The sequence below is a fragment of the Rattus norvegicus genome, chromosome 3, assembly GCF_036323735.1.
Source record: "Rattus norvegicus strain BN/NHsdMcwi chromosome 3, GRCr8, whole genome shotgun sequence".
In the NCBI taxonomy this organism is placed as follows: Eukaryota; Metazoa; Chordata; class Mammalia; order Rodentia; family Muridae; genus Rattus; species Rattus norvegicus.
In genome coordinates, this window is record NC_086021.1 from 178,689,966 (window position 1) to 178,756,475 (window position 66,510).

Here is a 66,510-nt window from a genome sequence, read left to right on the forward strand (position 1 = left end):
TACCTCTATCACGGAGACTTTCCAGGTTTTCTTTTATTAACCTCAAGGCGCTACTAAGTGTGGCTTACCACTACCGCCACCAACCACAACGATGACAGTGACAACAGCAACAGCAAAGTCTACAATGATGTAAACCTGGGGCTGCTGCTTCTGCACGTCCATATCTCAGCCCCTTTAAAATTAGTACATCTCAGAACGATCTGACTTAAAGAAAAAAATGCTTATGCTTTTATTGCTATTTAATCTGGAAGTTCCCAAGTGGGAGCAGATAGAGAACAGCACCACAGATCGTGTCCCACCATCTCTCCCTCCTCTTCTTCCTCATCCTGGTTCACCATCATAACCTCTCCTTCCTCACCCTCTTTCCATCTTCGTTTTCCTTGTCTTCCTCCTCCTCTTCCTGTTTTTCCTTCCCCTTTTCTTGCTTTTCCTTCCCCTCTTCCTGTTTTTCTCCTTTCCTGGTTTTCTTTTCCTCTTCCCCCTTTTTCTTCCTCTTCTTGTTTTCCTCCTCTTTCTATTTTTCTCCTCCTCTTCCTGTTTCTCCTCCTCTTCCTGTTTCTCCTCCTCTTCCTGTTTCTCCTCCTCTTCCTGTTTTCCTCCTCTTCCTGTTTCTCCTCCTCTTCCTGTTTTTCCTCCTCTTCCTGTTTCTCCTCCTCTTCCTGTTTTTCCTCCTCTTCCTGTTTCTCCTCCTCTTCCTGTTTTTCCTCCTCTTCCTGTTTCTCCTCCTCTTCCTGTTTCTCCTCCTCTTCCTGTTTCTCCTCCTCTTCCTGTTTCTCCTCCTCTTCCTGTTTCTCCTCCTCTTCCTGTTTCTCCTCCTCTTCCTGTTTCTCCTCCTCTTCCTGTTTCTCCTCCTCTTCCTGTTTCTCCTCCTCTTCCTGTTTCTCCTCCTCTTCCTGTTTCTCCTCCTCTTCCTGTTTCTCCTCCTCTTCCTGTTTCTCCTCCTCTTCCTGTTTCTCCTCCTCTTCCTGTTTCTCCTCCTCTTCCTGTTTCTCCTCCTCTTCCTGTTTCTCCTCCTCTTCCTGTTTCTCCTCCTCTTCCTGTTTCTCCTCCTCTTCCTGTTTCTCCTCCTCTTCCTGTTTCTCCTCCTCTTCCTGTTTCTCCTCCTCTTCCTGTTTCTCCTCCTCTTCCTGTTTTTCCTCCTCTTCCTGTTTCTCCTCCTCTTCCTGTTTCTCCTCCTCTTCCTGTTTTTCCTCCTCTTCCTGTTTTTCCTTCCCCTCTTCCTGTTTTTCTCCTTTCCTGGTTTTCTTTTCCTCTTCCCCCTTTTTCTTCCTCTTCTTGTTTTCCTCCTCTTTCTATTTTTCTCCTCCTCTTCCTGTTTTTCCTCCTCTTCCTGTTTTTTCTCCTTCCTCTCCCTTTTTCTCCTTCTTCTCTCTCCCCTACTTTGCCCTTTCCTCCTGCCTCTTTTCACCAACTCTTTCCTCTTCACTTCTCCTCTTTCTCCTTCTTCCCCCTCCTCATCCTTCTCCATCTTTTCTCCCCACTCCTTCCTCCTTTCTCTATTCCCCACCCAGTCTAAACCTGTTGGTGGGCTCTGCACTCTGGTACCTGAGGCTCACCAGTGTTGATTGGTCTGGTAATGTCCGAACTGAGGATGAATTATTGAACTCAAAGCCTTTATGCATCCAACTTTCTGGGCATCTTTATGCTACTGATCATCTTTCATGCTGAGCTCAGAGGCAGGTGGAAGGAAAATCAAGCCTGGCTTAGCGGTTAAGAGCACTGACTGCTCCTCCAGAGGTCCTGAGTTCAATTCCCAGCACCCACATGGTGGCTCACAACTATCTGTCATGGGATCCGATGCCCTCTTCTGGTGTGTCTGAAGACAGCTACAGTGTACTCATATAAATAAAGTAAATAAATAATTCTTTAAAAAATATTAAAAAGAAAACACGTGAAACAGTATCCCACATCATGCAGTCAGGATTTACGACCTGTGTAAATAAAAGCTGGTCTTGGGGCTTGAGATGGGTCTTCAGGACATGTCAGAGATGAGGAGGAGGTTGGGGAAGGGTAGCCTCGGTAGGCTTGTTATTATCAGATACTTGCTGATTCTGAGGCAAGCCAATATCTATAGATAGATAGATAGATAGATAGATAGATAGATAGATAGAGATATAGATAGATATATTTCATTTTTCTTCCCTTTATCAAACTCATTTTTAACTTCGTAGACAGAATCGCTATGGGTTTGAGGACAGCCTGGGCCACAGTGTTTCTCCATTTCAAACTAGTGGAAAAAGCTAAAATAAAGCAAGTAAACAAAAAGACATCAGCAGGAGACCCTGATGATGGCGCCTCTCTGAATACTTCTCAGAAGACACCTTGACATAACTTAATGTTTCTCCTCTCTGGTTTCACAGGGCGCTGTGGGGATCTTGGGGTGTGGTGGGGACAGGGGCTGTCGGGATGAAGCTAAGTTTCCTATCACAGAAGCTGCGTCTCGCAACTTCATGATCCCTCCCGATTTTCCCCAATGATGTTGGATGGGCTGAGTAGAATGATAGTTAACACTACAGAACGCTCGGTCAGCGCTTCGCTGGGGAAAAAGAAAATCTTAATTCTCACAGCAATTCTCTTAGGAAGCTACTATCAAAATCGCCAAGCCACGCCCCCCCACTACAGCTGAAGCTATATTCTGTGGGCAGCATCACCCCATGATCCAAACCTTCATGCTTCCCTACCCAGCTGTCTCCCCTGCAGGAGACCTGTGTGTGAATGAGGGGGTGGTTAGACAATGGTGATTTCGGCCAAGTTGTTTCTGTTTATAAAGCTTTTCAGATTCACATGCACTGTCACAGTCCATCACCCCAAACACACAAAGCAGACAGAAATTGGACTCCGTAGACACTCGGTTCTTAAGGATGGGAAACCAGGTGTCTGTCCTGGCTTTGTAGGCAAAAGCCAGCAGTGCAGCGACCTCCACCCAGGTGAAGAACTTTCTGTTCCCCTTTTCCTGGCATTGCTTCTTGGGGCTTCTCTCTCCCCTCATGCCCTGTTGCCTCCCTGTGATGAAGGTCTGGGTGATGGGTGAGGAGCGTTGAGTCCAAGCCTCTATTTGGCATCTGTCTGATCGAAACAAACAGGGCAGCCAGCAAAGCCTCCTGGCTGCGGGAGAGCCTCCTAGGGGTTTCTGAAACTTTCATCCCTGTCTCTCTCCCCCTGCCGCTTAGCACGAGCTCTTATCAGACACCTGCTACAAGGAAAGGTGAGAAGCTGTATAGCAACGCGGAGAGAAAGGGGAAAACGCTGACGAGATCAGATCTTACGCCAAATTCTAACTCCTGAAACACGGTTCTCATCATTTCTCGCCACCCGTTTTAAACCGCCTCACACAGCAACTTTCCTCAGCTAGAATACTGGTGTGTGGAAAGCGACGTAAGGTCTCTGAGGACATGGGCACGGACAGATCCAAGTCCTCCCAGTCCTTCATAGCCAGTGTCTAAGAGTGTTCCTTAAGAGACCGAGACAGGGGTACTGACCGCTAGCCTTACACCACAAACTGACAGCCTCTTATTCCATCGGTGACTTTGGGCTTCAAGTCACTCACAGATCCCAAACACAATATTTCTATCTGCCTCTCATGCTTGCTACTCCCTTACGATGGCCAGGCTCCATCTCGGCTTGCACTTGTGATGCAGCCGAGAGACCTTCAACTTCCAAACCTCCTGTCTCCACCTCTCGAGTGCTAGAATGACAAGCCAGTGTCACCACACATTGTTTCTAAGGTTCAGGGGACCCAAGGTTCTGTACACAAGCTTGACGGCGAAGCCCCAGCCCCAGGCCCTCAGGATGTCTTGACTGGTCATGGCTGTGGATTCTTTTACATCAGAGTGCTTTTTTCTACTCTGGTGTTATTGACATTCGTGTGTGTGTGTGTGTGTGTGTGTGTGTGTGTGTGTGTGTGTATGTGTGTGTGTGTGATTATGGGCTGGCAGCAGTTTGAATAGGAATGGCCCCCTATGGGCTCATGTATTTGAATGCTTGGTCACCAGGGAGTGGTGCCACTTGACAGGGATTAGGAGGTGTAGCCATGATGGAATAGGTGAGGCCTGGTTGGAGAAAGTGTGTCACTGCAGGTTGACGCTGGAGTTTCAAATGCTTAAGTCAGCCCCGGTGTCTCTCTCTCTCAGCTGGCTGCAGATCTGGATGTAGAACTCTCAGCTCCTTCCTTAGGGCCATGTCTGCCAGCATCCCACCATGTTTCCTGCCACGACAATAACGGACTGAACCTCCTAAACTGTAAGCCAGCCCCACTTAGACACTTTCCTTTATGGGAGTTGCTGCGATCAAGTGATCTCTTCATCACAATAGAACATTGGCCAGGACAATAGAACGATTGTTCAGGGACCTTCCTTCTGGAGCACAAAGGATGTTTCACAGTAATGATATCCCCGGCTTCTCCCCACCCAATGACTGCACTCCTTATATCCCTGCCACATACACAGTTACACACCCACACTGCTGCAGCAGTGCCCCAGGTTGAGCCCAGTGGAATGGGCCATTCCATTCCTCCAGGAGGCCGAGATCTCCACCCTGCCTGGCCTTCAGTCCTTCCTCCTTGCCTCTCTCCGCAGTGTCTCCTGCTTCTGTTACAGGCCACACTGCTTCTCCTACAAGGCCTTTGCACTTTCTGTTTCCTTCCTGGGGGCAGGGGGCACAGACACAAACACATGCCCATGTACAACACAAACACATACACACATATACAATACACACACATATACAATACCTGTACACATGCACACACACACCACACACACACACACCACACACACACACACCACACACACACACACACCACATACCACACACACCACACATACACACCACACATACACATACACCACACACACACCACACACACACCACATACCACACACACCACATACCACACACACCACACATACACACCACACACACACCACACATACACATACACCACACACCACACACACACACACCACACCACACACATACACATACACCACACACACCACACACACACACCACACCACACACACACACAACACCACACACATACACATACACCACACACACCACACACACACCACACCACACACATACCACACATACACACACACATACACACCACACACACACACCACACCACACACCTACACATACACCACAGACACACACATACACCACACACACACACACATACACCACACATACAACACACACACACACACACACACACACACACACATACACACACACACACTAAATCTATTGCTAGTAATAAACAGAAAGCTGAGCCAGGAGGACAAACACACAAAGGCTGAATGTCTGCTTTGCTGTCTGATCATCCTGCTGTATTTTCTAGACCTTCTCTTATGAAGACAGGGCATCATCATCATCATCATCATCATCACCACCACCACCACTATCATCACCACCACCACCATCAAAGGAAAGCAGCAAATGCCTCTTTCAAGGAGAACAGTGTCGGAATCTGAACGTTTCTCAGATTCAAAGGCCAACTAAGTGGCACACGGCTAGCTTGGGCCCGCCCTGGCTGGACAATGGAAATAATATACTTAAATGCCGAGAGAGAACTGAATTAAGTGACCCGGAATGTGTACATTTATGGGGACCTTGGCAATAGCAGGATATGACACCCCGCTCTTTAATAAGGTAGGAGCTCCAGAGAAATCAACTAACCCGAAGCCACACAGCTAAACAGTGGCAGAGGTGGGATTGTTCAATTATTTTTATATCAAACATTTATTAAGCTTCTGCGAGCTGCTGGGTGCTGGGGCTGTGGTGGTTGGAAGACAAAAAGAATGCCTGCTCCTGTGCAAAACGAGAGGGAATGCAGATCTACAGGAGACACCCGAGACACGCTACTGCCGGTGTGGAAGGCGGTGTCCACAGGCACATTCCAGGATGGTGGGGCGTCCCCTCCATGTGCCGCTCTCTGGGATTCACAAAGGATGTGAAACGGCCCGTTAACAGTCCTCACCCTGATCTGTGTGCCAACGGTATTGCTCTGGATACGCAGTCGTCCCTCCGGATCTGAGCGAGGATTTGTCCAGGGTCCCTCAAGGATGCGAGGGAGGAGGTCTCAGGTTAGCTTGGTGTGACTGCCTACACCTACAATCTAGCACTTGGGGGACCGAGGAAGGAAGAGCATCATGAATTTTGGACCCATCTGAGCTCTGTAGGGGTACTCCATCTCAAAAACAAAACAAAACAAAACAAAAAAAAAAAAAACCCAACAAAACAAAACAAAAAAAACCACGGAAGAAGTGTGCAGAAATCCTTTCTATTGGTGTTGCACTGAAGCATTCTCCGGAAGCCTCTGTAACTTCCTGATCACGAGTGTGGGTGGGTGTGCCTAGGTGTGTGTTTGTGCCTATGTGTGCACGAGCACAGTGCACACAGAGGCCAGAAGAGGCCAGCAGATCTCCTGAGAGGTGAGGTCAGAGGTGGTCTTACAGCCTACCATGGGTGCTGAGTCACAGTACACTGAAGGAGCAGTATTCGCTTAGGTTCCGAGCCACCTCTCAAGCCCCACCCGTCCTGTGCATTGTAAATCATCATTGGGTTTGGGTCAAAGATTGTGTAAATTAGCTGTTAATAGTGACTTGGTCATAATGTTTATGGAATAGTGAAAAGAAAGAGTCTATACAGGTTCAGTGAAAATATAAATTTCCCCTAAGTATTTTCAACCTTTTGTTAGTTAAAGCAAGGGGTGAAGAATCCATAGATGGCTTCTATTTGGCTAAATAGATGTGGAACTGAACATTAGCCACTCTGGTTCCTTTCACTTTGGGATATTTTTTATCTTAGTTTTTATTATATCGGGTTTTATTCCGATCAGGAAACAGAGAGCTCAGCCTTCACTTATAGTGTACCCCTATAACCCACTATAACCCACACAGCTTACCTCTACACCTCCAAGCCTGCCAACTAGACATTTTTACTAAAAGGTTCTGCAACCTCTTGGAACAGCCATCAGCTGGAGGCCCCGTCTTCAAACCCTCGAACCTGTGAGGGGGACACATACAGTTGGAGATGTTGCATCATGTATGTGGCTTGGTCCTGCCTCCACCAGGCAGGCTGCTTATGCCTGGTGACACCCATTCTACAGCTGTCAGGGGTGAGAGGAGGGGCAGGTGGAGAGCTCTGCCTCACTTGGTGGTACAGAAAGGCTGTGGGGAGATGCAGCACGGAAGACCTGAGCTAACAGGCTGGGCGTTGAGCATGAAACAGACCAATGCAAGCATCTACGGGAGGTCCGTGTCCTAGGTTCACGCTGTTGCTGTGTGAAACGCTCTGACCAAAGGAGAAAGGTGGTCATTTAGTTTACACTACCAGTCATGCATGACGGAAGTCAGGGCAGGAACTCAAGGCAGGACCCTGAAGCTAACTAATTTTTCTTATACCGCCAAGGACCACCTTCCTAAGCAATGGTATGTCCCAGAGTGGGTATCAATTAACATGGGCGTGGCAATCTAATCTGGAAAATCTCTTAATGGAGACTACCTTCTTAGGTAACTCCAGGCTGTGCCCAGTTGGCAGTGAAAGCTAACAGAACAGTTGCTACATGCAATGCTGGACTTCTTCGTACTTTCCTTCTTAATAAACAGCGTGTTGAAGTCTTTTTTTTTTATTGAGGTTATTTTGGGAGACTTTGGAAGCTCCTCAGTTCTAGGTCTGGCTGGGAAGTGTGGAGTTCAATGACACCAGCGTCACCAATAATGTCTTTTTTCTCATCTATTATTATGCCGCGAGCCCATTTCAGAGAGAAATAAGTCCTGCCTAGGTGGGAGAAAACATGATGATACTGAATTATCTGGATCGATGGCGAGAGTAATCCAGGTGAAGTTCTTGAATTTGGACTGGGAAAGCCAATTCAGCATGGGTTAGGGTGCCTCTGATTATACAATTTACTCTCCGCCATGAAAGCAGATGTGCTCCGTGAAATACTTCTGCAAGAACTTTTTAGCTAGAAACAATAGGAGTTTTAAGACAGATTAAGGTTTAGTGTCGCAGAAGATTATATTGTGAGCAGACCATCCTCAGAGGGGTCCGCTTAACTGTTGACAAGCCGGAGGAGGGGGAGCTGCAAGGATATTTGACATGAAAAATGTGTATTTTTCTCTCTGAGTGTTTACTAGCGTTCACAAGTAGCAGGAAATGAGCCGTGAAATGTATTGTCAAACATTCGGTGCTCAAAATATAATGCATTACCTGAAGTTGAGCTCTTTGCTTTGGGAGAGAACCTCATTCTCAATTTGTCCGCCGGAAGGATGGATGAACTGGCCTTTTATCCCGCCCTTCCCAAGTCATAATGGGCAGAGGCAGCGGAAATTGGCAAATGAATTTCCAAAAGCCATTTACATCTCCCTTGCCCCTGAACTCCCTGGAAGACAGAGGCAGGGAAAACCCAGAGCTTGCCTCTCTGCAATTAGAGCCGATCACGTGACCTGAATTCTCCCAATGAGAGGGTTTTAGCGCCCCCACCTCCCGCCCCAATGTGATTCCAACAGAAAAATGCCAGGTCAGGGGCTGGAGAGATGGTTCAGTGGTTAGGAGCACTGACTGCTGTCCCAGAGGTCCTGAGTTCAAATCCCAGCAACCACATGGTGGCTCAAAACCATCTGTAATGAGATCCGATGCCTTCTTCTGGTGTCATGAAGACAGCTACAGTGTACTCACATACATAAAATAAATTCTTTAAAAAAAAAAAAAAGAAAGAAAGAAAATGTCAGGTCATTCTTCTTTCTGCATCGGACCACATTTGCATGAAGGTTGCTATCAGAGTTTTCTTTCTCGTTGTTGTAATAAGATTCCCATGGAAAACTGGTTAAGAAAGGAAGGTTTGGTTGGTTTGTCTCCGGATTGGCAGGGGATTGAGGCGTGTGTGGGGGAGGGCACAGTCCCATGGGATCAGGGAGGCATGGCAACAGGTGTTCGGTCACCTCAGGGAAGATCGGGAAGCAGAGAGCAAGTTGGAAGCAAGGCCAGGATATAACTCCAAGGCTTGCTTGCCCCCACAGTGACCTACTTCCTTTCACCTTTAAAGATGCTACAATCTTGCAAGACAGCTCCCTCAGCTGTGTGTCCAGTCCCGAAGCACCTGAGTCAGATAGGAACACTTCACATTCAAGTTGCAGTCAGTTGTCAACATCACCCACCCTCCTTTGTGCCTTGCCCAGTCACCTGAAGCTGCCCACGTTCCTGTGGTTAAAAGGCCTAGACCAGTAGTGACCTCCAAGCCTGTGTGTGCATCACTTGTTTTGAATGAAATGATCGACTGTATCCCTCTGGAACCCTACACCAAGGCCAACCTTTCTCCCTTGAGGGGCTTTGTCGGGATATTTTACCACCGCAAAGAGAATGTAACTGAGATGGGTCTCAAGCTACACTTGGGAAGGGGGATAGAATTTTGGAAGAATTAGCACGACTTAAAACCTCACATCTGAAAAATGAAACTTTGAGCTTCATACATAAGCCAGAATAATTCCTGACGAGGCCCGGGTGGACAGGTCTGACGTGCAGGGCATTTTCTGGCCGTTGTTTTACCTGTGTGGATCTTTTCCTTTGATCTCCCTATGCCTTCTGTGTAGTCTTTGCTTTTAAGATTTAGCTGTCTCTGCCCACTGCCAAACGTGCTCTGTGATCCAGATAATATTTACTAGAAGAGCAAAAGGAAGAAACAAGAGACTTAAACTAAAGTACACAAGAATTTTTCTGTTTTAAATTTGGCTTTTGTGATTCATTTTTGTTTATAGGTCCTAATGTACTTTATTTCTGTTCTTCTCTTCTTCACTTTTTATTCATTTAACCACACATCCAATTCTTCTACCCCTCTACTCATCCATTCTTTCACCAGTCTAGTCATCGATCCATCCATCACCCATCCCTTCATCCATCCATCCATCATCCATCCATCCATCCACCCAACCATCCATCCATCCATCATCCATCCATCCATCTACATATCCATCCATCCATCATCCATCCATCCACCCAACCATCTATCCATCCACCCATCCATCACCTATCCCTTCATCCATCCATCCATCCATCCATCATCCATCCATCCACCCAACCATCCATCCATCCATCCATCATCCATCCATCCATCCAACCATCTATCCATCCACCCAACCATCATCCATCCATCACCCATCCCTTCATCCATTATCTATCCATCCATCCACCCAACCATCCATCCATCCAACCATCTATCCATCCAACCATCTATCCATCCATCCATCCATCCATCCATCCATCCAACCATCTATCCATCCAACCATCCATCCATCATCCATCCATCATCCATCCATCCATCATCTATCCATCCATCCATCCAACCATCCATCATCTATCCATCCATTCATCCATCCAAATATCCATCCATCCATCCACTTCTCTATCCATCCATCTACAAATCCAACCGTCACCCAACCATCATCCATCCCTTCATCCATTCATCCATCATCCATCCATCCATCTATCATCCACCCATTCATCCACCCACCCATCCATCCATCATCCATCATCCATCTAGTCATCCATCCATCCATTATGTATTCTTCAATCTACATATCCTTCCATCCATTTATCTATACATCCATCATCTGTCTATCCACCATACATCCATCCATTTATCTATCTGTACATCTATGTATCCAGACATCATCCATCCATCCATCCATCCATCCAAGTATCCATCCATCCATTTATGCATCTATCTATCCATCCATCCATCCACCCATCCATCCATTTTCCATCCACTCTGTTTATTAATATTCATGGGGTACCTGCTACCCACCTGGCACCAGGTTAAGTTCTTGGGATTTCTGTAACATGGACAGAGCTGATTCCTTCCTTGGCTAAGAGTAATCCTAAAGCAGATAGATACAGGAAGACAGAAGGAGATCCACATCACTCATACTTGCTGTGACAATTATTTAAGAAAGAAAGCCTTGAGGAATAAACAAGGCCAGCGCTTCCCTTATAGATACGATGGTCAAGCCTCCCTTAAGGGAGGTGACATTTCTATAGGATTCAAATAAATAAGGACACTAAATACCGAGGGTAAAGGGAAGAACAGCTGAGACAAAGAGACCATACAAACAAGTCACTCAAGTGATGGGCTTGCCTAGCTACAAAGAGAAGGCCAGTGGGGGCCAGAGAGGAGCAAAGGAGTGACAGGCAGAGGGAGATTACGTTAGAGAGAATCCAAGGTCTTGTATTTTCTTTTCTTCTCCATCTATGGAGTAGCATTCATTGTTTTTTGTTTTTGTTTTTGTTTTTGTTTTTGTTTTTCCAGAGCTGGGGACCGAACCCAGGGCCTTCCGGTTGCTAGGCAAGCGCTCTACCACTGAGCTAAATCCCCAACCCCGTAGCATTCATTGTTATTCTAGCAAACAACGTGCCAGCAGTTTAGCATAGAAACCGTAATGGAGTCCCTTCAGCCTCTCATCCATTGCTGGGTCACTCCGGTAGCCATGGCACTTTGCAGACTCAAACTACTGCTGCACATTCGGTCGGTGAAACCGGTTTAGGCTTGACTGTTCCAGCTGATCTTGTCGCCTGCCCCTGCATCCTGGTACCCAGGACTGTGTCTGGCAGTGCGTTACTGGGAAGTACCAGCGTCACGTGAGGTTCAGGAGAGAATCAATTCACAGAGAAGATGTCGCTGGTTCTTTGGAGAGAGAGAAAAAGTAGGGCACGTGTCCATGACAACAAGCAGTGTTAACTGCCTGAGCGTTTCAAAGCACTGTTCAATACAGGCGGGGAGATGGCTGTCAGAAAAGCGTAGCACATGGGGAAGACCTAAGTTTGTCCACAACAGCCACGCATCATAGGTCACTTCCTGTTGGTGAGACAAACTTAACCCATCTAAAAGCAACTTGGGGAGAAAGAGGCTTAGCTCATCTTAGAGGTTACAGCCTGTCGCTGAAGGAAGCTGAGGCAGGAACTGAAGGCAGGAGCTTGAGGCAGAGCCCATGGAGGAGTGTGGCTCGCTTTCTCCTAGCCCTTACTTTCAGCTGCACCTCTTACACAACGAGGGGCTACCCAGTCAGGGATGGCCCCACCCACCATGGGCCCTCTGTCATCCATCCATCAAGTCTCACAGATTCGCATCTGGGCCAAAATTGAAATTCAAGTGAGCTTCCCCCTTCACCGGTGATTCACCTTGGTCCGTTTTAAAGTGACAAAATCCTGTCCATCACAGGTGCCAGTTGAAACTCATAACTAAGTTTAGCAAACTCTGTGGTTAAATGGAATTAGATTGGTTACCTAGGAATGGGATTTGTGTGTGTGTGTGTGTGTGTGTGTGTGTGTGTGTGTGTGTCTACATGAGTATGTGCAAGTGCACACATGTGTTCTTGCATGAACACAGGTGTGCACAAGTAGGCAGAGGCCAGAGGTCAACCTCGGGTGTCATACTTCAAGAGACAGCAGAGCTGTTTTCCAGGGAGGATCTCTTGCTGGCTGGGGTTTTGCTGCCCAGGTTGGTTGCCTTGCCAACCACGGGGAAACCACAGCTTCTGGCACCCTAGCACGGGAGCTATGAGCATACACTGCCACAGCGTTTTGGTGAGGGGTTGGGGGTTTCTAAGAACAGAGCCCAGTTCTTCATGCTTCAGAGGCAAGCCTTTTAACTGCCCATCTTCCCACTCCTGAGATTTTTTTTAATAACTATAAGTTCTGTATTGAGACATAAAAGGCCTCCCACTGACTGCCTCTGCAGAGCTGGACACTGCTTCTCTCTCCCTGCTCCTCATCTTGTATCTACACCACACACACACCAACACCACAGAATACTCTTGATTCTATTACACGAGTCTCAGACACGCCCTATGAAGATGCACATTTTCTTCATGTGTGTGCCAGTCCACAATCTGTTTTATACGTTTCCGGTCTGATGAGAGATTTGTCTTCTGAAATGGAAATCAGAAAGGACCACCTCGATTTTGCTGGCCATTCCTGGTCACTGTGTATAGCCTGCATCATAAACACTGCGTGTGTATGAACGGCTTGTTAATGATAGCTTGGATATTGACAGCCTCCAGGCACGATGTACCCTCCAGGCATGATGACATCCCCATCCATTGAGTCTCCTACCCATCCACTGGACCCTGCACCCGTCGCTTGCCCTCCTGTACCCATTATGGATGGAGTGGGCTTCAGGGAAGCAGAGCAAAGCACTGTATACACCCCTCCTTTTCCTCAGTGAGGCTTGCCCATGCTCCTGTTATCCTCCTGGAGAATCCACAGTCAAGGGGTGTGCAGCTGAGACGGAGGGTGGCCAATCCCTTTGACTCAGGAGATGTCATGAGCATTGAGCTCATGTGTACTCATACATCCTGACCTTGTCCTGGAGGTAGATAGCAGTCATAGTTGCCCTTTCACAGAAATATAACATTCAGAGAAGTCAGGTCATTTTCTGAAAGTCACACAGCTTACAGGTTTCATGGCAGGGGGTAGAAACCAGCTTTTTTCTTTTATAGGAGATTTTCTTTATTTACGTTTCAAATGTTTTCCCTTTCCCCAGTTTCCCCTGTGGAAACCACCCAACCCATCCCCCACCCTCTGCCTCCATGAGGGTGCTCCCTCCCACTCCCTCCCACCTCCCCTGCCCTGGCATTCCCCTACACTAGGGCATCAAGCCTTTCCAGGACCAAGGGCCCCTCTTCCTATTGATGCCCCAAAAGGCCGTCCTCTGCTACATACGCAGCTGAAGCCATAGGTTCCTCCATGTGTACTCTTTGGTTGGTGGTTTAGTCCCTGGGAGCTCTGGGGATCTGGTTGGTTGATATTGTTCTTCCTATGGGGTTGCAAACCCCCTCACTTACCTCAGTCCTTTCTCTAACTGCTCCATTGGGGACCCCGTTCTCAGTCCAGTAGTTGGCTGCAAGCATTCGCCTCTATATTATGAAAGGTCCTTATGCAAGATCTTACTCAGCTAGTTCTCACTACACCTTTCCAAGTGTCTTTTGCTTAAGTAGAACATACATTATGCTCCCAACTTCCAAAATTCATGGCAAATTTTGTATCCTGATAACATATTCTAGGACCCCAGGCAGCATCATTTCATAATTTCATCATTTCAAGCCTCTATGCGTTGTCTCATCCTACCTGTTCCTCAAAGTTCAGGAGAGCGGGGGAGACGCAGGCCACCTGTCATCTTTTCTCAAAGAGACGCCGGTCTCAGAAAGAAGTTTCGGATGGAAAACAAACCATCAGCCTATGTGTGTTTGAAACCTATGGATTCCCAAGTGTTCTGGCTGGTTTTGTGTGTCAACTTGATACAAGCTGGAGATACCACAGAGAAAGGAGAAAGGAGAAGTTGAGGAAATGACTCCATGAGACCCAGCTGTAAGGCATTTTCTCACCTAGTGATCAAGAGGGGAGGACCCAGCCCATTGTGGGTGGTGCCATCCCCTAGGCTGGTGGTCTTGGGTTCTATAAGAGAGCAAGCTGAGCAGGCCAGGGGAAGCAAGCCAGTAAGTAACATCCCTCCATGGCCTCTGCATCAGCTCCTGCTTCCTGACCTGCTTGAGTTCCAGTCCTGACTTCCTTTGGTGATGAACAGCAATGCGGAAGTGTAAGCTGAATAAACCCTTTCCTCCCCATCTTGCTTCTTGGTCCTGATGTTTGTGCAGGAATAGGAACCCTGACTAAGACACCGAGCCAGCTGACTGACCCCACGGAGCACTGACAGGGCACAGGGAAAGACAGGAATGACGCTGTGCCCAGCAGCCTTCAATCCTTTCCTGCAAGGCTACTGGCGTGAGGCGTGGTGTGTTTCAGCTTTCCTTGCTCTCAACCTGTTCATCGCCTCTCTTCCCACCTAGAGACTAGCACCCAGGTCAGACAATAGACTGGGGCTGAAGTTGAAGAAACCACCAAATGAGGAACAAGAACCGGAAGCCAGTGGCAGCTGAACTCTTTGTGAGCAGAAGTGGCGACCAGTGCAATATTAAACACGCTTTTAAAACCCCGTGTCAACTGGATGTCAGGAATGAATTTTAAATCTATCACCCTGCCCAGGGCAGCCAATAGCAAAGAGGTCCCTCGGGGCCAAGCAGTTTAGCCTACAGTGTTCCCAGAGCTAAGAAAATCAAGTGTCGAAATCTATGTCTTCACCTTCCCTAAAAATGGAAGGGTATGTAAGCCAGTTTCTATTTTTGGTCAACACACTGAAGTCAGCTGAATGTGAGCTCCGGGGACCGTCATGTAACATCTCTTCCAACAAAATGTGCTCCCCCTGTTACCGAGTGTACGGAAGTGTAGGGACCTTAGCAGTGTTGAGAACGCCCCGTGTTTGAGAATTCTGTCTTCCAAGAGAGATTTTGGAGAGTCGGGCTCTGGTACTTGGGGATAGAATTTGTCAAGACAACGTTCAACGTCGAAGTGGATCCGACTCCTTTGGAGTGTAGACTGAAGGTACACGGAGAGGGGTGTTGACTTCCTCCCTAGTCAAGGCTCAGGTCGTGACTGGTTTCCTGCCTGCTGTCTCTAAAGATGGTGGGAATGATCTCTGGGTCCGTTCTGATCTTCAGTACAGGGATGCACATGATCACAGGGCGGCCTATTTCAGGGGCACTCAACAGCCTTATACCCAGCAGTGTGTTGTTAATGGGGTAGGGGACCCCAACATCCATCTCCTAACCACCTTTCCTACTGAATTACTGACGTTAATGTCCAACTGCACTGTAACCCTATCTCCTGTGTCACTGAGCACCTGGCCAAGGCTCTGTGTTTCCTTCTTGTGGTTCTGTGTTTGTATCTCCCGTTCCTTTACAGTTTTCTTCATTAGGCGAGTCTCTGCTGCCCATGAGTAAGTATCTGGACTACTCCATACCTGTCCTTGGGAGTTAGAGGGAAGGTAGCACGGAACAAGCAATACAGACTCCGGGAGCAAGTGAGAAACGCAGCAGCAAGCTCTCTGAACTGCTATAAGCTCCCTTAATACCCTTGCCCGCGCCCCATTGGTTCCAAGAGAGCATCTCTTCTAAACAACAGTTCCTGATTGGCTGGCACTGTCTGCACCAGCAATCCTTGGTCTCTCAGACTGTCCTCAATTAGGTCCTCCTGCAGGAGATGGTTTTGCGGCTGCGCAGCCCCTGGTGTTTTGACAGAGGTGGCCCCATCTCTTCCATCTATGCTTTGAACACTTCTTTAGGGGGGCACAATTGAGAGCCATCAGCACGTGGAGGGTTGCTTTGTTTATGGAGCGCTGCCTGGAGATATGCTGTGTGGGACACTTAAACACAATAATTATTGCTATGACCGCTCCTCCCATCATAGCATAAGTGGCTATTCATGAGAGGTCAAGCAGCCTTTCAATATCGTCCCACACTTCTCCCAAGAACCCAGCATCTAGGGAGAGCACAGATAATCAGGTCACACTGAGGTTGGCTATGTTCTCCATTACAGTACAGAATAGTTAAGGAATTAGTCTGACCAGGTACCTTTAAGATATGGAGCCAACTGTTGTCGGGCTTCAGTGGTGTTGTGTACCTGGTAAGGAGTTAGGCAGATTGAGTGAAACCTGGGGACGCATGGCAATAGAGCCATGTCCCTAACAAGGGCCACCTCTTCTGCCAGTAAGTCGATCTGTTGCTGTAAAATGTGGGCGCCATGATAAAGATGTTGATTTAGTACCCACTGTGCCTGCAGCACCTCAGCTGACTTAGAGACTGCAGCATTGACAGTCTCCGCCATAGTGTCTGTCTGGGTCAAGGCAGCAGCAATGGTGGCCTCAGTGGTGGCAACCGTAATACCAAAATCCCTATTCCCTGGTGTAGGGGTTGTGAGTGAGTCTGGGCCATCAGAGGGACGTCATGAAAGTGGGTGGTCTTACCACAGGCGTCCAAAAAGCGGCTGCTTCCCTCAGCAGGATAGCCACTGTGGTGGTCAGCTTACAGGTTCATTAAGGCAGTCAAGGCTGTCTGTGACAATGGAGATATTGGTGATCAGGAAGAAAAGGGGGATCGGACACAGAGTGGGGAGGCTTTCCAGCCAATGTAGCTGATGGTCACAGTCATAGGGGGATGCCCCAGTCCATATTTTTGCTGACTGGTTTATATGGAAATGTATCTCATTAAAAGGCCAGCTACCTTTTAAGAGAGTAAGGGGGTCTAAATGAAAACGAGGGGCCACATGAATCCCAATTGCTCATAATGGTGTCATATTGGAACCTAACAGGGTCCCTGTTAACATGGGGAGTGATATCGGAAGCATCATGTGCGGTAAACCTCCACATACCAAGTGTGAGGTTAAGTGACAATGTCTCCATCCTGTGTGCACTGTCCCCAGGTGTGTCAATGTGTCCTAGGAAGATGGGACCCCTGGGATACTGTAGCCACCTTCACTGCAGCCTCAAGTTCCCCACTTTGATCCTTCCCCAACAGGGTGTTGCTGCACAAAACCTTAACTTGAAGAGAGCCATTTGGTGCAGACCCTCCCTCTCACTCACAGGATTGATGTCAACATCTCTGGCAGCCTTTCTCTGTCACTTTGTTGGAGCCTGGGGTGTTAGAGGTGCTAAGAAAAAGCAAGACTTATTAACTAAAGAGCACATGACCCTAACATAGCTGGAGAATCTAGACCAGGACCAGAAATGGACTGACCTCCGCTGGGGCGGAGCCAGTGAAAGCAGGTAGAAGGACTTGTCCTCTGTCTGTCTGGAGATCCCAAGTAGGAGGCATCCAGGACACAGTGGGCATCACTGAGCTAGGCAGAGGTCGAAAGGATGGCTCCATGAGAAGGGGGTTACCTCTGTGCTCACTGGCTGTCTTAGTTAGGGTTTACTGCTGTGAACAGACACCATGACCAAGGCAACTCTATAAGGACAACATTTAATTGGGGCTGGCTCACAGGTTCAGAGGTTTAGTCCATCATCATCAAGGCAGGAGCATGGCAGCATCCAGACAGGCATGGTGCAGGAGGAGCTGAGAGCTCTACATCTTCATCTGAAGGCTGCTAGTGGAAGACTGGCTTCCAAGCAGCTAGGATAAGTGTCTTAAAGCCCACACCCGCAGTGACACGCCTACTCCAACAAGGCCACACCCACTCCAACAAGGCCACACCCACCGCAAAAGGCCACACCTACTCCAACAGAGTCACACCTTCTAATAGTGCCCCTCCCCGGGCCGAGCATATATGAAACATCACAGTGGTCAAGTCTATGACTGCATATGCTTTAAAAAAAAATTGATCATTATCTTACCAGAAGCCTGGCTGCATTCTGGAAAAGAATAAAATGCACCGTCATAATGAAATAGATTGCGGTCATCAGCATTTAATGATGTCATCATTCTGACTCTCATTAGTCATCCTCTTGGCCGTGTCTTGACGTCAGGTCATGTTCAAGCCAAGCTGTTGGTGCCCAAAAGGTGTACATGTTGAATTTCTCGGGTTTTCAGTGATTCTCGCTCTGCTGTTGTCATGTCCGACACTATGCTCGGCTGGACTAGAAGTTGGATTTTCCCCTCTCATAACAAGAACTCTGATGATAGGTATTTGCTGACCCTGGCTGGTTCACACAAAATGTCCGGGATTAGGTCGGAGTGTTTCGTTTTCTTTTCTCTTCTCTCCTCTCCTTTCCTCTTCTCCTCTTTTCTTTCTGCTTCATGGTTTGCTTGCTTGTTGACAGGGTCTCACGTAATCCAGCTGTCCTTGAACTCCATATGTAAACTTGAACTTCTGATTCTGTTGCTGCCACCTCCTGAGTCATGGGGTTACAGGCCTGTGATTGCTTATCATATGTGATTGCATATTGACTTATGCAATATGGGGATTGATGTCAGGGCTTCATGCCTACAAGGCAAGCACTCTACCACCCACGGCTATCTTCTGCTCTTGGGTCAGGGTCTCTAAGACAACCTTGTGCTCCCGGTCATGATTTAATGATAGATCTGCCCTCTTGACAGCTCTCCTTTCAAGGAAGGCAGAGGGGGGGAGGGTCCTTTTCTCATTGTGTGAGTAAGAGACACTCAACTCCAGTTCAGTTGGGCACCCTGCTTTTTCTCTCCCGTTGCCTCTGACAGATTTTGTCGGACGCATACGTGTTCCTTGGCACAGACAAGGTAAATTCTGCACACGCCCATCGACATTTAACAACTGCGTTATACCCTGGAACCTCAGTGCTTGTACTTCTGTGGTGGTGTCTCTTATTGTCGCAGAACTACAGGGAAATGCGTGATTCAGACTAAAACCAAAACAAATAGAGATAAGAGAGGGGCAGACATGCCTAGACCAGCAAGGCAGATTTGACAGTCATTGTGCTGGCTGGCCCATGGCCTCCATTCTGAGGTCAGTTCTTATCTTTCTGATAGTTCAAAGCCATCTCGTCACACTGGACTGATTCCCGTCTGTCTTTGCTTGCTTTTAAGGTACAATTTCATATCTGACATTCTGATGACCTGGAACATGCTTCCTGAATTCTGAATTGATTGACACTCCAATATTCATGCTCAACTCAAATATCACTTCCTCTTGGAAGCCCTCTGGGACTGTGCCATGCACAATTTGCCCACCTCCATTGTTCACTACATCCCATTGCATTTGCCTTTTCAGAGTGCCCTTTCCAATCGAAAACACACTCTCTCTCTCTCTCTCTCTCTCTCTCTCTCTCTCTCTCTCTCTCCTCTCTCCTCTCTCCTCTCTCCTCTCTCCCTCCCTCTCTCCCTCCCTCTCTCCCTCCCTCCCTCCCTCCCTCTCTCCCTCTCCCTCTCTCTCCGTTTCCCCCCTCCTGCCTTAGCTCTGTTTGCCATACTGACTGGACTGTACTCTAGGACTGACCACCTGAATGCCAGTGTCTGTCTTTGTGCATTTAACTGGATTCCTAAAGAGGCAAAGAGTTTGGGAGAGAGGCAGATATCACTGGAAAGGTGCATGGAGGGGCTGGTTTTAGGGGCTGGTTCAGTCAGTAAAGTTCTTGACACATAAGCAGGAGACCCAAGTTTAGATCTTCAGCATCTGCAAAAGATGTGGGTATCACAATGGCCACCCTCAACGCTAGCACTGAGGGGGAGGAGAGAAGGGCGGGGCAGGGCCCCAAAGCCTAAGGGGTAGCTTTAGCCAATCAGGGAGCTTCAAGCTCATTGATCGACCTCAAGAGCTGATGTTGACTTATAGCCTGTACATGCTCACACATATCTGCACATACGCCTGCCGTGCACACATACACACAGAGACATGGACAGGAAGGAGGCCGTCTTACTGAGAAGAACTTACTTATGAAAGCATTTCAGATGCACAAACCACAACCATGTGGCAGAGGCTGACCCACTGCTCTGTGTGTTCTAGTGGGGGATGTGCAGAATGAAATCTCCCCTGCAGCCGTGGGTGGAACACACCTATTGTGTCAGGTCTTCATGCCGCCACCTGAGCTGTTCTTGGCAGCTGTTTTATGCATTCATGACTGTGGACAGAGTGACAAAGCCATTTATATGTCAAGAAAAAAAATCACCCAGTGATCTTCTGTGTATTGTCTTCTGAGAGAATACTTAGTTCTCAACACCTGCCAAACAAGAGCCACTGCCAAAAAAGACATAGAAATAAAAGGCTTGAAAGAAATCATGGGGAAAAAAAGATCGGAATGAAGCAGCTTCCTGATTGCCAGCACTACGCATGCGCACTTAGAGCCACTGCGCACTTTTCTTCCACGAAGACAATGAAGCGACTGAAGAAAGCTGCTGGGATTCAGAACAGCCGAAGTAAAAAGGACAGAAGGGTTAATAACAGATGATCTCACAGATCTACCTTACCTACCGTGGAACCTTTAAGCATTACCCACAACCCAAAGGAGGCTGTCATAATGTCGCCACCCCGGAAGTGGTCCCTTCACGCAGCTCTTTGACTAAGGAATACGTCCCCTGTGTTCCTGCCAACCCGCCAGAGGTGACAAAACCTGCAACCCCCTCCCCTACCTCCCTCCAGTGAGGGAGCAAATGCAGAGATCGCTAGTTACCTCCTTAAACTTGCAGTCAACGCCTCTACAACCACAATTGGATTCCTGTTGCCTCTACAACCACAATTGGATTCCTGTTACTACCTCCCTAGAGTGGTCAGCGGCAGGTGAGCGTCTGTGTGCGCACGCGCATCAAACTGTAAAGCTGGAGCCAAGCAAGATGGTGCCCTGTGCCTTCATTTCGTTTGCCTCTGTCAATCTGCCCTCACGAAAACAAAATGACGCTCCAAAGCGATCACCGATCACCGCATAAAATAAAAATGGAGATCACACAGGAGAGGTGGATTCACATTAAAGGAGAAACCTCGGAAGAAAACTAAAACCAAATCCGAAGCCTTTGTGACGTCCATCAGGGAAAACTCAAAGGCAAGAGTGCTTCTTAAGAAGGTCTGTGCCATAGCACACTGAAGAGAGATGAAGGTGGGAGAAATCACCAGTTCCGTGATATCCTGGGCTGAGGACGGAGTCTTTAAAAAACAAACAAACAAACAAACAAACAAACAAAAAACCAAAGTAAAATAGTATAAAGCAAACAAAAAGACTCCTCTGTAGAAGGAATTAAGGAAGACAGTGTTTCTCTTTTCCCCTGGTGGGGAGGCGGGGCGTCACAAAAGAAGGTCAGGAAGAAACAGGTCACTCCAACCAGCTTGTGAGACACTGAGAGAGATCTCCTCCTAGAACAGGCAGCAAACATGTTGTTCCAAGCAGAGAACAGAGAGGGAAGAGGTGGTCAGGGAGATGGAAGGTCAGAATAGAATTCTTCACACTCAGGGACACTTGAGGTCATGGGGACCTGAACTTTAGCTGTTTAAAAAGCCTTGACGGCTGGACAGTAATCCAGCCCCCCATTTCGAAGGTCTCCACGAGAGAACTTTTAGCCTAGGATGGGAGGAAATGTTTATTTTGCCAACAGTAAATTCTTATGGTAATTCAATGACGTAAGGGAAATCGTCCATACTTTTTTCCCCCTTAAAGAAGATAAACAGAAGGAAATCCGATCTGCCCGCCCCTAACTGCCAGGATAGAGGTGGATGGCGAAGACCATGAGGCCGAGGGGGTTGGAGACCGCTCTGTCTTCTTTGCCACCTGCCCACAAGTCCTGTTTATCTTCTCTATAAATACTCCAGTCAGGTTATATTTTTGATACCTGCCACTTGACACTCATCTGGTGACAAGACTGTTAGACCAATATATTCAGCCAGGGATATGCATTCTGAAGAAGGTTCCAGAATGATGGCGACCTTGTCCTACATGTTGCAGTTAAGCACAGCCTCTCACCTACTACTGCTGGTCCGTCTCTGCCGGTCCGTCTCTGCTGGTCCGCTTGCATTATTTCCTGTGGCAAAGTCAATATGGGAATTAATAATAGCTTTCTGATCTACAAATAAAAGCACGCCACTTTAAATTTTTGGCAGTGAGCTGGCATTTTGTCATTTAATCATTGCAGATCATTACACTGCAATACAGAACGTAATGACATGACACTCGTAAATGACAAACACTTGGTCTCTCCTGCTCGGGACGGAATAATGTAATAGGAAGGAAATTATATCCTTACAGGTTGGCCTCCGTTCTCTCCCGCCATTTAGGATGGAGACACCGAGCAGAAGCAAGGTGAACGGGAGGAGACTGTCCCCTACAGATGTCCTGGTAGGGACACAGGCAGCAGGATTGTCTCCATCCATGGGGGACAGAACCTTTCCAACGCTGGGAAAGGTCTTTCCTATCTAGAGCCCCATAGGAAACAGCTGTGTTTAGGACTCCTTCTTGCTTTGAAATCCAATCATCAGACAGAGGCAAGAAGGGAGAAGGTGACTGCTGACCTTAAAGTATATCTCCATGGTTAGTTTTAAAAAAAGAATCTGTCTCCCTCTCATATGGGGAGATAGAAGAGTTGCAAGGCAGCACAACTCTAGGGCTGTCTATTCTGCTAGCTTAGCCCAAGTGTCCAGTTAGCCAAAGTCTCCATCTCAAATAAATAACATGGGATGGTCCCTATAGGATGATGCCTAAGGTGAACTGTGACCTCTACACCACACACACACACACACACACACACACACACACACACACACACACACACGCACACAAAGAGGAAGGGAAGAGGGCTGGAATCTGCCCCTGATTTTCAAATGCTCACATTTCATTGGGATGCTAACAAAATAAAGCAACTGTTCTGCAGGGGCTCCCTCCCTCCATCCTTCTCAATTTGAAGATTCCTCTCTTGAGACTACAGTCCACGTACCCCATGTCTGCTCTTGCTCAGGACACCTGGAATGTCTCATGCTCTCGAGAGATCTCACCTGCCTAATGTGAACTCATTTTCTCCTCATAATCGCTCTCTGGAAGGAGGATGCTGCCAGCCATCCACCGTATAAGCGAGAAACCTCATGGCATGGTCTGACTAATTCTTCTCCCTACACCTACCCCTGTGGTCCTTTTTGGGGTGACAGTTGGCACATTGACTATTGATTCAACAAAGGGTTTCAATCCCCCAGAAGTGTCATGGCCACTCCTACACCCCACCCTTCTGATCCACCTTCTGCGATGGTTCATCTTGCATTTCAGCTTGACAGGATGTACCATCACCATGGAAACACATCTCTGGGCATGTCTGTGAGGGACTATCATCTGCATTGGGTTGACTGAGGTGGAAAGACTCATCCAGATGTGGGGTTGTGATTGATGTAGCTGGGGTCCTGGGTTTAATAAGGAGAATTAAGCTCTGGCTCACCATCCTTCTCTGCTTCCTGGCCACCATGACAAGGGTGGACAGATCCCTCCTTGCGACTGAATGTATCCCACAGAACTGTGAGCCAAGGCAAACATGCCCTTCCTTAAATCGCTTCTTGCCCAATAGTTTTAAAATCACTTTTAATTACGTGTATGTATATGGGGGTGTGTGCACATGAGGCCTGATGTGTCAGGTCCCTATGCTGGAGTCTCAGGTGGCTGTGAGCTGCCAGATGTGTATGCAGGGGACTGAACTCTGGTCCTCTGGAAGAACGACTGGTGCTCCTTACCGCTTAGCCGTCTTTCCAGACTTCTTGCCGGGTATTTTCATAATAGCACCTGAAAAACAAACATGGCTTCCAAACAGCACTCAGTCCTCTGCTTGCTTGCTTCTTCCTGGACTCTTCTAGCCCAAGCCAGAGCCTTCCCCAAAGCCTGCATTCTCTCTCCGCACCGCAACCAGCAGCCTCTGCAAGGTTCAGACTCCGTCTTCCCCTCCACTGTCTGATGCTTCTGTCTTAGTTACTCCTCTGGTCCCTGTGACGTTCTTTTATGGGGAGGGGTTTGGAGTGGGGAAACAAGAGTCTCACTGTGTAGCCCTGGTTAACCTGAACTCACTATGTAGACCAGGCTGGCTCCAAACTCACAGGAATCCATCTGCCTTCTGAGAATTGGGATTAAAGGCATTCAATTCTTAAATCAGGTGGCTTAGTGAAAACCCTTTATTTCCCATTGTGGTGGCATTTAGGACAATAGCCATCAGCTGGGGGTGACTGTCCCCCAACAGCCATTTAGCAATGGCTGAGGACATGTTTTGGTTGTCATGGGTGCTACAGGTAACCTCAAAGGTGAAAGTCAGCTGCTGTTAGACATCTCTCAATGCACAGACTGGTCCCACGAGAGACTTCAGTGGTCTTCAGAGACTTCAGAAAGCCACTGGAACACAAGATGGGGAGTCAACAGCTTAGGGGCACGTGGCATCCACTCAACTTGCTGTTTCTGGGGAGCAGTGAGCAGTGGAACCCCAGCAGGGCTTCTCTACCGGTGTTCTGACCTTCCAGGTTAGCGGCCATATTGTTGTGTGGGAGATTCATTAGAGAAAGGTGGAAGGCAGGGCGCAGCGGCGTGACCATTAACCCAGCTGCAGGTCTGTGAGTCTCCCCATTCTGTTCCCAGCAAGATTTCAGGAGCTTGCCGGCTGCAGGTAATAGGAAAACAGGGAAGGGGCTGAGTGGATAGGACTGTCGCTGAGGTGACCCTCACTGCAATTTCCTCTAAGCACAGCCCTGTAAATACCGGTGATAGACTCCAACAGAACTTACTGGAAATCACCCCCCCCCCAAAAAAAAAAACCCTTGGAAAATAGACACGTGCGGGTGGCGGTAAGAAATTTACCGAAATGAACTGTCTGTGAACGAAGAATATGTGAGCAAAATAGATGTTTTATCTGTCATTTTATTCATAGAGAGATCCATTAAGCTTCTCCATTTCATGCCGCTCCTGTTTGGGGAAAGCATTTTAAGCTAAATCTTCATTTTCCTTTGGAAAAAAAATAGGCAACTTGACACCCTCCCTTTTCTCTCTCTTAGGAAGGAAAAGTTTTTTTGTTTTTTTGTTTTTTTTTTGTAAAACCTCAGAAATGACTTCTGAAAAACACCCTTGGGTAGGACAGGGAAGTGAAGAAGATGGAATCTTAGTTAAAGATTGAGGGATATTTTTGACCCTTCCGGGCTAGGAGAGTTGGTCTCTGCACATCTGGATTCATAGCAAGCCGGAAAGCTCGCACTAGTCTGGTATGAGTTGATAAGTGCCATCATTTTACTGAGTGACTTTGATCTATGCCTTCGCTGGGTCCAAGGTAAAGGAAACAACACACTCGAGTCTCGGACAATCTGTGATACCCCAGGTCTTCCTCACTCTTGTTTTTGAAGTCGGAACATTTATACATAGTTACATTACTGCACTATTAATTAAATTTTCTATCTCCATGCAATTAAATTACTTCTCTTGGCAGAAATGTGTGTGTTTAAAACACAGCCACACATTGATTTTTCAAAGGAAAACACTTTTAAAAAATTCTGCACTGTGTCTCTGGGGTTGTGCACAGGCTTTCATTGGGGGAGTGGGGCAGAGGGGGAACATTGCAGGCAGAACAGGAAAATGTGGAAAACCTTACCCACTGCCTTAATGTGGGTCCTCTTTCCAGTTAGTGAGGGACTCTGGCCACCCATGAGTGACCGTTATTCTGTTCCCACTGTGAGAGAGAAGCTGTTCTAAGCACTGGGGGAGTTCCTGAAACTTATAAGGGTGAATGGCATGCTGTCTTACCACATCTGCATCCTGTGAGGACAGTGACCTAAAACTGTGTGTGTGTGTGTGTGTGTGTGTGTGTGAGAGAGAGAGAGAGAGAGAGAGAGAGAGAGAGAGAGAATTGTGTAAATGTGTGACTGTACATATGTGAATGTGTGAGTGTACATATGTGTCTGTAGCTGGTGGTAGGGGTGGTATTTACACTTTGGAAAAAGGTGGCTACATATCACAGTCTTTTTGGGGGGGGGTTTGGGAGCTGGGGACTGAACCCAGGGCCTTGCGCTTCCTAGGCAAACGCTCTACCACTGAGCTAAATCCCCAACCCCATCACAGTCTTTTCTATCTTCTCCCTTTGCTAAAACATTTCCCACTGTGGATTGTGACCCCCTGAGGTGCCGATCCAGCTGTGGGGGACAGGCAGGGAAAGTTTGATAGCAGTAAAGGGTTCCTGAGCGGGCAAGGAGCGAAAGTTCCTTGAAAATCAAGAGTGCAGAACACGTGTGTTTCTGGTCCTGCTCACTTCAGTACAAGAATGTGGCTTCACTGTTGCTTCGGTCCTGAACATGTAAGTGTGCAACACCACAGACACGGCCTGAGATACCTCAGCTCAAATCTACAATCCTGACGTTTGCTGCTCTCATATAAGCAATGATGTCGTTATGGGAAATGAAGACTTTCAATATTCCCGCCGTCCTTCCCCAGTATGTGTCAGGATAGCACATCTCTGGGCTACGTCCTCGCAGACAGTAAGTACAAGCATACACATCTGATTAGGACACAGGTATTTCTATCTTTATTGTGCATTAATATGATATACATACCAAGCAATTGTTGGAAAATAAATTTCTTTATGTTTCATTTTCAGTGGATGTTTGATGCGGACACTATTATTTATATATATATGGTTGGTGATGACCACCAACTATAAAGTTATTTTTCATTGCTATTTGCAGCTGTAATTTTGCTTCTACTATGAATCATAGTGTAACATCTCTGTTTTCCTATGGCCTTAGGAGACCCCTGTAAAAGGGTCATTCAATCCCAAGGAATCCCAACCTCCGGATTGAGAACCACGGTTCTAGAAGCTGGAGATTAAATGCTTCCTATAGCAGTACTGAACAGGATTCCTGTACCCACTAAAATGTGCGTTTCAGAGCATCTCTTGGCTGGGCAGGGAAATGTCTTACAAACCAACAGGAGATGACAAGCACTGTGAACAAGACTGGAGCAGGACAAGTGACCAGTGAGTGGTTCGGATCAGATATCTTGTGGAGGTGGCAGGCTCCGCCAAGGAGGGTAGAGGCCTGAAAGACTTCGTGGCCAGTGCAGTGGATCAGACAGACACACTGACATCATTGTCTTCTCAGAAACTTGTGTTGCACAACTCTCTGGAAGCGTAATGTTCTCTTGAAGAAAATAAGGATTTTTAAGGACTTCTAAGCGTGAATATAGTCTTTCCGATACATTTCTCAAACAAAATATGTGTGGAGGGCTTCCTTGGGCACCTGGCTTCGGTTTAGTCAGACCTGAGTTCGGCTGCTACCTCTCTTGATTCCCACATCCTGTTGGCCGTCATCCTGTCTCCTCACCCACGTGAGCCGCACAACGCTCGTCTTTAGCAGGGTGATAACGGTCACATTTGTTTCCATGGTTTTTGATTGTTTGCTTTGCTTCTTAGATCGAATGCGCTACCACGCGCAGAGCGCGCGGCCACAGCCAGTGCTCTCCAGAGCACCGCAATTCTCTCGTGCTGTCAGCCATTTTCTCTGAGCCTTCCGGGAAAGGTGAGCATGCGCACTCAAAGCCTCCTCCAACTTCCCAGGTTCTGCCGTGGATGTCCTGACTTGCAATCACTCTACCAACTGAGCAGCATCGCCGACTGATGGGGCCAAAGTGTTTCCTTTTTATTTCATCTCATTTTAATTTGCTCAGACGACCACACGTGGCTGTTGGCCGTCATCATGGGCTGCGTGGATCTAAAGTTCCCACCCTCACTTTCATTCTCTACGCCTCAAGGCTTAGAAACTCGGCTACGAATGGGGAAGGGAACCATGGGCTGAGGTTGTCTCTACCTGCCAGTTACACAGTGATACCAAAATCAATTCCTACTATCAAAATAGCATTTCTTCCGCACTTGGAGTGTGAACCAACCAGGTGAATTGGCCATTTCACCTTCAGATTTAGCCTTACCCCTACAAGCTAGTGAGGCTCTAAGGGGATGGGGACTGCAGGCTCCCTTGTTGTGCCGCTGGCTCACTTCTGCAGGTTTAGCATAGTATATGGTCAGGGGTTATGTGCAAAGTTGAATGGTTCTTTTTTTTTTTTTTTGGAGAGGTTGTGTCCTGTGACAGATAGTGTCCTCTGCCCCTGTGTTTGAGACAGGTGGCCATCTTCTATACCACCTACTTCTCAGTGTCTGGTGGAACTTCTGCTCTTTGATTTAATGGCCATCCCCCATCCTCCTGTGGCTGCACTTCTTCTTCTTCTTCTTCTTCTTCTTCTTCTTCTTCTTCTTCTTCTTCTTCTTCTTCTTCTTCTTCTTCTTCTTCTTCTTCTTCCTCCTCCTCTTCCTCTTCCTCTCTCTCTCTCTCTCTCTCTCTCTCTCTCTCTCTCTCTCTCTCTCTCTCATAGGCCTGAGGCAGAAAGTGACTTCCCTCTATAACTTGTAGGAGAGGGAGTTAAAGGGAGAGAGAACTTGGCACATTCGTCAACTTCAATCCATGACACATCTTGAGACTCTGCCTGTTTTGGTGTTCTACTGCTGTGAAGAGACACCATGACCACAGGGCAACTCTTATAAAAGAAAGCATTTAACTGGGGCTTGCTTTCAGAGGTTAATTCCATCTCATCTTGGCAGAAAGCATGGCGGCACGCAGGCAGACACGGTGCTAGAGAGGTAGCTGAGAGTTCTACATCTGGATCACAGGCAGTAGGAAGAGAGACACACTGGGCTTGGATTGTGCATTTGAAACACCAAAGGCCACCCTCAGTGACACAGTTTCACCAACAAGGTCACGCCTCCTAATAGTGCCACTCCCTGGTGACCAAGCATTCAAATCTTTGAACCTATAGGGGTCGTTCACATTCAAACTACCCCAGAATCTCACAGAGTCCCTTCCAAATGGAAGAAACATGGAGTCTGCAAACCATCTTTCAAAGAACGCACACGCCACCCTCTGGGACGCTTGCTTGTGTTTGTGGAGGATAACAGCAATCAATTCCTTATCTATCAATAAACTATATTCTTCTCTCTGTTGTCGTCCATGTGCTTTGAAAGCTCCTGGAGTGACAGCACATGTCCTGAAATTGGATCGCCCTTTATTTGGCAAGCGAATGGTTTCACCTCCTAAGGGCTTAGGCATCTTTACAAAGATAAATTCCGATTTTGATGCCCCCTATCTCCGCACACTGTCCGCAGAGATGTGAGCTAACACTAAGTAAAGAAGAACATATTTAACCCTAGAAGAGATCGGGATAAGGAAGGCTCCAAGCTCTACAATGTCTCCTTGTGGACTTAGCTCACTTGTTCTGTTGTTGTAAACACCACTCATAAACCAACCTACAGGAGGAAAAGTGTTACTTGGCTTACATCATATTAAATTAGGTTACATTAAATTTCTACACAACACTCCACCACTGAGGGAAGTCAGGGCAGAAACCCTGGAGGCAGGAATTGAAACAGAGGCTATGGAGAAGTTCTGCTCATTGGTTTGCTCCCTATAGCTTGCTTGATTTGCTTTTATCACAACCTAGGACCAGCAGTCCAGGGAGGGCAACACCCACAATGTTCTCCCTCACCCCTTCTTCACGTATAATCTTCAGATCCATCAGTCTTACTCAAGAACATGCCTTGAAGACAAGCTCATAGGCCAATATAAGGAGGTAACTCATCCCCTGGGTTTCCTTCTTCCCAGGTGACTCGAGTTTGTTTCAGGGTGACAAAAACTCACCAGCACACGTCTGCAAACCATAGCACTCCAACCCTAGTAACCATAGCTTCTCAACTTTTCTTCTGAGGATGAAAATGCATCAGGGTCACTTTGTATCTGAGGAGCTATCATTTATCTCTAGTCAGATCAGGGAGATGGAGGGAGGGAGGGAGAGAGAGAGAGAGAGAGAGAGAGAGAGAGAGAGAGAGAGAGAGGATATAAACATTTTCACACTTATAAGCATGGAAGCTTATGTGGACTTTTGGGTGTTTTGATAGTGTTAAAGTTCTCTGTCACAGCCTTAGGACTGGTTCTGGTATGGTGGAGTGTCTCAGAGAGAACATAGGCAACACACACACACACAACACACGCACGCACACACACACGCACACGTGCACACACACTCCAGGACAAAGCATTGCTGTCCAGTTTTTAAGCTCCTGAGGCCTGAGGTGATGTTTATTATTCTTTGTGGTCCCTTGTGTCCAGCAGAGTCATCAGTAGCACAGGTCATTAGAGATGAACCATCGGCTATGGCTTGAATACGCTCTGGTCCATTGACTATGACATGAACATGGTGCTGGGGACAGTTTCATGACAGGTATATTGAGTCCTATTTCCTAAATTAGAAACTCGAGGTAACACATGGCGACAGCACAAACTCTACATTGTCAAACTTGCTTGTGCTGGACTCAAGGTTGACCCCAGCCTTAAGCCCTGTGATCCAGACATCCCCACTGTGCCTCCATGCCTCAGGGGTTAGTGAGAGCTCAGCACAAGAGCTTCCTAAACATATATCTGAGACTTCATGCTCCTTGATGTCTACCCACGTATTGTACAAAGAAAATAAAGAGCAGAAGAAAGGCATCTTTGTATGTTAGAGGGTCTTTACTGGTATGTGCTTTCAACAACATGAAAGGTCTGGTGCCTTCTCTGCGGACCGTTGCCTTCTGAGAATGGCTCTCGATCACTAGGTAGTCATTACGTGCTGATAGGTAATGATGGTACAGCTTGTAGGCAGAGCTCCTGGTTGTTCCCTCCAACACGCATAGATAGGTTGGGGGTTGCCGATCGCAAAACTAATGCGTGGTCACTGTTTTTAAAACTTAAAGATGTCTGCAGAGTAGACCAACAATATGTTGACCCTTAAACTCCCTTTGCTACCCCATCTGAAACGAAGGATCATAAGAAACTCATAGACTCCAGCCTCGGCGTTCCATGAGTGTGCACTGGCAGGAGTAGTCCCTTCTAATGAACCATGTATAATTCATGCATATGCAAATGTGCGTACAATCATGTGTGTGCACACATGCACACTTCCATATAAATACAGGTATGCATACGTCTTCCGTTGGTACTCCTGTTTCCTCTTCAGTTTGTCTGTTGTAAGCTTAGCTGCAACACTGATCCTTATGTAATATACGTCATTATGTAATTGCTTGATTACTCCCTTAGGAAAAGCTGTTTGGAATATAACTATATTAACTTATATATTTAATATTTAAAGGCTTACCACACAAAAATGGTTACCACACAAGAGACAGTATAGAGAAAATGCATAGTGCCTGTATGCACTGGGCATATATTTTCTATATGCAAAGGCATATCGGGAGTACTCAAAAAGGGGTCATTGGAAACAAAGGAGCCATTGCTGGAGTATGCAGGACCCCTTGTTCTTGTCATTGTAAATGAACTTGAGGAAGGTCTCCTTCATTCAGGCAGGCTCATTAGAAACATAAGATAAGCTGGCTCTCCATGATCAAGGCCCACTTCTGTCCTGGGGATGCCACTGTCCCCATATACCCCAGCTGTATCCCCAACCGAAGGATTCACTGGGTACTACTCAGAGTTTGTCTCAGTCCCGAGTGAGGAGTCTAAGCTATGTGTGGTGTGGACCTGAAGCTTGGAATAGACTGGCCTTGATTTTCCAGAGAACATGCCAATGTGGGACAAATAGGAAAAAAGGCATTATATGGGCCACTCGATGCTGGACTCACGGTGCCTTCTACCCAACCACTTCAGACCAAGGAGAAGAGATGTGGCTATCGCCCCAGGCAGAAGGGAAAGGGGCTTCTCTTTCCTTCCCCTTCACCCCTTGCTTCATTCTGCATCTTTGCTCTCCGTGATCACAGGACACCTGCAGCCCAGGCTGCATCTGGTCTCCCTCCAAGCCCCAGCGTCAAGTTCCATATCCTGTTAGAATAGGGCTAGTGAAGACTGGCCATTGGAGGAGTTGTTCCACCTCTGGACCCAAGAGCACAGAGCATGCAGAAGACGGATGGGTAGACGCATACATGTTCTAATGCCCTAAAGCCACAGCCCAATGCACATGGTATCTTCAGACAAAGGGGCCCTCGCACAAAGGTACTTGCTAATATCCCAGCTCCCTAGAGGAATTCCAGGCACTATTTATCTTCAGCCTTTCATGGAGGCAGACTATGAATGTCTGTGGTAGATGTAGGGTAGAATTTCAGATGAGTGTCAGGGTTCTTGTGGCTGGAATGACTGGAGCCTTTGTCCCTGTTTCTTAAACTGAACACACTCTAAAGTTACTGCCCAGTGACTAGGCACAAGGGGCTTCAGGCCAGCGCCTCCTGGAGGTTTGAGCCTCAGTTTCCTGTTTTAGTTTTGTGGTCTTATTTGGCTACAGAGGCACAGAGGTGCTTATAGGAGAGTGTTGGCGTACAGAGATTGTGCAGTCCTCTGTATAGTGACCGAGGGGCGGCCATTATCATCACAGTTACTCCTCTCAGTGTTGGTTAAAAAGCAAAACTATGCCCATGACTCTTCAACCTGTTTTGCGTGTGTTCGTGAGTGCATGTGTGTGGGTGTATGTGCACATTCATAGGGTCATATGATGTGGATGTACATGTGTGGTGAGCATGTTCGTGATGTGCACATTCATACGATTACACAGATGTGGGTAGAGCATGTGCATGAATGTGTGTGATTGCACCACTGGTATTATGTTCTGTGCCTGTTCGTATGGTTGTGTGTTTGTAGATGTGGGCACCCCATGCAAATAGTTTATATGTCCACACGGATCTATACACGTGTGTGTACATGTGTGTTAGGCTGTGTGCCTTTTACGTGCATATGTCTGCTTGTGTGTGAGTATGTTTATGTGTAAGGTTGTCCATGGACATGTTCACATGGCTGCATGTGCTAACTGGGCAGGAGCTGGCTGTCAAGCCCCGGAGACCTGCCTGGCTCCTCTTCCTGACTGCAGGGAACCTGAATTCTGTGACTCTAAAGACAAGCACTTCACTGGCTGGGCCATCTCCTTGCCCCTTACTTATTGAGAATATCAACATCAACACCCAGAGCATAATCCTGTGAGGACGCCGTGAGAGGCCTGAGGTAAGGACCATTGGGGATGACAGGTAGCACCTACTCCATGTTGGGGAAGACCCTTTCCTACCCACCTCTAACACAGCATTTCCTTTGCTCCAGATGCTGTAAGGGGTTACTGTCATGCGCCCTGTACTGACCTTTCAGGAGGAGGTACAAATCCTCATCTCACTCAGGATGGAGACCCAAAGAGACAGAATACCATCCCAGGTCCCTCAGCCACCATGTCTGCCAGGAGAACCCCACAGGAGGGACTGCAAGCCTTGAAATTAAGATACCACTTGATACTTCTGCTTCCCGTTTCCTGTCTTGGGGGAGAGCCTCGAAGCAAAACACTCAAAACACTCAAACCACATTTGTTTGGACTTATCCTGGATGCCTCTGGATCTGAGATCCTGACTCAACACCACTCTGCTACCCAGTGGGGAAGACCAGCTTATCCCAAAGGGACGAGCCTGTGCTACCTGGTTCTGGTTTAGTCCCCAGCTGCATCCCCAAGAGAGCTCACCTAGCCCCCTGCCATAAATCTAACTGAGTTACAAGTTTAAACCAAAGTGACATGCTAGAAGCAATAATTGGTTTAATATTCTCAAGGAGCAGAAGATGGTAATTTCCTCGGGGACCATAGAAGAATAATGCAGTTCTGAGGTCCCAGAAAGGGATGGCTGGAGTAGGCTTGAAGTCCGTACAGCCGTCTGCAAACACAGGATCACCGATGCCCCTGCGATAGCGCTCTCCCTCCCCTTGGAACAGTAGCTTCCCACGATTATTTTAGCTGACATCCCCTTTCCAACTTTAAGCAGTGTTCTTTCAACATCTCTAAACTTTTGCAGTTCCTCCCCAAAAACCGTGCTATGAATTTGCTTGTCACTATAAGCCGTACACAAAGAGAGACACATACAGCAAGCACAAAGGTATCAGGAAGTGGTTTTCCTAGCAACAGTAATCATCAGAAAGATCCCAGAACATCCGCTCTATTCATACAGCATTTCGTGTTTTGAATAGCACTGACAGGTGAAGTGGATTCACGGTATTTAATACAAAAAAAAATATTGCTGGGGATTGGTGCTGCACAAAGGCAAAAATATCCATACTATTCACAGGCAGCTGAATTCACTGTTTTCATATCTATCTAGATTATTTAGCGAGGGACAATTGCAAGAGCCAATACTCACCTGCTAGCCGAATGACTAATCCGGGTGTATTATAGAAGCTCTGGTTCCCTAGACTTCCTTCGGGCAACTGGGACACCGCTCTAAATCAAATCCGGCCTGCGCCGTGCACGACAGCTTTGTGCAAGGTTTGAATGATAAAGAGACGTCCCGCTTGCCGGGTCCCTGGGCAGATGTGTCCAGTTTAAATAAAAGGAACCAGGGCTGCTGGCGAAGTCATTGACCCCCCAAGGGGCGCTGTCTGGTTATTGCTTTGAGTCCATCAGGAACTCTCTCCTTTCGCTCTTTCTGCGGCTTGTGAGTGGTGGTCCAAAGGAATTTATCCCCGAGGCCTTGAATAAGTGAATAGAAACCCAAACAAAAAACAGAGGGATCTAGGAGGGGGGGCAGTGCTAAAGAGAGGAGAGAGAAACTGAGAGAGAGACACCCAAGAGGGGACGGAAGGGAAAGTCCAAGGTCCCTGGGAAGAATCCAGGAGAGCATAGAAGAGTCTAACGTGTGTGGTGGCTAATTCCATAAAGAATTAAAGTCACCATCGGGGGAGACGGCTCAGCCTGTGAAGGAACCTGCTGCCCAAGCTGATCCCCCGGACTCATGGTAGAAGGAAAGGAGAGAGAGAGAGAGAGAGAGAGAGAGAGAGAGAGAGAGAGAGAGAGAGGAGAACACAAGGGAAGAAGAAAAAGAGTGCAAGCAAGCCAACGAGCTGTCCATTACTTCCACATATGTGCCGTGGCACACGTATGTCCCCACAAATAAGTAAATAAATGCAAAACCCCTGGTTTTTATTATTAAAAAGAAATGGAGAACATGCAAACCAGACAAGCGTATGCTCCACGTGAGTCCAGGGGGTTGTCATCGCCGTTCCTTTTGTTGGCCTTGCTCTTTCAGCTCACATGGTATTCACTCAATTCATGAACAAGTCTATGACGGGTGGAAGGTTCCAGAGTGAGAGATTTCCCAGTCTTGCCCTTGAAAGTAAACTGGTGAGTGATCCTGAAAGATCTGAAGGAGTCTGTCATGGCGGCACAACCTGAGTCTTGATCTTCGTGACCATGGAGAACGAGAAGTGGGTACGTTCCAGGGTAGGTCTGGGCTTTGCATCAAGTTGTGTGATGGATGGAGATCTTTTAAAATGTGCCCGCCATATTTATTCTAGAAGCCAACTTCTAGACAGATTCTTTAATACTTCAAAACCATTTAAGGTTATCCGTAGGTCGTAGAAGGCATTCATCAGAGCCATGCAAGTGAGGGCTGAAGAGATGACCCAGTGGTTAAATCTCTTGGCCAACAAGCCAAAAATCAGGGTTCAGAACCCACATAAATGCTGGGTGCACATGGCAGCCTCCCTGCGGTCACAGATTCAGGAGGCAGAGACAAAGGATGATTAGTACAGGAGGGTAGTTATATGACTGAGCTCTGGGTCCCACTGAGAGCCTTGCCTGGAGAAACAAGGGGGGGAGAGAGATGGGGGGGAGCACAAGGGAAGAAGAGTGCAAGCCATGTAAATGAAAGCTGCCATCGTCTGAGTTTTACAGCCTGTGCTGCTACTGGAGCAGAGTTGGTGGCACACATGGGCCACAGGAAATTTCACAGCATTTGAGGCCATTTAAGATGAGTCCACTTGGCCAGTGAACTACTCACCTTGAGAACATGAGGACCTGAGTTTATTCACAGGAGCCAATAAACAAAACTGAGTGTGGGGATGCATACCATAATCCCAAGACGGCAGAGGCATAGACAAGAGGACCACTGGCCATCCAGCAGAGAATGCTTGGAAACCTCTAGGCGGATGAGAAACCCTGGCTCAACGAACAAGCAAGCAAGCATACCAACCAAAGGCAACAGTGTTTCTGAGAAAAGATACAACAGGTTTTCCTCTTCACCCATGGATTCATGCATTGTATCTAACACACATGGACACACACACACACACACACACACACACACACACACACTCACACGCATGAACAAAAATAAAGTAAAGGCATGTACTGTAGCATCAAGAGCTTCCAGACTTTCTCAAAGATATATCCGAAAGGATGTGTGGTGAACAGGGTCAGTGCTCTGTATATTATAATGAGAGATCAGAAAAGTTCAAACACATGCCAACAAGGAAAAATGTATAAACACACATTGGGGTGTTCATACAGTTGTCAGAAGCAGGGATGGTACTGATCAAAATGTCGACATCCCTAAGATACAGTCCTGAGCACCTGAAGTAAGAGGGTGGTATGATTCATTTATAGCATGTGTGTTAAGGACACAATGCAAATGTATCTTGCAGAGCACACATGAAACACTCCTGGGTGGGTTTAAAATAATGTTCTTCTCGGTTAGCAGATTGTGAGCTAAAAGAAGTTAGGAACATGGCCACACCCCAGAAGTTCCCTAGAACTCTCAGTACACAGAGATTTGGAACTGTACAAGGAAATATGATCACTTTTAAGTTGATATTACATTTATTTATTTATTTGTGTGTGTTTGTTTCCGTGTCTTTGTGTGTATGTGTGTGTGTGTGTGTGTGTGTGTGTGTGTGTGTGTGTGGTATGTATGTTTCTATCTGTTGTATGTGTGTGTGTCTGCCTGTGTGTATGTGTCTGTTTATCTGTTGTATGTTTGTGGGTGTCTGTATGTGTATATAGCATGTATGTGTTCATTTATCTGTGTATATGTGCATGTATATGGTGTGTATATTTGTTTATCTGTGTATATCTGTGTGTGGTGTGTCTGTGCATGCATGTGTATATGGTGTATATGTGTTTATTTATCTGTGTGTATGCATGGGCATGTGTCTCTCTGTATATATATGGTATGTATGTGTCTGTCTATGTGTTTCTCTGTATGTATGGTGTGTATGTGTGTAAATGTCTATGTTAAATGTGCATGTGCACATATCTGTGCATGTACATGTGTGGGTATGTATCTGTTTGCCTGTGTGTCTGTGTGGTATGTTTGTGTTTGTGTGTGATATGTGTATGTTTGTGTATGTGTGTATATGTGATCTGTGTCTGTCTATATGTATATAAATGTGGTGTGTGTGTGTGTGTGTGATATGTGTTAGTGTATGTGTGCACGCGCATGCATGTGTTGTCAGGCTATTTGATTCAAGAGCTTCCAGGGATTCTGGTGTCTTCCCTTTTCATTTTGTCACAGAAGCAGTGGGAAGATGGAGGTGTGGTGCTCCCACCTGGCTTTCGACTGCTTCCGGGGATTCTAATTCAGGTCTTCTTATCTGCTGTAGCCAGGTTGCCTTCTCCCCAGCATGACTTCTAGATTCTTGGCCATCAGGTCACTTCTGAATGATGGTCATGCCCCTAGTTTCACAGTGTGTGATAGAAGCCGACCTCCTGTCAAGTGTGACTGTGCAAACCGTTACTTGTCGGGTAGGCCAGAGGGGACAGCAAAAGGCCAAGGCAGAGTCAGAGAGAAGCCTGAGGCCTTGAGCCAGAGGGGAGTGACAGGACATGGTTCCTCATGAATAAGGGGACAGTGAGGCCCTGGGGAGTAAACTAGTAATACACTGAGTATAAGACCGTACTCTGTTACTACAGTAGCCACCACTGACTGACACAGAGAGGTGAGGAGATAAATGACTCGTGGCCACGCCCCCACAAAGTCTCCCTATCAGAGTATGTGAATGAGGAGGGAGATGATTGAGTGGATTCTCCAAAAGAATCAACTCTCTGGGAAAAACTACTTAAAGCCCCCGTCTTCAGCTGAGAGAGAGCTCAGACGAAGCAGCAGGGGAGCATGGAAAACTCTCAGGACAGAAAACAACCCCAGTTTAAAGTTCTGAAGCGCGTGGATGAACAGTCACTCAATCGGGCGGATGGTGAAACCTCGGTCTTCTCCGCGCTGGTCTTCAGTTTGTATTCAGGGGTGTTTCCTACACCCCAAGGGCTGGAGGGAGCAGCAATCGCAATCGGTGGTGACCCCATCCTCTGCTGGCTGACGGTGGGCAGGACAGTTCTAGCACTAATCTGCCCTCCCTGATCCAGGGCACAGCAAATGAAATTCGGCAGCCAGCAAGAAACCTATGACCCGCAGTAAAAGTAAATGACTCATTACTTTGAGAAACTCTTAACCGTGTTTAGCCTCCCTGCCCGCCCAGGTTCCGTTGTAAATACAGTAGGATTACCAGTATCTGTGACCTTTCGTACAACCTTCTAATCTGCAGATTCAGACAGGACATTAAGACCCTTAAAGACACCCTAAGGGGGGATAGAAAGTTTGCTCAGTGGTAAAGAGGACTTGTTGGTTTCTTACAGAGGACCCAGGTTCAATTCCCACATGCTGGCTAAGGGTCACCTGTAACTCCATTTCTAAGACATCCATACCCTTTCCTGACCTCCATACACACCAGGCACACACATCGCACACATGCATACAAGCAGGCAAAACAGACACGGAAAGTAATAAACACATACGTGTTTTTAAAAAGATGTGGTAAGAAGCTATAAAATGCCATATGCGCTTATTATCATCCAGAAGTGCAGTCTTTATTAGACATCCCACCAGATCTCGTTATTTAATGCTAAAAATGTATAAAGAAACTGCTTATTGCCAAGTTCCTTTAAAAATATTTTGATAACTGGTTATATTTAAATCTAAATTCTCTGTAATCCTGTGTCTTTTGCACCCTGCACTACTCTGGGTGTCTGAGAACGCCGCGGGGACCCGGGGAATGAAATTGTTTGGAATCCTTTCACAGCTTAAATAAGTGGAACGGAATCAAATGCCAGTTGTAGCCACAGCATGGAGGCGAGCCGTCCAAAGAGAACCTGGTAAGGCAGGGAAGAGAAGGGAAGGACCCCTGCAGAAGGAGGCCTTGTGTTATAAAAGCGTCTAACCTGAAGCCATCTAAGGTACATGAAAGAATGTCCCAGAAGGAGCCAATACATGTGTAGTCACACCCAGAGATGGGTGGGCCTTAGGATGCCCTGGATGGTGGTATAGCAAGAAGGCTTAAGATGTTGGTACCGTGCAGACACATGTGAGGGGAGGGTAGAGAGGTGGGCAGGAGTTTCTCGGTCAGAATTGCAGGCTATGGGCAGAAGGTGTGAGGAAGAAACCAGAGTGCTTTCAGGTGTGGCCCAAAGCTAGTTTTCCTGTCAGGGAAAGAAAAGGTGAGACTAAGGGCTCTGACACCATAAGCCATGAACAGCCTGGGATACCAAGGCCACACCTTGTCCTGACATGTTCAGTCCCCCAACCACCTGCCCTTACAGAACCCACCTGGGACCAAATGTCTCAGTAAAGATTCTTTTGCCAAGCTGAACCTGCAAATGGCCTTCACAGGGTGTCTGTGACTCCTAGCTCCCCAGATTCAAACTGACGGTGAGTAGAAAATACTTGGGAAAATTGTAAGGCAGACTTTCCTTTCTTGTCACTCTCTCCTAAATAACGGGGTGTAAGTCTTATAAGTCGGAGGCCATTTAAACTATTTGAGAGTAGCTGGATGTAAATGCTACACTGTTCTTGCACAAAGGACTTGAGCCTCTGGTGGATTCTGGTGTTCAAGGGGGTTGGGGTCCCCATGGATACTGGAGGATGGGTTGTATGCACACAGCCTAGATTCTGTTCACAGGTTGCCATTATGTGTGACAGTTATGTCTTGTAAAGGGATCGTTAGCTGGAGTTAGGAGTGCTGATCTTAGGGAGAAGCAGATGAATAGGTTCTTGGGAGCCCAGAGTCACAGCCTTTTATCAAGAAGATGGCTCCACGGCCAGCTGCGTGTACACATTTATAGAAACCTTCTTCGGGATAGGTTACTGCTAGGATGGTACTGTGCTTAGGACAAACAGCCACGCTGCCCCTCGAGCCTGAACAAGCTCATCTCACACAGACCCTTCTACTAAGGAACAAAATCACTAACCCCAGTCAGAACCATTCGCTCTCAGAGGACTACAGAAACCATGCTCTTGTCCAGACCTCTGAAAAGGCATGAGAACGCCGCAGTGTCACTCAGTGGGTGGAGACTTTGCCTAGCAGGACCTGGCTTCCAACCCCAGGGTGGTGACACATATCCGTTATCCCAGGACTTGGGGGATGGAGGCAGAAGGACTTGAAGTTCAAAGTCACGCTCGTCTACGTAAGGAGTTCAAAGCCAGGTTGGGATACATCGGACCCTGACTTAAAAACATAAAGACACAGATATCTGAGTAAGAGCCAACGAGGACTCTATGAAGGGACCATTCTTCCTCTACAACGACCAGCAAGCCTGAAAAGGCTTCAAACGAGCCTTTCCATTTTGTCATTGGCTAGTGAGACAGCCTTCGAGCAGATTTTTCTACTTAAAGCCATTCAGGGTGGCTTGTGGCATAGCCATCCTTAACTTTACCGCTAGTATCCACTTTTTTAAAAAATTTATTTATTTATTATCATATATAAATACATTGTAGCTGTCTTCAGAAACACCAGAAGAGGGCGTCAGATCTCATTACAGATGGTTGTGAGCCACCATGTAGTTGCTGGGATTTGATCTCAGGACCACTGGAAGAGCAGTCAGTGCTCTTAACCGCCGAGCCATCTCTCCAGCCCTAGTATCCACTTTTAAGTGAGCGCACACCATGCTTACCTCTCTGGGTCTGGGTTACCTCACTCGGAATATTTTTCTAGTTTCATCCAATTGCCTGCTAATTTCATGATGTCTTTGTTTTTAACAGCTGAGTAATATTCCATTGTGTAAATGCACCAGTTTTTTCTTTATCCATTCTTAGGTTGAAGGTCATCTAGGTGGTTTTGAGTTTCTGGCTACTATGACTAAAGCTGCTGTGGACACAGATGAGAAAGTGTCCTTGTGGTGGGGCAGAGCATCCTGGGAGTGGTACAGCTGGGATTTGAGGTGGGTCGATTCCCAGTTTTCTGAGAAACTACCACATCGATTTCCAAAGTGGCTGGCTGAGCTCTCACTTCCACCAGCAATGAGGGAGTGTTCTCCTTGCTCCACAATCCGAGGACCACGCTAAAAATTCATCCAGCTGAGTAGTAACAAGGAGGTCTCGGGTGTGTGTGTGTGTGTGTGTGTGTGTGTGTGTGTGTGTGTGTGTGTGTGCAAATCTTCCTGCGAATGGGAAATAGAACAGTGATTGTGGGATAGGGGTGTGTGTGTGTGTGTGTGTGTGTGTGTGTGTGTGTGTGTGTGTGTGTCTGGGTGTGGGGGGGTACGGGATCAGGAAGGATCAGATAAGGGGTGCGGATGGAGGGAGAGAGTGCTGAGAAAGACAACTGGATCAACGCTAGGTGGAGGGCCGCATCTCCAGGGTGAGCTTGAAACAATGTTTCCAGGGATCTCCAAGGGCGAGCATAGCTAAAACTTTTAGCAATGGAGGATACAGAGCCTGATCTGGTCATCTCCTATAACAAGGCAAGATTTCCAATGGAGGGACTGGGATGCCAGCCCAGCCACCCAACCTCTGACCCACAATTTGTCTTGCCTATAAGATGTGCTGGGGTTAAGGTGGCACAGAAATTGTGGGAGTGGCCAACCAAGGACTGGTCCAGCCTGAGACCCATGACATGAGCAGGAACCCCACTCCTGACACTACCCGGAAGGCCAGGACCCAGAGGGTGGGGAGCCCAGAGACCTGAGATAGAAGGGTTTCTAAGATATTCTGCTATACTCATAGATTCATAACTAGTCCAACTGTCATCAAGAGCTTCAGCCAGAAGCTGATGGGAGCAGATTCAGAGACGCAGAGACCCACAGTCGACATTAGGCAGAGATCAGGGAATCCTGAGCAAGAGAGGAAGAGGAAGCATTGTAGGAGCCAGCGGAGTTGAGGACACCACGAGAAAAACCACAGAATCAACCAGCCAGGGCTCGTAGGGGCTGACAGACTGAGCTGACCACCAGAGAGCATGCATGGAGACCGACCCAGGGGCCTCTGCATGGCTGCTACAGTTGTTTAGCTTGCTCTTCCTGTCAGACTCCCAGCAGTGGGAGCAGGGGCTGTCTCTGACTCTTTTGCCTAATTTAGGGACCCTTTCTTCCTACTGGGTTGCCTTGAACAGCCTCAATATGGGGGAAGGTGCCTGGTCTGACTGCAGCTTGATATATGGTGGTTGGCTGATATTCATGGGAGGCCTGCCCTTTTCTGAAGAGAAACAGAGGACATATGGGGGTGGGGGGGAGTGGTGAAGAGGTGGGAGGGAAAACCCTGGTCAGGGTATAGAAACAGAAAGAAAGAAAATAAATAGATTTATATAAAAATAAGAAAAACTCTTTAAAAATTTTAAAGGGGAATGGGGAGAACGGTGATCTCAAAAAATAATTTTAAAAAAAAAAGCTGAAAAAAAAGTCATCCAGGGACTTCCTATCCGAAATCCCCGTGATTTGAAAGAGGCCTCTCCCCATCACCAGTGACAATCTCCTGTACTGTGGAGTCTGGTGACTGTTGCAACACAGAGAAGCCTCCCAGAAGCCTCCTCTGTGCTATTGACGTAGTAGCTTGGCACAGTAGCTTGTCAGGTTGTCCTATACCCACCCTCTGAGAGAGGGGGAGATGGAGGCTACAAACAGTTCCAACTACTGGGGTGGGGGTGGGGCTGGGGCTGGGGGATCCCGCTAGACGGGACCTGCATCATCACTTCCCAGCACCCCTTTTACATCAGTATCTCAGGGAGACCTGTGCCTCAAGCTCTCGTCTCCACTCTCCAAGGTCATCTTTCTCTTCATCCAGTCCTGTCCCTCCAAGGCAGCAGCTGCCACTTTAGTGAGAAACACGTCTACTATGTGAGGTCTTCCTCTCTTTGGCAGCTCATCGCCTTTATTGATGTTACTTCCTTTTCCTTAGGATAAGGATGGAGGAAGTTCAAGAAAGCAGGATCACGGGGGAGTCTTGCTGCAAGCAGCAGAATATCTTGAGTTACAGTAACTAAAAAACACTTTAAAAAAATCATCGTTCCTAATAAGAACTCTGGAGACGGTATTTGTGGGGTTGGTTCGAGAAAGGGGTCAGCAGACTCCAGCTCGTGGGTCAAATCCACCCTGCCCTCCCCGCAAGCCATTTTTTTCTTTTACCTGAAAATTAAGTAAGTTTGCTAACAAAACAGCAACTGAGGTGGCCCACAAAGCTTAAATATTTAAGTGTCTAGTGCTTCGCGAGACAAGCTCTCTGACCCTTGGTTCAGGATTCGATCGCCTGCGTCAAGATCTCAGCGTCCATCTTTGGCCCTCCCCAGCTACCCACACTGTCTTTCGTGCTCCACACAGCATGTCTGGCTGAAGAGCAGAAAGATGTACTCTCCCCTCTCTCTTTTGAGGCTCGGAATGAGGAGTCTTTGCCCAGGCTGAATTGGATACTTTGTTTTCTGTAGGCTGGGATGGATCAAATGGAGTAGCAAACAGGGAAGATGGGAGATGGCTTGGCTAGTGTCCTCCTACTCCCCGTGGGACTGGGGACTTGGATTGAATATTGTGCTACCTTCTGTAGAGATGTGCTCACCCAGACAGTGCAGTTCTCAGAGTCGTTCACAAACACAGGCACATTCTCCAGCGGGAGCCGAGGCCCTGCTGGTCATTCTAGCTCCCGCTCTGTGAAATGCAGGCTGGAAGGAAACCTGTGAGATAAATGGCTGATGTTTAAATCTAAGAACTGGTTTACATTATCTCTGACATCTACTGGAGAAAAATTAATTATATATGTCCATATACGAGGTTTTAATAATGAGAGAAAGAAAGGTGTGAAATTGCCGGAGCAGGTGTGGAGAGTGTGCAAGGTCTTTGGACTCTTATTTCTAAATACACACGTAGGAGCCACATTCCGAATACACCTGTGTGCAACGTCCTGTGTGCTGCATGTCTATGTCTGCTCATCCACAGGACAGTGGTACATGGTGTCAAGCCTTTGTAAGAGCAGCTGGCACACTTTGAGGACTGGCTAATCATGGTAGGGTTCCTCATCTCTTTCTTTTTTTTTTTTTCTTTTCTTTTTTTCGGAGCTGGGGACCGAACCCAGGGCCTTGCGCTTGCTAGGCAAGCGCTCTATCACTGAGCTAAATCCCCAACCCCTCCTTATCTCTTTCTTAAGAAGCCTACCCCTCCTTGATGGCCTAGGATAAAATGTCAGCTCATTCCACCATAGAGAATCGGGGATTAGGAAGATGGGAACATACCTTCTTTGCGATATCTGCCATTTGTGTTCAATAGAACTTTTATCAAAATCGAAATTCTCATAATGCTGACTTTAAATAAGGGACTAAAAAGAAAAAGCTTTCACCCTTGACTTTCTTCTCAGAGCACAAGGGGGAAAATTGGAAGTGGAAAGGTTCATGTTGGACCCTCAAGTCTTATGTTGTGGTGGGGGGTGGGGGTGGGAACTCTAATATTCAGTAAGGGCTTAACTGCCTTTAAAAAAAAGTCACCAACCTCCCTCTCCCTGTCTGGGATGGCACATGTGTGCTATGTGCCCTTCTCCCTGAAGCCACAGAAGTTTAGGGTTTGCAGGAATGAGGGAAATGGGTTTCTGGTGGCTTTTGCTTAGAAACTTGTCAGCAGGGGTTGGGGATTTAGCTCAGTGGTAGAGCACTTGCCTAGGAAGCGCAAGGCCCTGGGTTCGGTCCCCAGCTCTGAAAAAAAAGAACCAAAAAAAAAAAAAAAAAAAAGAAAGAAAGAAAGAAAGAAAGAAACTTTTCAGCAGAAAACCACCCCACCCCATGAAGCATACTCAGTGAGAGTCTCTCAGAACCTCTCCCTAGCCCTGGTGGGTTTTTTCTGACTCGTCTCCATAAATGAGTCCATTTATTTGAGCAGTTTGCTGTCTATGGAGGGAGATGTGTGTGGGCTTCCCTAAAGAGGCATAAATGACCCCATTATACAGAGGCAGGCCTGGGTCCATCCTTTTCCACGGCTCTCCCTCCTAGATTTACTGGGATTCATTGGGATGAGTGCCAGATATCTGAGTAGTCTACAGGGCGGTACCTTTTGCAATCAACGTGCTTTACCATGGGAGAGGAATAGACAAAGAGTTCCTGGGGTTGTAGGTGATGCTCCTGTGAGGAGCGAGGAGCTTAGGAAGGGGTGAAGACTTTAGGAAGGGGTGAAGAGTGTGGAAGTCAGTGAAATGCAGGGAGATGATGTATCTGCAAAGTCCGGAAATGTTCTCTCCCTGGCACGGACCCTGACAGCCAGGACGTCTGCCGCTTCCTGCTTCCATTTACAAGGAGATGCTAAGGATAATTGAATCAGGGATGGGCCACACCCAGTTCAATCTCATACTGCAAAAGCTTGTTGCCCTGCAAAGCACCTGTGTGCTGAGCCTTGCCAACTCTTGTTTAATAATTAAAGCGGGTACCCATTTATCCACTTGCTGGGACAGGCTGGCATGAGGGTGTTTATTGATCTGGTGTGTCATTTCGAAGAGCAAACTCCTGCTGTTTGCCCTGCACACCTGTCAAAAATCACTGCTTTGTCACCTGAGTGTGAGGCTGTCGCAGAAGGCAGTGACTCTGGGAGACAGCTTACCCCAGGAAGGAAGTCAGAGGCTAAGCATGGAGTCCGGCAGGAGGCAGGCAGCACTGGAGGTCAGTGGGTATTTGCACCGGTCCTGGTGACTTCTTTGGAAGCTCTGTTTGCTTAGCTGCTGGATCTTCAGAATGACCTGTGAATAATACATGAGCCGTTTGCCCTGTCTTAGGTGTGGGATGCCTTGTTGTCTTATAAAACAAGAAGTATGGCGGACGCTCCTTTTTTCCCATCAGTACCCTGTTTTCTCAGCACTCTTGCTCAAAACATAACAGTGTATTTTCCTCTGTTCTTGTCCAATGAGAAGATTGCGAAATGTCACCTTAATAACTAAGATTTCTGGGTTAAGCTTAAGAGTTGCCGGGCTGTAAGTGCTAGTGGACAGTTATCTAAATAATTCAGCGAGATCTTACAGCTTCATAAAATGGACGGCTGCATCTCTGGAGCCCGTGACTCCTTCTGTGGGTCATCAGGAATGTATAAATAAGGACCATATTGGATTTCAAGTGATAAAAATCTGCTAGACACTGCTGAAGCAAAACAGAGGGGATTTATTTTTGAAATATTTGGGGCCTCACCAGCTGCACAGCACAAAGCATCTTAGAGAAAGGCTGGGGCCCAGGACTGAAATGCCTTATCTCTGCCCCTTTCAGGGATTCTGCAATAAAACGCCATGAATGCAATGAGTTTTATACAACCCTATGTGCTGTTTCTCAGAAGCGTTAATTCCCGCAAGTTATAGCAAGGGATTGGCTCTTCACTGTAATAACTCACAACCAGATTCCAGATTTTGGAATGTTAATAACCACGGGCATAAATAAATACTGTTTCTGTTTCCAATTTAACAAAGACCTGGCATTTGAGCGCCCACCACCCTAAACCACTTCCCTGAGAAGCATTCTGGAAGGAAAGGGAGTCGCCGCCTGGCATGGGGTACGTGAGCAGGGTAGGGGTGAACACACTCTATCCCCCCAAAGAGCCAGACAGGAAACGTGAATTTTCTCAGGCCTTGCCAGCCACGTGGTCTCCGTCACATACAATCAACTCTGGCTTTGCACAAAATGTACCCTCAGACAATACACAAATGGATTCGTTTTGGTCTCCTCCAATAAACTTTCCGGGATGAATTTGGGCTTTCATGTACCATTCACATGTCAAGAAATATTTCTTTTGAAATTTTCTCCCACCACTTAAAAATATTAAGCAAAAAATGTCCGTGGCCTGTACTGGGTGATGGTCTGGAATCGGTCCCAAGGGTCAGGGTTTGATGACACCCTCCCCCTCTAGAAGCATATCTGTAGTGACACTGATGTGATCAATACTCGTCTAAAGCAGCGTGCTTTCTAGGAAACAGTCATCAAGCGTGGGGCAGCTTTGTGACATCCGAGTTAAAACAGAACGCACTGGTATGCAGGAACATATTCTTCTTACTTTTGAGGACTTCATTTTTGTAAGTTACGTGGATGGCTCTGTGTGTGTGTGTGTGTGTGTGTGTGTGTGTGTGTGTGTGTGTGTGTGTGTGTGTGTGTCGTCGGAAGCCAGAAGGGGAGTTACAACAGTTGTGAGCCACCCTGTAGGTGCCGGGGGCTGGACTGTAGCCAATTAAAGAGTAGTGAGTACTCTTCACCACGGAGCCATCTCTCTGGCTTCGAGGTTCCAGAACATTCTTGATGATGACCCCTTAACAGGCTTGAGAGCTTCTCAAGCTTCAACAATCATCGAGAGCCTTCGCAATGGTCAACGAGTACTCACTGATTGTTACAAGTTAACAACCGGAGGTCGACCCCCAACATGTGCCTTAGCCTCTTCGAGTGTTAAGGAGCTCCCTGCTCCAGCCATCTGCGTTTGCTCTCCACCATCGGTGTGGCTCCCATTGTCTGGCTGTTTTTCCTACCTATTGGACACTGTATCTGAGAGGCTGCCTTGAGTTTAAGGCAGTGACACTTGGAAGGAAGTAGCCACCATTTCTAGTTAACGTCATTCAGAGTGGGTTTGAGACGCCTTCTAGACCCACTTTGGAGATTCCAACACCGAATCCTGGGGTGATAAGAATTAGAAGCACTGTGTTACTATGCTTTGGCTGATGGAACCTTTTCCCAAGTATACATGCCTTGGGTGTGATATGTTCCTCCCACAATTTGTGTTTAAGGAGAAGAGATTTTGCTTTGCATATGTTAACACTGTACTGTTTGCTTTTATGAGGGAAAAAAAAGAAAATAAAAAAAGTCTATGAGAGAAAATTGTGAAGAACCAGAATGTTATAAATGATAAATAATCCAGGTGCACGGAACCCAGTGGCATATGAAAATAATCTCAGCATTCATGATACTCAGGCAGGAAGATTACAAGTTCAAAGCCAGCCTGGGCTACTTAGCCTGACCTGTCTCAGAAAGCTTTGAAATGAACAATCGTAATACCATTGGCACAGGTATAAACAAAACTCAGGTCAACTCTATTAATTGATGATTTCCAGCTGCTCAAATACTAGTGTTTCCAGTGAATCAGTGGAATGTGGAATAAATTACATATAATTTATCAACTTCTTATCAATTCTTTTCATTTACTGTGGGCTGCCTTGTTCAGCTTCCCAGTTTATGGGTCAGGCAAGAAGTTGGCTGACAGAGCCCAAGATTGGGAATCAGAGAGAGACAGAAACAGAGAGAGACAGGCAGAGAGAGACAGGAAGAGAGAGAGAGAGACAGAGACAGAGACAGAGAGAGACAGAGAGACAGAGACAGACAGAGACAGACAGAGGCAGACACAGGGACACAGAGACAGAAACAGAGAGAGACAGAGAAACAGAGACAGACAGAGACACAGAGAGATAGAGAGACAGAGAACAGAGACAGAGACACAGAGAAAGACAGAGAGACAGAGAACAGAGACAGAGACACAGAAAAAGACAGAGAGACAGAGAGAGAGACAGAGAGACAGAGAGACGATTGAGATAGTTTCTCTGTGTCTAGAGGTCTAGAGAAAGGACTCTGTCCAGCCCACTCTACCCAGTGTGTCTGTGGTAGGGGTGGGGCATAGGCCACTGCATTTGGGAGGGTTTAAAAGTCTGTGCTTCTGGGTCTGAGTCGGGTAGAAATCAGAGGACTGACCAGTGGGAAGGTGGCGGCGATGTTGCCATAGCTGTCACTCACAGATGCGGTTCTCACGGCTAGGATTCTACTGCTGTATGCGTCTCCATCTGAACTCCAAACAGTGGTGCAATAGTCAAAATATTTAAGGCTGCACACCAGTCAATCAGAGCACGTTATCGGAAGACAGCGAAGGGCTCTTTAATAAACATGAATGTCAGATGCTGTTCTTTCCGGAATGAGCTGTTTCATAAAGATGGGGAGGGAGCAAGGGTTTTTAACAGGAAGAAACAGGATGACGGATAAGTAGGTATGCTCAACTTTGAAGTTTATTCTTCTGGTCTTTTGGTATCTGTTGGCTGTGGTAAGTCATGGAGCATCTGAGGTCACCAGAGGAATTTTCCAGTTACCAGAAAGGAGGGAGCATGGACGAAGCCAAGGTCAGAACCTTGTTCTAAGAACTGGCTTTCAGAGGAACTTTTTAGTGTTTCCTTGCTGCCCGACTCAAGAATCCTGCAGACCTCCATTTAGTATTTTGAGTTTAAAACTTTCAGTCTAGGGAAGGCTTCTCTTTAGCCAACTTCTTTTTGCAGACCAAAGAAACTCAAGAACTGACTACAAGGACTCCTCCCGTCTCTAATGGTCCCAGAGAGACACGCGTCCGACAGACTGGTGTTTGTACACCTGGTACCCAGCTGGCTTGTCAGTTTGTGACACATCCTTGCTGATGGAGGTGAGTAACTCGGGATGGATTTCTGAAAGTGTAGCTGCCCCCTCGATCCACCTCTCTGTGCCTCTTGATCTAGTGTGATGTGAAAAGCCATGTTTTGGGACTGCACAGCCAGAGACAGACCCACGGCAGCTGGTTCGCCGTCTCTGCTGTGATACACTAATGTTTCCCAACTGTGAGCCCTGAGTCGTTTCTGTGAGGTGTTCTGTCACAGCAGAAGAAAAGTGACGAATTCGCCACCCATCTGCTTTGGCAATCTTCCCTCCCAGCCATGAGGGGTGCTGTCTGAGCCTTCTTCCTCCTGCCAACAGAAGAGGGAGACCTAGCTACCATGTGTCTGCAGCAGGGGATGGGATGAAGGAAATCTGGGAGTCTTCTTCTTTAGCTCAGAGTTCCTTAAAGCATTGAGCGTCTTCAAGTAGCCAGTTAATGGCTTCTCTTGATGGATGGGCTACAAGAGTCTGTGCTATGGGAAGGAATGATGTTCAAGTCCATCCCACTGTGGCTGATGAACAGTACCTCCCACACAGAGGAAGGTGAGGCATAAACTTCATGGGACAAAAGAAAAAAAAAGGTCGGGAATTACTGAACTAACTAAGCTAGCATCCACAGACGCCTGGTATCACACTAAGTGAGCTGGGGTTGTTTACTTGTGTGGCTTGGTATTTTACTTCTGAATGTTTAATGCTTTATCCAAAGGACTGGCAAAGTTGAGGTGGGAAGGAAGAAGCTTTGTGGCTGAGGAGGGACATTGGGCATGGGGCTCCCGTGCATCAGCCACTTCTGAATACCTGAAGGGGATGACACAAGAAGAGGTGAGAGTTTCCATAGGAGCTCAACTTCTCTGAAGCTTTCTATTGCCGGGACACAACCTAAATGCTTCGAGAGGATGATGAGTCTTTTGTGTACAGCCTTCCAAATCTGTGAATACCACAACCACCCAGGAACCTTAGAGCACACTTAGCCTTTGAGATGAACATCTGAAGGCCAGCATCTTGTTCCATGACATGGGCTGGGAATCTCTGATATCATCCTCCAGTTCAGACTAGATGGTGGCTTTATTCAGACACTTTGTCCCACTGCTCTCCCCCGGTCGCCAGAAATATTACAAGGTCATCTCAACTTCAAAGTCCCCATACTTCTTGGTTCCTATCTCTCTTTCTGATTAGAGCTTTCTCATTGGCATCCAAAGCTAATGTTGCTCAGGTCATCCCTGACCCTCTGTACTAATCTCCTAGGGCAGATAGAACAGTGATACACAGATAGAACCTAGATACACTCTAGGTGGCTGTGGTGGTTTGAATAGATCAGGGAGTGGCACTATTAAGAGGTGTGGCCTTGTTGGAGTGGGTGTGGTCTTGTTGGCAGAAGTGTATCACTGAAGGTGGGCTTTGAGGTCATACATAAGCTCCACCCAGTCCTCAGGATCCAGTCTCCTGCTGCCTTTGGATTGAGATGTAGAACTCCTGGTTCCTTCAGCACCATGCCTGCCTGCATACTGCTATGCTTCCCACCGTGATGACAGTGGACAGAACCTCTGAAACTGCAAGCCAGCCCCAATTAAACGTTTGCTTTTCTAAGAGTTGCCTTGGTCATGGTGTCTGTTCACAGCAGTGAAACCCTAAGACAGTGGCTTCTCACAGAAGTCTTACAACTCATAGAACTCCAGTTAAGATTGAGGTGTTGGCAGGGGCCATGCCCTCACTGAAGGCTCTAGGGTTGTGCCTGTCCCATGTTGTTCCCCCAGCTGAAGTTGGCACCCCTCAGTATTTTTGGCTTGTAGCTGTCCCTGTAGTCACCTCCACAGGGTTGCCCAAGGCTCTCCTTGAATGTCTTCAGACCAGTTGCCCTCTGTGAACCTCATCTCTCATCTTTTAGAATGGACACAGGACTTACTTGACTTGAACTTAGTTTAGTGACACCATCCTATTTCAATCAGCCACGAAGACCCTATTTTCATACACTGTCACCGTCACCGTGTGGTTAAGGCTTCAATGGTGTCAGCTATACCACACAGCCTCTCTGTAGTACTCCAAGCCATTCTCTGTGGCCATTATCCCTTGGTCAATTTTGACAGATTTGAGATGATCATGTTTATCAGACTGTGTGCTAGCCTGACCCCCCACCAAATGCAAACAGGAACCTCTGTGCTCTGCAATGCCAGTGTGGGGCTGCATCTGGAATGGTGCATTATTGAATGCCTCCTGGGGTGCTCAGGTTGTAGCTCAGTGCTCATCCAGTCTACAGGAAGCTCTGAGTTCGTCCCTAGTTCTGTGAGAGCCAGCCATGGTCATACAAGCTTGGAATCCCAGCACTGTGGAAGCAGATACAGGAGAAGGGAAAATTCAAGGTCATGGTTCAAGGCCAGCTTGGGATACAGAAGAACCTGCCCCGAATCAACGAAAGGTAAAGCAAGATAAATATAAAAACTCAACACCGGAAGGACCACAAGGCACCGGCAACCAAATAAGGAAAAGGATGAGGCACAAACTCACTGAGGAAGCTTCCGGGTACTGAGTTCCCCGATGTGGGGGAAGTGCATGCAAAGGTCGGGTAATAGGAGCACAAATAAGAAAAAGCAGATCAAAGCATTGCCACCAGAATGATGGACAGCCTCTGAGAGACCTTTGACCCGGAAGTTCTATACATCTGTGTTTGAGCCTTTTACACAAAGCCTGTTCCAAGGAAGTAACTGCTTGGTGGAAACCTCAGGTGGGAAGAAGGCAGAAGGTAGGCTGAGTTCTGATGGGGGGCATCCAGTGGTACCCTCAAATCAAACCCCACTTACTTCCTTAGACTCTATACTGTGAAATAAAAGGATTTATTTTCATCGTTTGTTATTGATGTGTGCATGCGTGTGTGTGTGTGTGTGTGTGTGTGTGTGTGTGTGTTTATGTACGTGTGTGCTCATGTTACACTATATGTGTGCAGCCACCCAAGTGGGCCAAGAGAGTGCATTGGGTTTCTCAAAGCTGGAATGCCAAAAGATTCCGAACCAACTGACATGGGTGCTAGGACCCTAGTCCTCTGCAAGAGGTTTGTAACCACTGAGCCTCCTCTCCAGCGTCCCGTGTCTACTCTTAAGGATACTCCAAATGTCTTCATCTTTGATGTATTGATTATTTTATGCCACTGACCCATACATCTAAGAGAGGAAGAAAAGATAGAAGGTGAATCCCAGCCTTTTTATGGGGGTCAGGGGGAGAGTCATGTAATGTCTTCATGAAGATCATTACAGGGAAACATTGTGTTAAGAGAGAACAACTTTCCCGTTGAAAGCTCCTGCCGCTGCCAAGGGACTCACAGTTACCAGAGCAGTCAGCTTTGATTTGTGTATCAATACTGTCATGTCAGTAGCCAGAGGGGATGGCAACAGGGCGTTCCACAGGCTTTCATTGTTGCCTTTTCAGAGGGATTATTTCAAATTAACTTCAGTCTCTTGGAAGGCAAGGCACACTAGGCCGCTATTTCCCAGTTGTAAACAAAAAGGTGAATAATTACTGGAGAAGTGGAGACAGGTTGGTTCTGAGGAAATGTCACATCTGTAGATCTTAATTTTCTCCCAGCTGTTTGCCTGGCTCTCCCTTTTCTGTTCACATGGCCCCTGGGGAAGCATCTGGAATAGAACCGGCTACGGAGCACAGTGGTGGCTTCACAGACATAGGCAGAATAAGCGAGGACTCTGCAACCATCTCTGCCACCGTCAGAAGACATCAGCAAACTGGCGAAGCTGTTGGGGACACTGGGTAGCATAGGAATAGTTTTAAATTGGTATGGCACCATATCGTGTGTGTGTGTGTGTGTGTGTGTGTGTGTGTGTGTTGGTAAGATTAATGGTTACAGTATAAATTGTAAGAAATGTCAAAAATTAAAGGAATAACTGTGACAGTAAAAGCCTGGAGAGGTGGTCTGTGAGCAGGAGAACCTGGGTTGTGATCCCCAGTACTCATACATAGAGTTGGGAATGACGAGATGTGCCTTGAAGTCCTAGCAGCTAGAGGGGGAGAAAAGGAGGAAGAGGAAGAGGAGGAAGAGGAGGAGGAAGAGGAGGGGAGGAGGAAGAGGAGGAAGAGGAGGAAGAGGAGGAAGAAGAGGAGGAGGAAAAGGAGGAAGAGGAGGGAGGAGAGGGGGAGGAGGAAGAGGGGGAAGAGGAGGAAGAGGAGGAGAAGAAGAGGAAGAGGAGGAGGAGGAGGAGGAGGAGGAGGAAGAAGAAGAAGAAGAAGAAGAAGAAGAAGAAGAAGAAGAAGAAGAAGAAGAAGAAGAAGAAGAAGAAGAAGAAGAAGAAGAAGAAGCAAACTCCCCAGCTTCCCAGCCAGAAGCAAATGAGCAGGCTCCGTGGTCAGTGACAGACTCTGTCTGAAGAGGGTCATGGAAAGGTGGCTCAGTGGTTAAGAGCACTGCCTACTTTCTCAGAGGACTGAGATTTGGTTGCCAGCGCCCACATGGAGCTTCCCAGACATCTGTAACGTCAGTTCCAGAGGACCCACAGCCCTACTCTGTCCTCTGGGAGCACCAGGCCCACGCCTGCTGCACATTCAGACATGGTGGCCAAGATTCGCACTCATGAAATAGAAACCAATCGTTATAAATGAAAGCCGTGCGCATTCCCCTGTGCACCCCACCTCGGCAAACACAGGTAAAGTAAACGCAGCGTTAAAAGGCACGGCTGCCTTTCACTTTATCACCCAAGTCCGTCACCATCTCTCACCAAAAGCATGCCCAACTCTGAGTGTGCACTTGACAGGAATGAAGTCGGATCACTTACTGGCACAGGACGCAGAAGGGCAGTATGCGCCCCCATAGACAATGGGGAGAGTATGGCTGCGGTGTGTACCAAGAACACTACGCCCGCAAGTGGGCGATAGGTAAGAACTGTGAGCCAGCTGTACTGTCTACTCCTGATGTAAGACATTTACTTGCTTGGGGCTGACACTTTCCAATACCGTTGTTAAGGAAACAGTGCTATTGCATTCCATTGATGGATCCTCATGTGAAAGCTTGCTCACTACTGTTGCACACCCAAGTGGCAAGCATGTTGCTTTATGGCAAAGCAAATGTTGAGAACCCTTAGAGCTTAATTTTTCATGGTTACTCCCTTCCCTTCCTGTAAATTAATTAAAACATCACTGATGCCCAACAAGGACTCCTGCAAATCCTTCACTGATTGCTGGCAAGGAGTTTTGGGGTCGAAATACTTTCAGTCTAATTCTGCGCAGAGTTCATACTTTTCCCTGAAGGCTTTAGTCCTCTTTCCATGATGACGGGGAGAGAAGAAAGGAAATGAGAAGAAGATGGCACAGGGGGCGACAATGAAACAAACTAGGAAGACCCTGAAGATATTGGGAAGGGAAGACAAAGGCCATCGTCGCCATTTCTGACCATTTCTGACCCTAGTTTAGAAGGAAATTTGCCGGATAAATGAGTGAGATCCAGGCTCCTGAGCACTCCCAGACACTTCTCTGTGCCTGCACAAGTTTCCTGCTTTGGAAATCCATCTTCTGGGAACAGTGCCTGCAGCCTTGACCATGAGAAGGCATGACTTTCCCTCCCCAGCTCATTAGCATGCTCTTGGAGAGGAGGAACTAGGAGGAATCATTGGTTCCTCCCGAGACTCCACCCACTCCCTTCCAACCCTTAGTCAAGACTCCACCCACTCCCTTCCAACCCTTAGCCAAGACTCCACCCACTCCCTTCCAACCCTTAGTCAAGACTCCACCCACTCCCTTCCAACCCTTAGTCAAGACTCCACCCACTCCCTTCCAACCCTTAGCCAAGACTCCACCCACTCCCTTACAACTCTTAGCCAAGACTCCACCCACTCCCTTACAACCCTTAGCCAAGACTCCACCCACTCCCTTCCAACCCTTACCCAGCTGCAGGGAATTCTGCCCTAGGACAGTGGTCTTATGGGGGTGCCTGAATACTGAAGTAGACAGTGGACTGGGGTTGGGGCTGTCTAGAGTTTTCCTGAGTGTCACCCACACCAGGATAGGAGTTACTGGTGACATGGCTGCCTTTTGAGCCACTTACATGGCTGTACTACCCCCTCTTCCATGCTCCTGTGGGAAACCCCAATAAACCCACGAACGCACCAAGCTACACTTGAGTGAAATTCTTTCCTAGTTCTGCCAATCACCCTTTGTCTGTGGTGAGTCACCATTTCTTCTTATCCCTGGGAAGGCACACACATTTCCAGTCACACCAACCAAGTACAAGGGTCCCCCCACTCCATACCCGACCAATGCTTACCCTGGTGTATCTTTGACCACAGCCATTCTCTTGGGTATTGGGACAGGTCACTAATTCTGGCTCACATTTCCCTGATAGCTTGGGACACTAAACTTTGGTTTTCCTTCAGTCCATTGCTGTTTGTATTCTCCCCCTCCGAGAACCGTCTGCTCCCATCACTTGCCTATCTATCTTTTAAGCAGGTCATCTGCTTTCTCAGTATCTGATTATCCGAGTCCTTTCCATATTTAGGCTATTAGCTTATTATCTTTGATGACATACGTCTGTCCACTTGTTTACATTTTACAGTGTGCCGTACATAGGTCCTGTACGTATCATATTCATTTTATTCTTATGCCATGGGTCTTTTTTTTATGCTATTGTAAATCACACATTTAAATGGCATTCCCCAAGTGTTTGTTGATAGCATGCAGAAATGCAATTGATTTTTGTGAATTAACCTTATTGTCTGTGACATTAATACATTCCTTTGCAAGTTGGGGTAACTGTTTGCATAGCTGTCTTCAGACTTGTTTATTTTCATCATCACGCTGTCTAAGAAGAAAGGCAGCCCGAGGCTTTCCTTCCCAGACTGTATGGGCTTGTATTACGTGTCTCTGACTCACGGCAGTCTCTCAGACCTTGGGAGAATTTGCACAGGCCTGTTCGGATCAGGCATTACAGATTGACCCTTGATCTTCAGGGGCCATATCCTGTCCTTTGTCACTGAAGAGGGTAGTGGGGACCTTGGGTTGTCCTCTGCCTTTTTGCAGGTGGAGAAAGAGCTTTGGTTCCTGTTCTGAGCTGCTCTTAAATGATTGTTGACTTGGGTCTGTCTGCTTGGTTGATGGTGCCTGTTTCTCCTTTGTCCTTACATAAGGTGAGTTGCAGGAACTAAATTTCAAACGATAAGTCAATTCTCCATTTTGGAGGCCAAACCTATGTTGTGTATCATGACGTACTTATTGGGGAAAGATAGCCAGCTAACTGGATAGATTGGTAAGTAAGTAGATAAACAGATACAGGAAGAGATGAAAACATGATAGAGATGATGCATAGGTGAACACGTGATAAATAATGAATATATTTAGATAGATAAGAGGCAAAGAGTTAACTGACAGATGAAGATGAGAGATAAAGAGATATAGGTGATAGATAATAGATGATAGATTGATAATACATGATAGATAATAGAAAATAATAGATGATAGAACATGATATAAAGAGAGATGATGGATAGAAAGATGATGGATAGATGGTAGATGATAGATAGATAGATAGATAGATAGATAGATAGATGATAGATGATAGGTGGATGGATGGATAGATAGATAGATAGATAGATAGATAGATAGATAGATAGTAGATGATAGGCAGATGGATAAATAGATAGATAGTAGATGATAGATGGCTAGATAGATGATAGATAGATAGATAATAGATGATAGATGATAGATAGATAATAGATAGATGATAGAGAGATATACATAGATAGATGATAGATAGATAGATAGATAGATAATAGATGATAGATAGATGATAGATGATAGAGAGAGATATAGATAGATAGATGATAGATGGATAGATAGATAGATGATAGATAGATAATAGATGATAGATAGATGGATAGATAGATGATAGATGATAGAGAGAGATATAGATAGATAGATGATAGATAGATGGATAGATAGATGGATAGATAGATGATAGATAGATGGATAGATAGATGATAGATAGATGGATAGATAGATGATAGAGAGATAGATAGATGATAGATAGATGGATAGATAAATGATAGATAGATGATAGAGAGATAGATAGATGATAGATAGATGGATAGATAAATGATAGATAGATGATAGAGAGATAGAGATAGATAGATAGATGATAGATAGATGGATAGATAGATAGATAAATGATAGATGATAGAGAGATAGAGATAGATAGATAGATGATAGATAGATAGATAATAGATAGATAAGTAGGTAGATAGATGGATATAATATGATATAGAGATAGATAAACAGATAAGTATAGATAGATAGACGGTAGATTCCATTAGAAAATGTTTTAAAATTGGGCTGGAAATGTGTATTGGTAATTTTCCTATTGCTGTAATAAAATGCCACGACCAAAAACAACTTGAGAAGAAGAATGCACCTTAGTTTATGGCTTCAGACAGACAGAGTCCATCATTGAGGGGAAGGAATGGCTTGGTGACAGGAACTGGAAGCTCACTGTTCACATTTTTATCCACAGAAAGGAAGAGAAAAGAGAACAGGAAATGTGGGCATGGGGGCGAGGCCACAGACTCTCAAGGCTGCCCCTAATACCGTATCCCTCCAGCCAGACTGCACCTGGCTGTTATCTCATACTTCCTCCCACCCCCGAAACAGCACTACCCACCGTGGACCAAGGGTTCAAACCCTGAGCACAGGGGGAACATTTCATACTCAAGCATCAACAAGGTGCATCTCACTTGGTAGAGTGTGTGTCTAGTTTGCAAAGCCCCAGGTTTGATCCCCAGTGGTGCATAAACCAGGTATGTCCATAATCCCGGCATTAGTGAAGTAGACGCAGGAAGAGAAGAAGTTCGAGATCATCCTTAGCTACATAGAAAGTTCAAACCCAGCTTGGCCTACAGATTCTGCCCCCAGCTCCAGGAAAATATTTAAGAATGTTTATATTTAGGTTAATAAGATGCTAATCTGTAGGATTAGATTTTTTTTAAGTATATCTCTGCTCTTGGCATCATGGTGTTGACATTCTTGAAAACCGAGTTGGCAAATGTTGTCTCTTTTCCGAGTGTGTGTAAGATTAACAGTATTTATTACCTAAATATTTTACAGAATTCATGAGAGAAATCGCCCCAGCCTGGAGTTTCCTTTAAGAAGGGTTTTAATTATGAATTCAAATTCTTTCATACATTTAGGGCGGCTCTGATTTTTCTATTTCTTCTTATGCCATTTTAGGTAATTTGTGTCTTTCAAGAAATGTGTCCACTTACCCTGAGCTGTCAGATTGATTGGCATGGAGTTGTTCCTAATGTTCACTTACTGTCTGTGTGATGTCTGAAGGGTCTTCAGAGATTTTCCCCTCTAAACTCCCGATACTCGTAACTCATTACCGCTCTCTGTGGCAAAAACAACACGTTCAATGAACCAGAACCCTCGTAGCCTAACACAAATCCGTGTTAGGTGTACACTTAAGAATGGCCTTCCCGTCTTGCAAGCCATCCTGCCATTGCAGAAGGCTCACCTAACTTCCGAACATTACTTCCTGTGGGAGCAGTCAACACTTCCTGTGAGACCAAGCAACACAGGCCGGTTGGTTTCATTGGGTTTTGCTTGGGTGGTCTTGCTCCCCTTGCACTGCATATCCTTTTTATAAAGTGATGTATTGACTGTTATTTATGGTGTATGAGTTTGCATGTATGTTGCTTGTGTACCGTATGTGGCCATGGAGACCAGAGGAGGGTGTTGGATTCCTGGGAACTGGGGCTGCTTCATCTTTCTATATCAAAAGGGTAGGTACCATACATAATGTTACAGCCCCTCTCACTCTTGAGTTCTTGCTTTTCCTCAATAGCTCTGTGATCACGCTGCCCGCTGTAGTAGGAGCAATCTAAGCTTATTCCCTGACTACCTTACAAAAAATCAGACTCAGACTACGGTTATTGTATTGGGCTTTGACAATTACTGGGGGTCACCCGTAATCTACTCTTCTAACTGCAGGCCTGGCTACCTCCCCAGCGGTGTACCCCAGATATTTGCTGTTTCTCCTGGCCACGTGCTCATGGTTCCTGTCCCCTCATGGGGGCTTCTTCCTCTCCTCCAATTCTTCCCACTTCTCTTCCCAGTTTCCGTCTTCCAACCAGGTCACTCCTAACCCACCTCTAATCCCTCCAGTGATTGTCTGTGGCCAACTTTGTTTAACCAATAGTTTTAAATGAAGGAACAAAGTTTGCACGACCAAAGCTTGTGAGCAGGAGAAGTCACTCAGGCCTAGACTCTCAAGTCTAGAGTTTAGCACTGCAATGCATAGCAATGGACCAAACCTCAATGGCCCACTAATTGCTCCTCTTTCCTTATTCCCCTTTCTAGAAGAAAAATGGTAGCAGCTTCCCAGGTTTTGGTAAAACTCAGTGTCCATCTAGGTAGGCAACCCCCTCCCATGGTAACCTTCGGAAGGGAGGGGGGATCAGAAAGGCTTTAGAGCACTCCTCGGGGCTATCAAAGACTGGCAATATGGATGGTTATGACTTTTAATTTCCTACAAGTAAATGTACATATTTTAATCTGATTTCAGGGGGAAATGTGTCACTTTTTTTTTTTACATTGGAAGATGTAATTTTAAAGTTCAATTAAAAATATATCTATGAAAACAGTCAGGAAAATTCTGGAACATATTCCAAATGATTAAAATACGGCGCTGATGGAGAATCAAACAGATCAATGGGATGGGATGGAGTACAGAAATAAATATGGAAATTTATTATGAGGTGGAAGTGATATTTCAAATCAATTTGGAAAAGAGTCAATGTGCGAAGGCACCTGACTAGCTATCAGGAGAGAGAGAGAGAGAGAGAGAGAGAGAGAGAGAGAGAGAGGAAGAGAGGGGGGAGGGGGAGGGAGGGAGGAAGGGGGAGGGTGAGGGAGGGAGGGAAGGAGGGAGAGAGAAGGAGAGGAAGGGAGGGAGAGAGAGAGGGAGGGGAAGGGAGGGAGGGAGGAAAGGAGGGAGAGGGAGAGAGAGAGAGAGAGAGAGAGAGAGAGAGAGAGAGAATCCTTCCTCATCTAATATTGAAGTGCTTCTATTAGTTACTAGAAAGTATCAAAGAACTCCACTCACAGTCATGGGACAAAAGAGCCTCCAGCAGAAAAAAACAGAAAAGTCAGAAGCCGTCGAAGAAATTGGCAGCCAATCGGACAGGGCCAATGCTGTGTGCTACGTGCCAGCTTCAAAATGATATATCCCAGGTCACTGCCCTCAGAACCGAATTAATGGGACCTTACTGGGAAAAAGTCTCTGTGGACGCCAGTAAATGAAGATGAATTCATAGGAGAACTTGGGTGATTCCTGTCCTCATGAGAGGAGGGAAGACCTGGGGTGTAGCTAAGGGGCTGAGAACCTGGACAGCACGTGCCATGATCTCCAGGAATTAACAAATGAGCGATATGTTCACGCTTGCATGCCATGTACATGCACGCACACATACAAACACACACACACACACACACGATTATAGGGTCATTTGTAGCCACAGTCACAAGGAAGACAGACACGTTGACAGCAGTGGCAGAAGCTGGAGTGCAATGACGAGACACCAGAACACACAGAAGCTAGAAGAGGCACACAAGGATCTTTCCCGAGTCTGTCGTGAACAGGTTTCTGACGACACCCTGGCTTTGGACGTCTGATCTCCATCAGTGTAAGAGCTGGCTGGTTCCAGCGACTCTGTCTTATTTATATTCAGTGAAGAGAACTCTACTGTGAGTACTGAGCTGCCTGGGAGTTAAAGCCGCTGTGACGGCGCTCGCCTGTAATCCTGGCACTCGGGAGGTGGAGTCAGGAAGGTCGGAAGTCCAAGGACAACGTTGGCTACATTCTGAGTTTGAAATCAGCGTGATTTACATGAGACCCTCTCTCAAGGGAAGAATTGTGTGGGAAATATAAAATATACTAAAGGGGGAAAGATGTAAAAAAAATCAACTGGGAAAAGTGACTTCAACTTACATAACTAAGAAGCTCTTTCCTTAACATGGAGAAAACTCATTTTAAATAAGTGTTGTTGTTATTATTATTATTATTAATGATTTTAGAAACAAGTTTTCTCTGTTTAGCCCTGGTTACCCTGAAACTTGATCTTGCTCTATAGACCAGGCTGCAGAGATTATTGGGAGATCATTTGGCTCTGCCTCCCAAGTGCTGAGACTAAAGGCCTGTGCCTCCTCTGCCCAACTTAGATCTCTACGTTTCGCCTGCCAGCTCCTTCCTAGGAAGTGAGCACGTGAAGCTTTCTGACAGTGTTCTTTTGATCTTGGTGCGAGTAAATTTATTCATAAACAAATAAGGCCATCGCCCGGTGGGCGACCTCTGATCTCCTTTATTCTTCTTTGCCCAAGTTACTTTTCGGTTGCTGTGCTAAAACACTCTGACCGAGAGCATCTTGGGAGAGGAAAGAGTTCACTTCAACTTCCAAGTCACAGTCCTTCGCTGAGCAAAGTCATGACAGGAATATGGATGTCATGACAGGAATATGGATGTCGGCTTGTTGCTATCCCATACGGAGTGTCACCTTCAACCAAGGAACTCACTCACAGCCTGGAGTGCTGCAGCAACCATGGGGGGTGCTGTTGCCGGCTCATGTTCCTCTAGTTTCTCATACAGCTCAGGACCACAAGCCCAGGAAATGGTGCCGCCCACAGTGGGCTGGGGCCTCCAACATCAATGAACCATTGAGACAATTCTCCAATGGTGTACATCCAATCTAGGCAACCCCTCAGCCAACCCCCTCCTCCTGGATGACTATGAGCTGTATCAAGCTAACAGACAAAGCTGACGAGAACATTCCTTCTCACTGCGTCAGTAACTAGGTTTTCGTGAAGACTCTTAAGACAGAGGAGGAAGAAGAGATATATCTCATACATACCTGTGGAACGAGATCAACCTGAGAACAGCCTTCCAAGCACCTGCCTGCTGCCTCAGCCCCCATTGTGCACCCCCACACCTCACCACCTCAACCCTATTGTGCGCCCCCAGACCTCACTCCCCTCAGCCCCACTCTGCACCCCCACACCTCACCACCCTCAACCCCACTGTGCACCACCACACCTTACTCCCCTCAGCCTCACTGTGCACCCCGTACCCTGTCTGCCATATCTTTATTTTCTCTTCTGCAATTTCCTATCTTAGCTTCCAGAAGCATCTCGCTGTTCCCTAGTGATTCATTTCTGCGTTGCATACCCTTCTGCCAGAGAAACAAGAGCCCTGGAGTTCCCTCGATCTAGTCATAGAAATTAGTTCAGAGAACAATCATCTCTGGTCCCAGAGAAGCTCTTCAGACACAAAGCTTTGTATATTTGGGACAAGGGAGGAGGGCAAGGCTCTGCTCCTGAGGGTCACAACCATCAATAACCAGTGTGGTCAGGGTCTGCTCCATGGAGGAGCCACCCAGGTAACCATGAAGGCAAGCCAGCAGCTGAGTTTTGTTCTCCACTGTGACCATGTGGAAATTCCCAACACTCGCTGGAACAGGAAGCTTCTTGCACAAGCACTCCACAAGTTGCATTGCCACTCTTGACACCCACAGTAGTCAATGAATGACTGAGTAAATGAATGGATGAATGAATTAATTAATGTTAATGGTGGTGGTGGTGGAGGTGGTGATGATGGTGATGATGATGGTGATGGTGGTGATAGTGGTAATGATGATGGTAGTGGTGATGATGGTGATGGTGGTAATGATGGTGATGATGGTGATGATGGTGGTGGTGATGATGATGGTGATGATGGTGATGATGATGGTGATGGTGGTGATAGTGGTAATGATGATGGTAGTGGTGATGATGGTGATGGTGGTAATGATGGTGATGATGGTGATGATGGTGGTGGTGATGATGATGGTGATGATGGTGATGATGATAGGGATGATAGGGATAGGGATGATGGGGATGGTAATGATAGTGGCTCCAAGAACAAATGTTTTATCTTCTTCAGACTGGTTCAAAAACTGCACCTCAAAGCTTGATATTCAAAGGGGGAAAGAAAAAAAAAAAAAGGAAACAGGGAAGAAGGGAAAAAAATTAGCTGCGTGAACTCAGAAGCCAGGCAAGTTGGCACCGTTGCCTTTAGCAAGATGTTATCTGACATCTTTTGGCTGAACGCGTCCTTTCACGGGGTGATTAAACAGCAAATGCCTCCGAGTAGCATAATTGTTTATTAGACATCACTCGGTTAGGGCAGCTGGTGTTTTCCCTGTGTTCTGTTTCCGGGTTCTGTGTACAATTTGTTGATTTAAATAAAATTTAAAATAAGCCGTGCTGTTTGAGGAGCTGCTGACAGGGCCTAGCGGAAAACTTTGAGGGATCTCTTTTTATTAGGAAACAATTCTGTCCCCCGTGTCATGTTTCCCTGCCTTGTGCCTCTCCCCAACCCTCCTCCACCCCTCTCTTAGCACCCAAGGATAGCAGCTTGAAAAATCAAGAGTTGTACTGTTGTGAACACTCAGTGGACTCTGAAATACTTTCTCTGGAGGCGAGCAGCCGGTTAGTTCACCCCATCCCCCAGGCCAGTAGAGGATTGGAGGAGTCAGCTTGGAAGGAGGGTCCCTACACTCCACATGGGGCTGACACTCTTGTGCTGGAGTTTCATGGAGCCTGGGCTAACTTCAACTTTGCTACGTAGTCAGGGATGACCTCGAACTCTTGATCTGCCTGCCCCAGCCCTCCAAGTGTTTTGATTTCAGGTGTTGGATGTCAGATCATCCCTTTATGATCTCAACTAACCAAATACTTAATTGACGTAATATGAAATTCAAATTCCCTAGGAAGTAGGGGCTACTGCGAATCGAATTGAGCCTAAAGCCTTGTCCAAGTTACTAAGTGCTGTGATGCTGAGTTAGACCTCCTGCCTAAGCACACGTTCTGATGTGGTGTTGGAGAGACCCTCCCTCCCTCCCTCCTCTCTCCCTCCTCCCTCCCTTCCTCCCTCCTTCTCTTCCTCCCTCCCTCCCTCCCTCCCTTCCTTCCTTCCTTCCTTTTTAAATGACTTTTTTTTTTGGTTCTTTTTTTCGGAGCTGGGGACCGAACCCAGGGCCTTGCGCTTCCTAGGCAAGCGCTCTACCACTGAGCTAAATCCCCAACCCCCCTTTTTAAATGACTTTTATTAAATCCTTACAAAACAGAATACAAAATCCTGGCACCCGCAGTGGATGGGAAAGAGTCTGGAATGGTTGGTTCGCCCAATACAATGGGATCGAAGTGCTTGAAGTCATATTTCTTTAACATAAAAATATGTGACCTTGACCAAGGTCTCTAACCCTCCTCCAGCCATGTCCTAGAGAAGCTTTCACGTGGACAGCAGAGACCTGTTTCATAAAGAGAAAGTCTGTCAGTCTTTGGGGCACATGCAGTGGTCAGGACAGCTTTCCCGTCTACCAGCCATGAGACAGCTAAATGGCACTCAGCCTGGATGCCATTCTGAGGCGAAAGCAGAGGCAGGGCTTGGTGTGCCTGTGTAGACAACCCCTTTATGCATTCTTGCAAGGGAAAGGAGTATATCACAGAAGCATCCCACACTGCAGGAGGACATTGTTAACAATCAAATAGAAACATCTAACATACACACATAAACACACACACGCACGCACACACACACACACGCACACACACACACACGCACGCACGCACGCATACCCAGCAGGATCAGACATCAATCTCAGGTCACCAAACATGGTTGAAAGTGCCTTTTTTTTTTTTTTTTGGTTCTTTTTTTTTTCGGAGCTGGGGACCGAACCCAGGGCCTTGCGCTTCCTAGGTAAGCGCTCTACCACTGAGCTAAATCCCCAGCCCCAACTGAGCTAAATCCCCAGCCCCGAAAGTGCCTTTACCCATGGAACCATCTCTCTGGCCCAGAATCTGGTGCTTCTTATTCCAGAGCATTTTCTATGTGTTATCAGCAAAGGTATATATCTACAGAAAACAGAGAGAGAGAGAGAGAGAGAGAGAGAGAGAGAGAGAGGAATGAACACACTCAGAGATAAACACACACATACACAGAGAGAGAGAGAGGAATGAACACACTCAGAGATAAACACACACATACACAGAGAGAGAGAGAGAGAGAGAGAGAGAAATGAACACACTCAGAGATAAACACACACATACACACAGAGAGATAAATAAATAAATAAATAAATAAATAAATAAATGAATAAATAAATAAATAAATAAATAAGCAAGCAAGCAAAACAACCCCCCCTTTAAAAGCCCAGCAACTTCATAGACCACCACAGTGGGGGAACCGTGTGGTGTAGCTGTGCACCCAAAGTCACCTTAGCTAAATCTTGACATCAGGGCTTTTCCACTGCTTGAGGACACATGAACATGTGAACTGGTGCCAAAGATGTGCCATGAAACCTCACGGAGTTGCTCTCGTCAACCTGATTGATTCTCCTTTGATTTTCTAGATCTCTCCTCTCTAATTCCTGTGTTTCTTGCTCTCTTGGTCCCTTCTCTGTCATTGGGCTCCGTGCCCTTTTGAGAATAGGAGAGCCCCAAGACACACACACACACACACACACACACACACACACGTGTCTGACAAATACCCCACAGGCTGGTTACTATTGAGTATTACTTCCTTGTTTGGAGGGATGCATGACACCAAGCAGAGAGCACACGTTCCCCTCAGCTCCCTAAACATGGAGGCCAGGGATCGGTACCGCATCCTCCCTTTCACATCCCAGGAATGTAGTTCAGAGATGGCCTCGGTGTCAGTCACCACAGCTGCCATCTGGATGTCCTACTGTGTGCCACCAG

General features: G+C 46.9%; 1 protein-coding gene and 4 long non-coding RNA genes across 9 annotated transcripts; 4 read left to right on the forward strand and 1 right to left on the reverse strand.

Annotated features, from left to right (window-relative positions):
- Nucleotides 1–5,732: 5,732 nt before the first annotated feature.
- On the reverse strand, nt 5,733–25,217 carry LOC102555601 (uncharacterized). 4 transcript variants are annotated; one of them, XR_010065482.1, is made up of 10 exons: nt 20,972–21,095; nt 20,236–20,422; nt 17,474–19,207; nt 16,859–16,946; nt 16,467–16,515; nt 14,128–16,258; nt 10,811–10,883; nt 9,556–9,667; nt 6,914–7,014; nt 5,733–6,064 (listed from the first exon to the last, which is right to left on the reverse strand). It is a non-coding gene; the product is annotated as an uncharacterized LOC102555601 (long non-coding RNA). The 4 variants fall into 4 exon arrangements; XR_010065481.1 differs by having other exon boundaries at nt 5,733–6,039; nt 14,128–19,207; XR_005502749.2 differs by lacking the exons at nt 14,128–16,258; nt 16,467–16,515; nt 16,859–16,946; nt 17,474–19,207 and having other exon boundaries at nt 20,972–25,217.
- Nucleotides 9,771–10,524, forward strand: LOC134486025 (guanine nucleotide exchange factor subunit RIC1-like; the record flags this gene model as incomplete). Its single annotated transcript, XM_063284797.1, has 2 exons — nt 9,771–9,785; nt 9,871–10,524. Coding segments are annotated over exons 1-2 (669 nt in total), but the record flags the coding sequence as incomplete, so codon positions are not given.
- Nucleotides 18,401–22,376, forward strand: LOC120101799 (uncharacterized). Its single transcript, XR_005502751.1, has 2 exons — nt 18,401–18,515; nt 19,392–22,376. It is a non-coding gene; the product is annotated as an uncharacterized LOC120101799 (long non-coding RNA).
- Nucleotides 25,218–26,172: 955 nt separating the features above from the next.
- On the forward strand, nt 26,173–34,697 carry LOC108350530 (uncharacterized). 2 transcript variants are annotated; one of them, XR_001837385.3, is made up of 3 exons: nt 26,173–27,798; nt 33,121–33,303; nt 33,380–34,697. It is a non-coding gene; the product is annotated as an uncharacterized LOC108350530 (long non-coding RNA). The 2 variants fall into 2 exon arrangements; XR_001837386.3 differs by having other exon boundaries at nt 26,206–27,798; nt 33,397–34,697.
- A 22,046-nt stretch (nt 34,698–56,743) lies between these two features.
- On the forward strand, nt 56,744–59,381 carry LOC134486487 (uncharacterized). Its single transcript, XR_010065480.1, has 2 exons — nt 56,744–56,852; nt 58,945–59,381. It is a non-coding gene; the product is annotated as an uncharacterized LOC134486487 (long non-coding RNA).
- The last annotated feature ends 7,129 nt before the right edge of the window (nt 59,382–66,510 follow it).